This window comes from Petromyzon marinus, unplaced genomic scaffold (genome assembly GCF_048934315.1).
Source record: "Petromyzon marinus isolate PM22_M1 ecotype Great Lakes invasive population unplaced genomic scaffold, UKy_Petmar_22M1.pri1.0 PM_G_Scaffold_50, whole genome shotgun sequence".
Taxonomy (NCBI): domain Eukaryota; kingdom Metazoa; phylum Chordata; class Hyperoartia; order Petromyzontiformes; family Petromyzontidae; genus Petromyzon; species Petromyzon marinus.
The window spans coordinates 163439-235527 of record NW_027423003.1 but is presented as its reverse complement, the minus strand read 5'-3'; the positions used below and the strand labels follow the sequence as shown (position 1 = coordinate 235527).

Genomic DNA, 72089 nt, shown 5'->3' with positions numbered 1-72089 from the left:
GACCCCGCCCCCCCCCCTCTAGGTGCGTGACGTCATTCACGGACGGCCCCTAATTGTCGCTGGTATTGGCCGTGAGCGAGAATGGCGCAGCGCCGCTAACCGCTACGCCGCGATGGTGCCCTTACCTGCATGAACGGAGACGCGGTCAGACGATGGGTGAGCCGTTGGTGCGGGCAGGACGAGTGATCTTGGGCGTACCTCCTGACGTGGAAAGCGAGGGAGGTCGGAGTGCGCGTGTGAAGAGAGACGGCAAGGGGCGGGAGGAGAGGGGGGCGATCGGACGGAGCGGAAGCAGGAGGACGAGGGCAGGAGAGACAGCGGAGCCTTGGAGGAGTCTAGGCGCGCATGATGGTGAAAGTTGTCGTGGACGCACGCTGCAGAAGAGGAGAAAATCGTCACGCTCGGCGCCACACACAGCCAGACGTAGCTCACCTCATCCGTCTTGCTGACGATGTGTGGGACGACTAGACTCTGATTGTCTTGTAGCTCTGTGGAAAGAAGGAGAGGTGTCTTGGGTCAAACAAGGCCCTCTGCCACCGGTGTGGGCGGGGGGGGGGGTACCCTAGTGGAGGGCTGAGCGTGGGAGTGAGTCGAGGGGAGGATGAGTGGTGGTTGACATGAATTTGAATTCTTATACATGCTATGTATTGTAACATTTATTGTCTTATGGGTTTACATATGGTAGAACATATAGGCTATTAGACGAGGACCAATTCAGTGCTAACATCGTTAACACGGACCCAAATCGTCATCAGGGACCCACATCGTCAACAGTGACCCACAACATGAATATGTTCACGTTTTTATTTGTTGCGGTTGTACCCGAGTCAAGGGCCGCACGGCTCACAGGGCTCTACACCTAACACATGAAACTTAAATTAAACTGAAGACGACGTCTCGCCAGCATGCGTCTATCATCCACGCGTGGATTCTGTCACGCGACTTCCACGATTTCGCCTGAGAGTCTCCTGCTGCGTGCCCCCATAGGTCTTCTCCATCGGTCGCTGGGCTCGCGTAGACCATTCATCCGCGTGGTGCACGTGGTCAAAGAAGAAGTTGGTACCAGCCGAGGCAGCACAACGCCAGTAACACAGACTTATGTTAATGGTCGATAAGAGTGAAGTACAGTACGTCATAACCCACTCATGTCAAATGCTTGCCACAATTCGTCGCTATTGGTCACATAAAGAACTTGGAATTGCTAATGCTGTGCCACCTCAGGTTCTAAGGCAAAGTGAAATGTCTGCTCTGGGCCGGTCAAGGATTCCATTTCTGGGATGAAACTATCTCACATTCACAACACGTGATAAAGCATATAAGCAGTATGCACTGCTGTAACCTTAGCAGGTCCTACCACAGTATGCACTGCTGTAGTGAAAGCAGGTACCACCACGGTATGCACTGATGTAATTATAGTAGGTACCACTAGTTGGTATACCTACTGTAATCATAGCAGGTACCACCACAGCAGTATGCACTGCTGTAGTGAAAGTAGGTACCACTAGTCAGTATACCTGCTGTAATCTTAGCAAGTACCACCACAGTATGCCCTGATGTAATTATAGCAGGTACCACTAGTCAGTATGTACTGCTGTAATCATAGCAGGTACCACCACAGTCAGTATGTACTACTGTAATCATAGCAGGTACCACCACAGTATGCACTGCTGTTATCATAGCATAAAAATATATAACGATACTATTATAGAATGTTAACGAAACGAACATACATTTTTAACTAATTTAGGATAAACATTAAACTTAATGAGTATGGATAAATATACTGCATTAGCATACAGATTAAAATTAATTAGCATACCAAAATTAGCATAGGACAACCGTTGACCAATCGCTGCGCACCATCGCCGGAGACGCGCCCAGGTTTGCCCTTGTGCGTGTGAGTGTTTAGTTTTGTTTTAATTATTTTAATCATTAAAGTTCGCGAGTGTCAAGGTAAGCTACGTTGACTTTTTTTTAAAGCATTTTCTCAAGAGAACCGTTGTTGCTGCTGCTGCTGTTATTGTTGTGAAAGGCTCGGTACACCCTGAGGCCTTGCCTAGACTAGGACAGCCTTGATGTCACGTGGGTCCACACTCTTTGCGTCTTTCGGAAAAGTGACGGAGGTAGAAAATAAAATTTATTTATTATGTTATTAAATTTATATGTACGTTAAATTTAATTTGAAATTTTGATTAATTTAAAATGTATTTTATACCTACGTAATTTTTTTTATAAATGAATATTTTTTTTATAATTTAAATTCATTTTATTTTATACCTACGTTAAATTTAATTTAAATGTGTAATAAATTAAATTTTATTTCATACATATGTTAAATAAAATTGAATTTTTTTGTGAATCAAATTTATTTAAATTTATTTTATACCTACGTTTAATTTAATTTTTTTATAAATTACATTTATTTCAATTTATTTTATTTTATACCTACGTTAAATAATTTTTTTATAAATTACATTAATTTTATACCTACGTTAAATTATTATTTTTAGTAAATTTATTTAATTTAAATTTATCTAATACCTACGTTAAATTAAATGTTTTAATAATTTAAATTTATTTTATTTTATTTTAAATTTATTTTATTTCATACCTACACATGTACAGTCATTTTAACTGCTCTGACTGCTACAAGCTAAGTGTGGCCTGGAAGCGTATTATTAAGTAATACATTTTACAATTACAATTCCTTATAGAGGAACCCCATGCTAATGAACTGACTACGTATCTATATAATTAAAAGACCGCACACAGATGTCGCAAAAGTGGACCCCGTTGTCAATGATATAATTTGATGCACGTACAGCAGTTGCTGTATGTACATCATTAAAATTACACCGATTGCAATACGTCACCAAAGACGACACAATTTTAATTTGACCCCCGGGTCTGATCGCGTTAACTGTGCAGGTGGCGGGTCGAGAGGTGACTTGCACGTGTGTGCAGCTTGTTGAATATTGACGTGCGATGACTTGTGGAGAGGAAGAATGATGATGATGGCGATGCAAGTCTTGAAGTCTGACGCTGTTCTCCGAGTCGTGTAGCCTACCGCGTGCGACTTTGGGGATTGCGTAATGTCATTTTAGTTTCCTCTGTGGAACTGTGTGAACAGACACACACATTCACAACTTTGCCTTTGATATATATGATTAGTAATAAATTGTTAATTTAACTACTTTCATGTTGATGGATTGGAAATAGGAATAGCACTGGCTCACCACGGGGCTTATCGCGTGGTATCTGGGCACTATAATTTGACCCCACAGTTTGTGAGTACAGTTTGTGAGTACAATTCCTCGCAAGTTGCGTCCACAGAGACAGACAGACTGACAATGACGTTTCTAGGTAAGAGTAAGAAATTAATCTACGTGTCGAGGAGAGACGAGAGAGCCAAGAGGTCACCTTGGGAGACGGGGCGGCGCGTCAACCTTAGTCACGTGACGGAAGCAGTGTGGGCGTGCCGTGCGTGTGTGTGTACTATGTGTGTGTACTTTGTGTGTGTACTTTGTGTGTGTACTGTGCGTGTACTGTGTGTGTACTGTGCGTGTGTACTGTGAGTTTGTGTGTACTGTGTGTGTGTACCGTGCGTGTGTACTGTGTGTGTGTGTACTGTGCGTGTGTGTGTGTACTGTGAGTTTGTGTGTACCGTGTGTGTGTACTGTGCATGTGTGCACCGTGTGTGTGTACTGTGTGTCTGTGTGTACCGTGCGTGTGTACTGTGCGTGTGTGTGTGTACTGTGCGTGTGTGTACTGTGTGTACACTGTGTGTACTGTGTGTGTACCATGTGTGTGTACTGTGCGTGTGTGTGTAACGTGTGTGGCGGTAGTCTAGCGGTTAGTACGCTGCTTACGAACATAACGACTCGAGTTTGATTCCCGCTCACAGCCAACACCCAGTGACGATTATTTGAACCGGTTCTGGGCCTCCCCTAGGTCGACTCAGCCTCAAATGAGTACCCGGTGTGGTGTACAAACATCGCCACTTTGGGAGACAAAGGCGGTCGGGCACGGTGCTGGCCACCCACCCCGTCGTGTACCGTTCCGGCCTTCATAGGTGGCGCTGCTACTTGCTAACAGCACTTGCCCCAACAGTCTGTTAAGGCTACACGGGGGTTCTTTGTCTTTGTATCACCACCCAGGAGTCACGGAGCTTTTGAGGCTCCGAGCCACGTGGGGATCCACAACAGCGTGAGGCGGTGCCACTCACAGGTGAGACTCGGGGATATGTGATTTCTAATCGATAGCCATCCGTCAGTTAACCCATCGCAACTGCTGAGTCTGTCACGCGACTTCCTCCTTCCAGCGAGCCTTTGACACTTCACATGGCCTCAAAGTGTACCTGGCCTGGCACGGGCGCCACGGCGATGTCACTGCCACTTACTGGCGAACGGCGGTCGTTGATGTCGGTGTCGACGGCGGCCATTGTCATGGTACAGGTGCGCGTGGTGCATCGCTACCCCCGGCAAGACGCTGCGGGAGGGGCCAGGAGGAAGAGCGCAATCGGAGTACCACGATGGAGAGAGAGAGGAGAGGCGGGGATGGGGGAGGACAGAGAGGACCAGGGGGTGGGGGGGATCGACCAGGGGGAGATAGATGGGGTGAGATGAGAGAGCTCGTGAGGCAGAGGGCACAGAGGGAGATGGCCAGAATTGAGAGGGGCGGAGGAGAGGGCGGAGAGAGGCCACGGAGAGTGAGGGAGAATGTGGAGCGGGGGCGGGCGGGAAGAGAGCATGAGACGCGGGCGAGGGAGGGGGCAGGAGGAGGTGGACGGTTGGAAGAGGGGGTCATGGGGCTAGAGGAGGAGCAGTGGGCTCGTAGAGAGCTTGCTCGACGGAGGGGAGGGAGAGACGTGCGCGGAGAACGGGAGGATGCGGGCGGGGCTTTGGGAGCGAGGGAGAACGTGGACCGGGGGGGACAAGAGAGGGAGATGCGGGCGAGGGAGGGCGAGAGGGGTGGACGGGCGGGGGGAGAGGGACCCGGTCAGGCAGAGGGGAGTGGGAGATGTGGTTCAGGCGGCAGAGCGGCGTGTGTAGGACATGGAGGGGGCCAGATTGAGGGCAATGAGAGAGGTAGATAATAGAGTGGAGAGGATGTTAGTAAACAGGCCTCGATTGGAGAGAGAGGCGGCCAGATTGAGGGCAGAGGGAGAGGTGCGTAGGCCAATGGACAGGGGAAGAGCGGAGGTGGACATTGTCAGAGGGGCCGGTGGCCCGGGTGGAGAGCAGCAGATAAGAGAGAGAGCGGGAGAGATGCTAAGGTGGGAGAGAGAGGGAGCACGAAGGAGAGATAACAGAGGGGTAGATAGGGGAGCAGAGAGGGAAAGAGCGGAGGCAGACATTGTCAGATGGGCCGGTGGCCAGGGTAGAGAGCAGCAGATAAGAGAGAGAGCGGGAGAGATGCTAAGGTGGGAGAGAGAGGGGCTTGGAAGGAGGGGAGGGAGAGAGGTAGATAGAAGAAATGAGAGAGAGGTGGCACACAGGGGCATGGAGGGGGCTGGAAGGATCAGAGGTGGTAGAGAGGTAGAAGTGTCGATTGAGAGGGTTAGGCAATACTTGGACAGAGCGTGGAGAGTCGTGGAGGCCGAGAAGGGTCGAGACCGGGGGGCGGGGGGGGAGGTGGTCGTGAGAGACAGAGGAGTCGCGGAGAGAGATAGACGGCAAAGGGAGAGGGGGGAGGGGGGGACAAGAGAAGGGGGAGAGGGGGGAGGGAGGGGACAGTTAATGCACATGATGCGGCATATCGTGAGAGAGAACCGCTTGGTGGGAGTGGTAGATAGGGTGCTGGGTATTGGGAACAGGGGGCGAAGGTGGGTGGACAGAGAGGGAGGGAGAGAGAGAGACAAGACCCCGGCTTGTCGTTGTTGCATCAACGACCGCTGATAGATGATGTTTGCAGGGAGGGGGGACTTTGAGGGGGGTGAGGAGAAAGCAGCGGCGCAGAGATTCAGGCTACACTGCACTACCAACACAGCAGAGACCCCAGTTCGATTCCCGCTCCTGGCCAACAACAACAGTGACGATTATCTGAACCGGTCCTGGGCCACCCTCCTCTAAGCACCGACTCGGTTTCAAGTGACTGGCGGTGTGTTCATGAACACGATTTGGAATTTAAATGCAGCGGGTGTGTGGCGTGGGACTCACACGGAGAAGAACGGAAATATTAAGGATATGTTTTTCAAACGAACGGTTGTGTGGGTTGCGTTGTGTTCATTAAAGTTACTTGCAATTCAAAGACAGGTGTGTTGTTGGTGGTTGTGATGGCAGATGATAACATTGTGAGGAGCAATGCCTGAATCCTTACCATTGGGGTTCCTCTAGAAATGGCAAAAAGCCACTGAGAGTGGCCACGTGGAGGAGAGGCTGCTACTCTGTACAGAGCTGGACCGGTACTACCTGGATCTCTGTGGCATTCAGGAGATCCAGTGGACCGGCTCTGGCTCCAATCATCATGAGGGGTGCAGAGTCCTCCACTCGGGGCAGGAGACTGCCAAACAACAAGGAGTGGCTCTTATTCTGAAAAAAAGAATGAAGGCGGCATGGGAAGGTGGCAGCGAGGTGTGGGAAGCTGTAAGCCCCAGGCTACTTTGGGCTCGCCTCCCCATCAACAGGAGGCAGAGAATGGTGGTGGTGGTGGTGGCTGCTTACGCCCCCACCGAAGATGAACATCAGTGGAGGGATGCAGGCAAGCCCGTGGATTCAGATTCCTTCTGTGACCTCCTGTCACAGGTGTTAGCTAAAAGTGGCTCCTCGGGATAGAGTCATCCTGTTGGGTGACTTCAATGCCCGAGTTGGTGATGATGCTGGCACCTGGTCTGGAGCGATTGGAAGGCATGGGCCAGATCAACTCAATAACAATGGTAGGAGGCTGTTAGACTTCTGTGCAGCCTATGGGCTTGTCATTGCCAACACGCTGTTCTGGCATCTGTGCATCCAGACAACATCATGGATTCACGCCGGGTCCAAGCAAGAACATCCGCAGGACTATATAGCAGTGGACCTGCTAATGCAGGCCCATGTCCTTGACACCAGAACCTACAGTGCTGCTGACCTCACTGACCATTAGCTTTTCATATGTAAGATCTGTGGGCTGGGTAAATCTGCGAGCAGGAGCGAGGTACAATTAAGCTCCCAAGCATTCACTACGTTATAAACAACATATTTGCACTCATAAGTCGCTTGCCTAATTGCCTCAGCAACTCGGTGTTTCGTATCGAATCTCATCTCAAACAATCGAAGGGCGCCCCTAAGTGGCAGCTGCCCCTGCGTGGCACAAGGTGGCCCTCCACCGGCCTGCACCTGGCATGAGTCTGTCGGTACGGGGCGATCATTGACACGTCATCTACATTGTGGAGTTTCCGGATAATGTTTGGAATTACCACAATTTTGACCGTGACACCAACATGCAATGACCTGTGCGTTGTGAGTGACACAATACTCTGTTTGACATCCGCCGTGAAGCAGAACAGCACATAATGTGGTGACTGTTACTGGAGTAGCCAGGTGTGCCTGTCGGATTTGAACTTTGAACCTCTGCAACAAATAGAGAATGCGCTACCATATTCCTGGTTCTTTCGGTAAAGATTAACGTAGATAGAAAACAAAAAAATAAACAAAATAAAAGATAAAAAAATGAAAAAATGTAATACAAATAACAAATAAAAATAATACATTTAAAAAAATTAATTGATGATAAGATGCCATGGGTCGACTGACTCAGATGACTGGCCAATGCACCGCCTTTGCCCCCCACTACACACACACAGTGTGTACGTACACACACACACAGTGGCTGTACGTACACAGTATGTACGTACATACACAGTGTATACGTACACACTGTGTGTGTGTGCGTACACACACACACAGTGTGTATACACACAGTATGTACGTACACACAATAATGTCCACGTTGTAGTTGCTGAGTTCACGCACCCAAGGGAGGGGGCAATGGAAAATGAAGCTAAATCAACTTAAACTCCATCCATGCTCTGTGACGTCATCACTCAGCATGACCTCATCGGCATGAAGTGCCAGCGGGAGGTGTACCTCGCTAGGGACGTCATGTCACCAAGGTATTCACACTCCCCCAACCCCGTCCACAGCGCTCTTGAGCGTGACGTCACCTCCGCTTGGGTCACTGCCGATATCCAGTGGCAATCCTTGTTTGGGCAAAGCTACGCCCAAGTGACTGAGGTTCATTAACATAATGTGTTCGTATTCTTAGTTTTTTCGGTAAAGTCATGAATTACTGCAGTCACGAAAGCTTTAAATCAAAATATAATGTATTCGTTGAAGCCGTTGGGTTCAGCAGCCACGCCCCATCCCTCGACATAAGGGAGGGGCGTGTCTCTTACCCCGGAAGTGACGTCATGTTACCTGCTTACCCGTGTGATGTCGCGAGGTAACAGGAGGCTGCCGATCCACGCTTGCATTGAAATCCGAGGTGAGAAATTCTCATGGTGGTGGTTGTTGTTGTTTACCAAGGTAGAGCCTCTCTCTCTCTCGTAGGGATGTCAGTTGAGTAGCAGCGAGCATGGGGATCGATGTCCAGGTTGGAACTTTACAACGCGGGGCCTAGCCACGCGGGGCCTTGCCTCCTGCCCTCGCCTGATTGCATTCACTTTAATTATCTCGCTTAAGTTTAATTTGTCTTCACCCGGCTCGCCACTTTGTAACTTTGTTTTATTGTAAATATTCACGCAGTTTTTATTTTCGTTCTTTTGTTACCAGGCCAAGCCCGCTTGAGCTGCTATACCGCTCTTGTTATCAGAAGCGACCTGCCCACAACAACACAAGGTGAGGCTTTGTCAACGTGTGTGAATGTTTTGACTTAAAACTTTGGTGACTGCAGGAATTAATATTCTTGGTTCTTTCGGTAAAGTCACGTAGATAGAAAATTAACTTAAAATAACAGATAATAAATTTAATGAAAAATAAAAAAAATTGAAAATGAAGCAAAAAACCCACGACGTTTCGATCGCAACACAAGTGGTCTTTATCTTATTGAATTTAATCTGTTATTTTTATTTTCTATCTACGTTACTTTACTGAAAGAACCAACAATACGTGCGTCAATGTATCTATCGGTCAAAGACGCTAAGCGCGTGCCGCTGTTGACTCTGAATGTGTGGATGGGAACACCTTCACCACGGGGAGAGAGAGACAGAGACACGGATAGCCTCGGCTATGTTGATGATCCTCGATTCATTATTTGGTGGAGTGAGGAAGAATTAATGCTGAGCAGATGAAGGTGGCCAGGCATGGTGCTGGTCACACCACCACCTGTTTACTCATGGCAGTGTGTGACAGTGTCAAGTTTGTGTTTGCAGTAAAGTCTATTAACTAGGTTGAACACGGAGGTTATATCAAAGCAATAGTTTATTTTTGTTTTCCTCTGGAACTCTTTGTAAGAATGGAAACAGGATGTGAACACAGCACACACATTCAGCTGAAGTCAGAACTGTTCATCCCCAGCATTCAAGAACATCTGAGCCTGGACTCACACCTGAGTTGCGATTGAACATTAATTCATGCATTTCTGCAAAACACAAATAGTATTGTTTTCAAAACCCTTTGCTATGTCAGCTGAATTTAGTTTTCATAAATATTCATTTTGTAGTCAGACAGCGGAAATTGTGTGCTTAGAGTTTTGGGTTAACATTCATCTTGAAGATATGAAGGCTTCCAGGCATATTAATGACATTTTCCCTCTCATTGTGTGCCATAACAGCCTGTGGAGAGAAACCCTTCAAGTTGCAGTGTGTGCGTGAAGGCGTTTGCACGTTCATCAAATCTGATGAATTTGGGAAACTTTTTCACATCATGAATATATTAATAAGTATAGACGTGTAAGTCACGTGTGCATTCCTCTGTGCCTGACGTGTAGATGGTGTGGATATTCTTTTTTTCTGTCTGCAGCTGACGCTTCCTCTGCAGATTTGGTCTGATGGAGCAAAGGCACTCAGCGCAGCTCTGTACGACAAGTCAACAATGCGACCAGCGTGCATACAGCACGGACCGGACTGGAAATTTGACATGGCACCAGAGAAGTCACACAGGAGAGAAACCCTTCAAATGTACTGTGTGTAACAAGGCATTTGCATGGCCATCAGTTTTTCAGAACCACCAGAGAACACACACGGGAGAGAAACCCTTCAAGTGCAGTATGTGCGTGAAGGCGTTTACACAGTCATGTAATCTTGTAACACACCAGAGAACACACACGGGAGAGAAACCCTTCAAGTGCAGTGTGTGCGTGAAGGCGTTTGCACAGTCATCTGCTCTTAAAGAACACCAGAGAACACACACGGGAGAGAAACCCTTCAGGTGCACGATGTGCGGGATGGCGTTTACACAGTCATGTAATCTTGTAACACACCAGAGAACACACACGGGAGAGAAACCCTTCAAGTGCAGTGTGTGTGGGAAGGCATTTTCAGATTTATCTACTCTTAAAAAACACCAGAGAACACACACAGGCGAAAAACCCTTCAGGTGCACGATGTGCGGGATGGCGTTTACACAGTCATATAATCTCGTATTACACGAGAGAACACACACGGGAGAAACCCTTCAGGTGCACTCTGTGCGGGAAGTCGTTTGCACGTTCATCAACTCTTCAAGTACACCAGAGAACACAGAAGCATCAGAAGATCCACAAGGAGTGCAGTCTGAAATCAGCTTGTGAAAGTCAAAGTACCGCAATGAGCCCATCCCTCATGAAACACGAACCGGACGAAAATCCCAGCTTGGACACTTTTAAAGGTATCGAGGTGAAATATGAAGAGGTGATGGTGAAATGTGAAGAAGTGAAGAGCAAAGAAGTGAAGGTAAAATGTGAAGATGAAGATTCAACTCCAAAATGGGACCTTCACATCGTAAAGCAGGAGGAGAATTCTGACTGAGGCAGAGTGAGGCAACTCCCAGCAGTTTGTGGAATTGGAGGTGTGGGTGGACTTGCTCCTAGACAATACAAAGTCAAATGGAGACCCGGTAGATGTGTAAGCCAGAGACGATGTCGCTACAATGGATGCACCTTTGTCACAGGCCTTTAATGACAAGAATGTGAAGTTGGACACTTTGTGGGCCCATGGGTTGGGTAGATCTCTAACCAGGAGCAAGAGCCAATAAGCTCCCAAGCATTCACTATGTTATAATTGCTTTTACATGGTGCTTGCTTAATCGCCTCAGCAACTCGGAGTTTTGTGTCGTACCTCGTCTGAAACACTCGAAGAGCATCCCCAAGTAGCAGCTGCCCCTGTGCAGCACAAGGTGGTGGCCCTGCACCGGCCTGCATGTGGACAAGAGCCTGTCAGTAGGGAGCGATGATTGATGCGTCATCTCAGTTGTGTAGTTTGTAGGTAATGTTTAGAATTTGCTACATTTTCACTCAGACGCCAGCATGCAATGGCCTACTCGTTTTGAATGACACAATAGTATGTTTTACATACACTGTGAAGCAGACTGTGCAACTTTTTTGTAAAAGCTTCTTGTTAATGCGATGTAACGTGATGCAGTATGTTTCACTGAAGTAATCCAATTTTGTTAATGTGCCTGTCAATAATTTAGAATTAATACTTGCTTGATTTTGTGCATACTTGTAACATTTGATCTGTAAGGGTCAAACATTGAATAAGTGATGTTAGGACAGTGTGTGTGTGTGTTTTGGAAGTAACCTGTACAGAGAACTCAGGTGGGACCCGTTGTTCTTGTGATACAGGTCAAATGGTGTTTTTGTGTTCCACGAAGCGTCTGCCTCTGGAGCAACTCATCGTCTTTGAAATAGGTAGCACGCTCGGATCATTCATCAGTTACAAGGCATACCACTTAAAAGTTACATGTAGCGGAGGAGGTACATTCTCTACAACACGAATTGTAGTTTTGTCTTACGTGTTGACGTAGATTTTGTCTAACTAGGACTAGAAATGCACCTTGCTGATTAACGTCTGGATGTTCGTACCTGTCGGTTGAAGCAAACCCCACTGCTGTTGTTGAGACGCTGTGCACCAATAAGGGTCCAACACATTGACGGCCTTCAGGCCAGGAAAGTCACAACATTTGCACACGAAGGACGCATTCACGCAAACACCCGGTGCTCCGTTTTGAAGTTTTAAAATGAAACATCTTTGAATTGTCTTGTGTTTTGAATTAGATGATTTTTATTTCTTCATTAAAAGCTTGTATCAATTTACATCTGGAAGACTTCATTGAAAAGGACATTTCGTGTGAATTTTCTCTCGTCATTAAGTAGACGGCCTTGCCGGGGGTTCGGTTCAATGCGAACACAAACAGTGTACACACACACAGTGTACACACACACAGTGTACACACACAGTGTACACGCACACAGTGACACAGTGACACACACAGTGTACACTGTGTGTACACTGTGTGTGTACACTGTGTGTGCACACACAGTGTACACACACAGTGACACAGTGACGCACACACAGTGACAGTGTACACACACAGTGACACACACACAGTGACACAGTGACACAACAACAACCGCCATTTGCTACTAAGTGGCGGTGACGTCACCACGACGCTTGTGCCAAGCACAGTGACACACAGTGACACAGTGACACACACAGCGACACACAGTGACACACACTGTATACACACAGTGTACACACACACAGTGTATACACACAGTGTACACACACAGTGTATACAAACAGTGTACACACAGTGTACACACACACAGTGTATATACACAGTGTGCACACAGTGTATACACACAGTGTACACACACAGTGTACACACACAATGTACACACACACAGTGTACACATACACAGTGTATACACAGTGTAAACACACAGTGTACACACACACAGGGTATACACAGTGTACACACACAGTGTACACACGGTGTACATGCAGTGTATACACCCAGTGTACACACACAGGGTACAGACAGTGTATATATACACACACACAGTGTACACACAGTGACACACGGTATACACAGTGTATACACACACACAGTGTATACAGTGTACACACACACAGTGTACACACACAATGTACACACAGTGTACACACACTGTACACACACAGTGTACACATACGCAGTGTACACACACAGTGTACACACACAGTGTACACACTGTACACACACAGTGTACACATACGCAGTGTACACACACACAGTGTATACACATAGTGTACACACACACAGTGTACACACACAGTGTCTGTACACAGTGTACACACACAATGTACACACACACATAGTGTACACACACAATGTACACAATGTACACACAGTGTACACACACACACAGTGTACACACACACAGTGTACTCACACAATTTATACACACAGTGTACACATACGCAGTGTACACACACAGTGTATACACATAGTGTACACACACACAGCGTACACACGCAGTGTACACACACAGTGTATACACATAGTGTACACACACAGCGTACACACACAGTGTACACACACAGTGTACACACTGTACACACACAGTGTACACATACGCAGTGTACACACACACAGTGTATACACATAGTGTACACACACACAGTGTACACACACAGTGTCTGTACACAGTGTACACACACAATGTACACACACACATAGTGTACACACACAATGTACACAATGTACACACAGTGTACACACACACACAGTGTACACACACACAGTGTACTCACACAATTTATACACACAGTGTACACATACGCAGTGTACACACACAGTGTATACACATAGTGTACACACACACAGCGTACACACGCAGTGTACACACACAGTGTATACACATAGTGTACACACACAGCGTACACACACAGTGTACACACACAGTGTACACACACACAGTGTACACACGCAGTGTACACACACAGTGTATACACATAGTGTACACACACAGCGTACACACGCAGTGTACACACACAGTGTATACACATAGTGTACACACACAGTGTACACACACAGTGTATACACAATATACACAATGTACACACACAGTGTACACACACACAGTGTACACACACAGTGTACACACACACAGTGTACACACACAATTTATACACACAGTGTACACATATGCAGTGTACACACACAGTGTATACACATAGTGTACACACACACAGCGTACACACATAGGGTACACACACAGTGTATACACACACAGTGTACACACACAGTGTACACACACACAGTGTACACACACACAGTGACACACAGTGTACACACAGTGACACACACACACACAGTGTATACACACACAGTGTACACACACAGTGTATACACACAGTGTACACGCACTGTATACAGTGTACACACAGTGTACACACACAGTGTATACAAACAGTGTACACACATACAGTGTACACATAGACACCTGGGAGCCAGAAATCTTTCTGATGGGCCAAATACTCATTTCACTCATTAAATGCAAATAAATTTATAACATTTTTGACATGCGTTTCTCTGGATTTTTGTTGTTATTCTGTCTCACTGTTCAAATAAATCTACCATTAAAATTATAGACTGATCATTTCTTTGTCAGTGGGCAAACGTACAAAATCAGCAGGGGATCAAAATATATTTTTTATTTTATTGTTTCCATTCTACGTGGTGACTTTACCCAAATAACCAAGAAGATGAATCCCTGCAGTCACGAAAGCTTTAAATCTAAATTGCAAGTGCTTTGAGTGTGTGCACGTGCCGTGTGCGTGTGGAAAAAAATGTACGATACGCTTATGGTGGATATGATTAGGTAATATCGTAGTATCGCCATATCGCGATAACTGTCGGAGTTAAATGTTCTACAATTCTGCAAGAGCGTTCCGAACTTTGATCGCGTTGTGTGAACGTCATCATTTGGAACGAACCAACTTACCGCTTTAAATAGGGGGGGTCGCAGACACGGTAATATTTTTTAAAATATATAAATATATACATCTACAACAGCAATACAATGACGGAGCGACCGTGACTATTACAGATCATTCAGCATATATTGTTTGAGTTTATACAATTCAAATTATGTGATGGAAGTGAAAGTATAAGATTGATAGTTTGAGCATCAACCCTTCGCTGGGAGTGGTAGCTTCCAAGTGCCAATGGCTGACGCCTCAAGCGCGGCTCCCAGGACGCTTCGAAACTGTTCGGAACATAACGACTCCCCACCCCCACCCACCCCACCCTAAACTTGCACGAACAATTCCTCTCGCCCCTTAAAACTCTGAGCAGGATTGAACTCACGCGAACCGGTAAGTGGGTGTTTTGGTTTTAAAATTTTTACGAAAAAAAAAATCCGGTGTTGTGTGACCCCCGTTGCGGCGGTGACACCGCAGGCTGTGGTTGCTCCCCGCCGGGGAAGGCGTCTCCTTCTCGGTAGGCAATCCAGGCCATTCAGGCCCTCCCTGGCGTCTCGGGCCTAGTCTGTCACAAAGAAAATAAACATTTATACATGCTTTGTGGAACTGTTTTCACAGTAAGATACACAGGCAGCAGTCGTAAGAAGAAAGGCTGAAATACAATCGTCAGTAACAGAGGCGTTATGAAAAAGGGCCATTGCACGATTATGCACTACAGTATTTACTTTTAAGGGCAGTGTTATTGGTAAATTTGTAGGGGTTTTTCTCTCGTGATATACCCGTCTTTGTGTTTGTCCTCATGCTTTGGGTTTCGGGCTGTTCCACGCGAGTTTGAAGCCTTTGGTTAAACGAGGTAACACAACGACGGGTCAAGTTATCTCTTGATGCATCACAGCTGTCATAACCCGTACGGTTTACCCCGTATTCTTGTACAGAGACATTGAGTTTTCACGCCCATACGGGGTACAGCCGTTTCAATACGGGCAAAAAAAACATGATTTGGTAACATAATATTGTCTGTTTGTTTGTGTTTCTACATTGTGATGGGACTCCGTAGGACGAACGTTGATATTTATAAAGACACGTGGTGGCCGATACGGTCTGAATTGATCTGTAATAAGGTAGGGGCACTGATTGATAGGGGGTTGACAGCTACGTGGTGGTGAGTGTACTCGAAGTGAATGTCTATTTGTGTTTCTCCCTTGTGATGGCACTTTGTTGTTGTTTTAGGCGGCTGCGGGACTGTGCAACGTTGGTGAGCGGCATAGGAGCGGTGGGGGCAACATCCATTGTAGAGTACAATGTCACTACGCTCCCACGTCTACGCTACCCTCCTCCACCAAGCCGCCACACGGACGAGCGTGGTGAAGTATGGTCAAATCACGACCCGGGGCGGCGTGGGGAGACCCTCGTCTGGCAATGGATTAACAAATTGGCTCTTACTGTATACCTCCATATATATAAAAATATGCAAGGTTGTGATTGTGTGTGTTGTCTGTTCAAAATGTTTAGCGTACTTCCCGACATGCAACAAAACTGGAAATTTGCCATGTGGGTACTTTCCAGACTGTACACCGTGCAAACATTATACAAATACACTTTTGTGTTGTTTTTTGGGGGGGGAGCTCAATAATGTATAGATTTTTTGGACGGCAAGTGAGCTGTGACGTCAAATCTGTCACGTGACCCTCGCATGTGGAAGCGTCACGCATTGTAGTGTAGCGGTTAGCGCTGTCTGTGTGTGTGTCTGTGTGTGTGTCTGTGTGTGTCTGTTTGTGTCTGTGTGTGTCTGTGTTTGTGTGGAAGCGTAACGCATTGTAGTGTAGCGGTTAGCGCTACGCCGCGCTACGAACCCTGCGACCCGAGTTCGATTCGCGCTCACGGCCACCACCAGTGACGATTATTTGAACCGCTTCTGGGCCTCCCCTAGGTCGACTCAGCCTCAAACGAGTAACTGCTGTCGTGTGAACATCGCCACTGGGGAGACAAAGGCGGCCGGACGTGGTGGATCCAAGTCCCGGGCGAAGCTGGGTAGTACAGCTAGTCGTGAATACATGAATGAATATAGACGTCTAAGTCACGTGTGACTGTATATATTCATTCCTCCATGGCTCGATACTGACGTGTAGATGGTGTGGATATTCTTATTTTCTGTCTGCAGCTGACGCTGGTCTGATGGAGCAAAGGCCCTCAGCACAGCAAGCCGGGACGACAAGTCAACAATGCGACCGGCGTGCATACAGCACGGATCGGACTGGAAATTTGACACAGCACCAGAGAACACACACAGGAGAGAAACCCTTCAAGTGCACTGTGTGTGACAAGGCATTTTCAGGTTCATCTACTCTTAAAAAAGACCAGAGAACACACACAGGAGAGAAACCCTTCAAGTGCACTGTGTGTGGGAAGGCATTTTCAGATTCATCTGCTCTTAAAACACACCAGAGAACACACACGGGAGAGAAACCCTTCAAGTGCAATGTGTGTGGGAAGGCATTTTCAGATTCTACTACTCTTAAAAAACACCAGAGAACACACACGGGAGAGAAACCCTTCGAGTACAGTGTGTGGGGGAAGGCATTTTCAGATTCATTTGCTCTTAAAACACACCAGAGAACACACACGGGAGAGAAACCCTTCAAGTGCAGTGTGTGTGGGAGGACATTTTCAGATTCATCTACTCTTAAAACACACCAGAGAACACACACGGGAGAGAAACCCTTCAAGTGCAGTGTGTGTGGGAAGGCATTTTCAGATTCATCTCATCTTCAAAGACACCAGAGAACACACACGGGAGAGAAACCCTTCAAGTGCAGTGTGTGTGGGAAGACTTTTTCAGATTCATCTACTCTTAAAACACACCAGAGAACACACACGGGAGAGAAACCCTTCAAGTGCAGTGTGTGTGGGAGGACATTTTCAGATTCATCTACTCTTAAAACACACCAGAGAACACACACGGGAGAGAAACCCTTCAAGTGCAGTGTGTGTGGGAAGGCATTTTCACAGTCATCTAGTCTTAAATCACACCAGAAAACACACACGGGAGAGAAACCCTTCAAGTGCACTGTGTGTGGGAAGGCATTTTCACGGTCATCTACTCTTAAAACACACCAGAGAACACACACGGGAGAGAAACCCTTCAAGTGCAGTGTTTGTGGGAAGACATTTTCATGGTCATCTGCTCTTAAAAAACACCAGAGAACACACACGGGAGAGAAACCCTTCAAGTGCACTGTGTGTGTGAAGGCATTTTCACAGTCATCTGCTCTTAAAACACACCAGAAAACACACGGGAGAGAAACCCTTCAAGTGCAGTGTGTGTGGGAAGGCATTTTCACAGTCATCTGGTCTTAAATCACACCAGAAAACACACACGGGAGAGAAACCCTTCTAGTGCACTGTGTGTGGGAAGGCATTTTCACAGTCATCTGGTCTTAAATCACACCAGAGAACACACACGGGAGAGAAACCCTTCAAGTGCAGTGTGTGTGGGAAGGCATTTTCACAGTCATCTACTCTTAAAAAACACCAGAGTACACACGGGAGAGAAACCCTTCAAGTGCAGTGTGTGCGGAAAGGCATTTGCACATTCATCAAATCTTCTAGTACACCAGAGAACACAGACAGGAGAGAAACCGTAGAGGTACACTCTACGTGGGATGTTTGAACAGTCATCAAATCTTATAGTACACCGGAGAACACAGGTGCACTCTGCGGGAAGGCGTTTGCACATTCATAAAATCTTCAAGTACACCAGAAAACACGGAAGCATCAGAAGATCTGCAAGGAGTGGAATCTGAAATCAGCTTGTGAAAGTCAAAGTGCCACAATAAGCCCATCCCTCATGAAACAAGAACCGGACGAAAATCGCAGCTTGGACACTTTTAAAGGTATCGAGGTGAAATATGAAGAGGTGATGGTGAAGAGGGAAGAAGTGATGGTGAAGAGGGAAGAAGTGAAGGTGAAATGTGAAGATGAAGATTCAACTCCAAAATGGGACCTTCACATCGATGGAGGCAACGTAAAGCAGGAGGAGAATTCTGACTGTGAGGCAGAGCGAGGCAACTCCCAGCATTTTGTGGAAGTGGAGGTGTGGGTGGACTTCCTCCGAGACAATCCAAAGTCAAGTGGAGACCCGGTAGATGTGTAAGCCAGAGACGATGTCGCTACAATAGATGCACCTTTGTCACAAGCCTTTAATGACAATGTGAAGTTGAACACTTTGTGGGCCCGTGGGTTGGGTAGATCTCTAACCAGGAGCAAGAGCCAATAAGCTCCCAAGCATTCACTATGTTATAATAATTGCTTTTACACGGTGCTTGCTTAATCGCCTCAGCAACTCAGAGTTTTGTGTCGTACCTCGCCTGAAACACTCAAAGAGCATCCCCAAGTAGCAGCTGCCCCTGTGTGGCACAAGGTGGTGGCCCTGCACCGGCCTGCATGTGGACAAGAGCCTGTCAGTAGGGGGCGATGATTGATGTGTCATCTCAGTTGTGTGGTTTGTAGGTAATGTTTAGAATTTGCTACATTTTCACTCAGACGCCAGCATGCAATGGCCTCGTTTTGAATGACAATAGTATGTTTTACATACACGGTGAAGCAGACTGTGCAACTTTTTTAAAAAGCTTCTTGTTAATATGATGTAACGTGATGCAGTATATTTCACTGCAGTAATCCAATTTTGTTAATATGCCTGTCAATAATTTAGAATGTATACTTGTCTGGTTTTGTGCATACTTGTAACATTTGATCTATAAGGGTCAAACATTGATTAAGTGATGTTAGGACAAAGTGTGTGTGTGTTTGAAAGTAACCTGTACAGATTACTCAGGTGAGACCCGTTGTTCTTGTGATACAGGTCAAAGGGTACTTTTGTGTTCCACGAAGCATCTGGAGCAACTCATTGTCTTTGAAATAGGTAGCACGCTCGGATCATTAATCAGTTACAAGGCATACCACTTAAAAGTTACACGTATAGGAGGTACATTCTCTACAACACGAATTGTAGTTTTGTCTTACGTGTTGACGTAGATTTTGTCTGACTAGGACTAGAAATGCACCTTGCTGATTCACGTCTGGATGTTCGTACCTATCGTTTGAAGCAAACCCCACTGCTGTTGTTGAAACGCTGTGCACCAATAAGGGTCCAACACGTTGACGGCCTTCAGGCCAGGAAAGTCACAACATTTACGGCACACGAAGGACGCATTCACGCAAGTACCCCATGCTCCGTTTTGAAGTTTTAAAATGAAGCATCTTTGAATTGTGTTGTGTTTTGAATTAGATAATTGTATTTCTTCATTAAAAGCTTGTCTCAATTTACATCTGGAAGACTTCATTGAAAAGGACATTTCGTGTGAATTTTCTCTCGTCGTTAAGTAGACGGCCTTGCCGGGGGTTCGGTTCGATGCGGACTTTCACGAGATGAGGCGACACGGAGCTGCTGGCCGTCTGCAGATCGATTCCAACGTAATCGAACGTCTGTCCCTGCGCGTCCGTCGATCGCATGCAGGGGGCGCGTGTAGGTTTACAGCGCCCCCTGCAGGAAAACGACAAAGTGCAGCGTTCATCACGGATAAAGTTGTGCGCTTATATTTTAAATGTTATTCTTTTATAAGGTGATGTTGATATCGAAAACTGACACATAAACGGCATGCCATAAATAGGAAATTAACTCTGCTTATTCGAATCAATGTATTCATATATGTTGATGAACTGTTTTCAAGCAGATTTTGTGTCTCTAACGGCGACTACAGGGACCACGTGATTGTTTAAAAATGTCTTTGATTATAACTATGGTTGCCTACAATTCGTCATGTGTAGCTTATTTACACTATAATTTATTCACTACCCAAAATGTATTTACTTGAAAACATAGATCTGATATTTATTCTTGGTTCTTTCGGTAAAGTCACGTAGAAGGGAAACAAAATAACAAAAATATAAAACAATTACATTCTCACGACGTTTCGACTGCAACACAAGCAGTCATCATCAGGTGTCACACACAGGCACACACACAAGAGACAGTCACACACAGAGATACAGGCACACACAGTGTGTACACACACAGTGTACACACACACAGTGTAAACACATAGTGTACACACAGTGTGTACACACAGAAACAGTGTGTACACACAGTAATGTCCACGTTGTAGTTGCTGAGCTCACGCACGCAAGGGGTCTCTGTTCAAGAGATGGAGCGATGGAAAATGAATCTAAATCAACTTAAACTCCATTCCCGCTCTGTGATGTCGCCACTCAGCATGACCTCATCGCTGTGAAACGCCAGGGGCAGGTGTGCCTCGCTAGTGACGTCATGTCACCAAGGTATTCACCCCACCCCTTCCACCGCGCCCTTGAGCGTGACGTCACCTCTGCTTGGTCACTGGCGATATCTGTTCCGTACAATCCTTATTTGGGCAAAGCGACGCTCTGACTGGCGGCTCATTAACATAATGTGTTCGTGAAAGCCGTCGCGAGTTTATTGCGACAGGTTCAGCACCCACGCCCCCATCCCTCGACATATGGCCCAGACTCATTAACATAATTTATTCAGTTAGCCGATCGTGAGAGGAGTGTCTTGTACCCCGGATTGACGTCATGTCACCTGCTGCTGCCGCGTGACGTCACGAGGTAACAGGAAGCGATCGCTTCGCTCTTGCACTGAAATCCGAGGTGAGAAATTTTCATCGTGTTGGTGGTCGTGGTTGTTGTGGTGGTGGTTGTTGTTGTTGTTTACCAAGGTAGAGCCTCGCTCTCTCTCGTAGGGATGTCAGTTGAGTAGCAGCGAGCATGGGAATCGATGTCCAGGTTGGAACTTTACAACGCGGGGCCTAGCCACGCGGGGCCTTGCCTCCTGCCCTCGCCTGATTGCGTTCACTTTATTTATCTCGCTTAAGTTTAATTTGTCTTCACCCGGCTCGCCACTTTGTAACTTTGTTTTATTGTAAATATTCATCCAGTTTTTATTTTCTTTTGTTAGCAGGCCAAGCCCGCTTGAGCAGCTATACCGCTCTTGTTATCAGAAGCGACCTGCCCACAACAACACAAGGTGAGGCTTTGTCAACGTGTGTGAATGTTTTGACTTAAAACTTTGGTGAATGCAGGAATTAATATTCTTGGTTCTTTCGGTAAAGTCACGTAGATAGAAAATAAAATAAAAATTTAATTAAATTTAAAATTTTAAATAAAGCAAAAAACCCACGAGGTTTCGATTGCAACACAAGTGGTCTTTATCTTATTAAATTTAATCTGTTATTTTTATTTTCTATCTACGTGACTTTACTGAAAGAACCAACAATACGTGTGTCAATGTCTATCGGTCAAAGACGCTAAGCGCGTGACGCTGTTGACTCTGAATGTGTGGAGGGGAACACCTTCACCACGGGGAGAGAGAGACAGAGACACGGATAGCCTCGGCTATGTTGATGATCCTCGATTCATTACTTGGTGGAGTGAGGAAGAATTAATGCTGAGCAGATGAAGGTGGCCAGGCATGGTTCTGGTCACACCACCACTTGTTTACTCATGGCAGTGTGTGACAGTGTCAAGTTTGTGTTTGTAGTATAGTCTATTAACTCTATTGCACACGGAGGTTATATCAAAACAATAGTTTATTTTTGTTTTCCTCTGGAACTCTTTATAAGAATGGAAACAGGATGTGAACACACCACACACATGCAGCTGAAGTCAGAACTGTTAATCCCAGCATTCAAGGACATCTGAGCCTGGATTCACACCTCTAAGTTGCGATTGAACATTAATTTATGCATTTCTGCATCACACAAATAGTATTGTTTTCAACACCCTTTGCTATGTTAGCTGAATTTAGCTTTCATAAATATTCCTTTTGTAGTCAGACAGCCGAAATGGTGTGCTTAGAGTTTTGGGTTAACATTCATCTTGATGATATGAAGGCTTCCAGGCATATTAATGACATTTTCCCTCTCATTGCGTGCCATAGCAGCCCGTGGAGAGAAACCCTTCAGGTGCACTCTGTGCGGGAAGGCGTTTGCACGTTCATCAAATCTGATGAATTTGGGAAACTTTTTCACTACATCATGAATATATTAATAAGTATAGACGTGTAAGTCACGTGTGTATTCCTCTATGCTTGACGTGTAGATGGTGTGGATATTCTTTTTTTCTGTCTGCAGCTGACGCTTCCTCTGCAGATTTGGTCTGATGGAGCAAAGGCACTCAGCGCAGCTCGGTACGACAAGTCAACAATGCGACCAGCGTGCATACAGCACGGACCGGACTGGAAATTTGACACGGCACCAGAGAAGTCACACAGGAGAGAAACCCTTCAAATGTACTGTGTGTGGGAAGGCTTTTTCATGGTCATCTGCTCTTAAAAAACACCAGAAAACACACACGGGAGAGAAACCCTTCAAGTGCACTGTGTGCGGGAAGGCATTTGCACATTCATCTGATCTTGTAAAACACCAGAGAACACACAAGGGAGAGAAACCCTTCAGGTGCACGATGTGCCGGATGGCGTTTACACAGTCATATAATCTTGTAACACACCAGAGAACACACACGGGAGAGAAACCCTTCAAGTGCAGTGTGTGCGTGAAGGCGTTTGCAGATTCATCTAATCTTGTAAAACACCAGAGAACACACACAGGAGAGAAACCTTTCAGGTGCACTCTGTGCGGGAAGGCATTTACAGTTTCACCAAATCTTAAAGTACACCAAAGAACACACACGGGAGAGAAACCCTTCAAGTGCAGTGTGTGTGTGAAGGCATTTGCACAGTCATCTGCTCTTGTAAAACACCAGAGAACACACACGGGAGAGAAACCTTTCAAGTGCAGTGTGTGCTTGAAGGCATTTGCACAGTCATCTGATCTTGTAACACACCAGAGAAGACACACAGGAGAGAAACCCTTCAAGTGTACTCTGTGCGGGAAGCCATTTGCAGATTCATCAAATCTTCGAAGACATCAGAGAACACAAAAGCATCAGAAGATCCACAAGGAGCGGAGTCGGAGTCTGAAATCAGCTTGTGAAAGTCAAAGTGCCGCAATGAGCCCATCCCTCATGAAACAAGAACCGGACGAAAATCCCAGCTTGGACACTTTTAAAGGTATAAAGGTGAAATATGAAGAGGTGATGGTGAAATGTGAAGAAGTGATGAGTGAAGAAGTGAAGGTAAAATGTGAAGATGAAGATTCAACTCCAAAATGGGACCTTCACATCGTAAAGCAGGAGGAGAATTCTGACTGTGAGTCAGAGTGAGGCAACTCCCAGCAGTTTGTGGAAGTGGAGGTGTGGGTGGACTTGCTCCTAGACAATACGAAGTCAAGCGGAGACCCGGTAGATGTGTAAGCCAGAGACGATGTCGCTACAATAGATGCACCTTTGTCACAGGCCTTTAATGACAAGAATGTGAAGTTGAACACTTTGTGGGCCCATGGGTTGGGTAGCTCTTTAACCAGGAGCAAGAGCCAATAAGCTCCCAAGCATTCACTATGTAATCATAATAATTGCTTTTACATGGTGCTTGCTTAATCGCCTCAGCAACTCGGAGTTCTGTGTCGTACCTCGCCTGAAACACTCAAAGAGCATCCCCAAGTAGCAGCTGCTCCTGTGTGGCACAAGGTGGTGGCCCTGCACCGGCCTGCATGTGGACAAGAGCCTGTCCGTAGTGGGCGATGATTGATGTGTCATCTCAGTTGTGTAGTTTGTAGGTAATGTTTAGAATTTGCTACATTTTCACTCAGACGCCAGTATGCAATGGCCTCGTTTTGAATGACACAATAGTATGTTTTACATACACTGTCAAGCAGAATGTGCAACTTTTTTTTAAAGCTTCTTGTTAATACGATGTAACGTGATGCAGGATATTTCACTGCAGTAATTCAATTTTGTTAATATGCCTGTCAATAATTTAGAATGTATACTTGTCTGGTTTTTTGCATACTTGTAACATTTGATCTGTAAGGGTCAAACATTGATTAAGTGATGTTAGGACAAAGTGTGTGTGTGTGTGTTTGAAAGTAACCTGTACAGATAACTCAGGTGAGACCCGTTGTTCTTGTGATACAGGTCAAAGGGTACTTTTGTGTTCCATGAAGCATCTGGAGAAACTCATTGTCTTTGAAATAGGTAGTACGCTCGGATCATTCATCAGTTACAAGGCATACCATTTAAAGGTTACACGTATAGGAGGAGGTACATTCTCTACAACACGAATTGTAGTTTTGTCTTACGTGTTGACGTAGATTTTGTCTAACTAGGACTAGAAATGCTCCTTGCTGATTGACGTCTGCATGTTCGTTACCTATCAGTTGAAGCAAACCCCACTGCTGTTGTTGAGACGCTGTGCACCAATAAGGGTCCAACACATTGACGGCCTTCAGGCCAGGAAAGTCACAACATTTGCACATGAAGGACGCATTCACGCAAGTAACCCATGCTCCGTTTTGAAGTTTTAAAATGAAACATTTGAATTGTGTTGTGTTTTGAATTAGATGATTTTATTCCCTCATTAAAAGCTTCTATCAATTTACATCTGGAAGACTTCATTGAAAAGGACATTTCGTGTGAATTTTCTCTTGTCGTTAAGTAGATGGCCTTGCTGGGGGTTCGGTTCGATGCGGACTTTCACCTGTTTGGGATTGCGGGATCGAGATAAGGCGACACACAGCTGGCCGTGCGAGAAGACCGCCGTCTGCAGATCGATTCCAACGTAATCGAACGTCTGTCCCTGCGCCTCCGTTGTCCATGCAGGGGGTGCGTAGGTTTACAGCGCCCCCTGCATGAAAACAACGGAAAATGCAGCGCTCATCACAGATAGATAAAGTTGTGCGCTTATATTTAAAATGTTATTCTTTTATAAGGTGATGTTGAAATCGGAAAGTGTTTGATGATTTCAATCAGATTGATTCATTATTATGCAACACATATCTGAGCTTTTGTGGTCCTGTTGAGATCAAGTTGGAAAGAGTCCGTGACTATAACTTCGCTCAATATTGTAAACGTGTTTCTATTATTTAGTTATTGTTGTTTAATACCAACTACTTCAGATAATGGCTTTCAAGATGTACTTGAATGGCACGTTCGTTGTTCCGGTAATTAATGGCTTGGACGTCGTGGCAAACGGCTTCCATCGATGTGGAAGTCAATGGTGGATGATGATTTGACATTTCGGTGTTGATTTGGAGTAGATTGTTTAACTGTTGCATACCGGGTGGTGAAATGCTTTGCCGAGTACCTGAACTGTTTGACCAAGTGAATTCATGAAGAGTTCGATACGAGTTTGAGCGTTAATATTCTTGCGGAACGACAAAGGTCGGATATTTTAAAGATTCCTGATCGTACGTTTATTGCGACAATGTTCACGGAAAACACGTGTGGAGGCGAGTTCCGGGTGAAGTCTCCCCTTACCTGGCAACCATGATGGCTGTCCGCTGATCACTCTCACTCCGTCACAGCTACGATCTGTAGGGATGGGACGCTCCACCCTGGCGCTGTTTTAATTCACGGCACCAAGAGTGGAGAGCCTCATCCCTGCAGTTCCCTCCTGTTGTGCCGCAGCATTTACCGCGTAACGAGGCAATACAACACACACAGAGACACACAGAGACACACACAGAGACACACACAGACACACAAAGACACACAGAGACACATACAGACACACACACAAAGACACATCACACACACAGAGACACACACACGAGACACACACACATCAAACAGAGATACACACAGAGACACACACCACACACAGAGACACACACCACACACAGAGACACACACCACACACACGGAGACACAGAGACACACACCACACACACGGAGACACACACAGAGACACACACAAACAACAACAACCGCCATTCGCCACTAAGTGGCGGTGACGTCACCACGACGCTTGTGCCAGGCTATGTGCACCCACACAGACACAAAGATCAAAGAGACACATCACACACGGATACACACACAGAGACGTACACACAGATACATACACACAGATACACATACATACACACACGTACATACAGATACACACACACACAGATACACACGGAGACACACATACACACAGATACACACACAGAGACACACACAGATACACACATATACACACAGCTACATACACACAGATACACACACTATTACACTATTCAACTATAGACGAGAGACCTGCAGTGATCTATCAGTGCAGGAGCGGAGCTGCTGTGAGGCGAGGCGCTTGGAGCTCTCTGATTGGTCCAAGCGGCGACTTGTAGCCAATCAGATTTGGTTCCTCCCTAGCCACGTGACGCGGGATTTTTTTTCCCGCCAAATTTTTGAGACTCCTCCTCGGCCAGGCGCCATTTTGAGAGTCGTGAGGTGCGGATTTGAATTTTTTTTTTATTTCGGAGCAGAAATTAACGACGATGACGACCCCCCAGGGGTGCGAGATCGCCTCTCGTGAGGGAAAACGTGAGGTAAAAAGTGGCCTCAAATGTCCAGCCCGTGATTCGCAGATAGTTTAAATATGCACTGTTGAATTTATGGACAGTGTTGGGTCTATGGGGCAGTGTTCAGTCTATAGGGCAGTGCTGAGTCTATGGCCATTGACAAAATACAAACGATTTAATTTGTGAATAATAATGTAGACTGTAGCCTGGTTATTAAGTATGGTGAGTGTACTGACAGTCTATAATGTAGACTGTAGTAATGGTTATTAAGCTGAGTGAGTGTACTGACAGTCTATAATGTAGACTGTAGTAATGGTTATTAAGTATGGTGAGTCTACTGACAGTCTATAATGTAGACTGTTGTAATGGTTATTAAGTTTGGTGAGTGTACTGACAGTCTATAATGTAGACTGTAGCCTGGTTATTAAGTATGGTGAGTGTACTGACAGTCTATAATGTAGACTGTAGCCTGGTTATTAAGTATGGTGAGTGTACTGACAGTCTATAATGTAGACTGTAGTAATGGTTATTAAGTATGGTGAGTGTACTGACAGTCTATAATGTAGACTGTAGTAATGGTTATTAAGTATGGTGAGTGTACTGACAGTCTATAATGTAGACTGTAGTAATGGTTATTAAGTATGGTGAGTGTACTGACAGTCTATAATGTAGACTGTAGCCTGGTTATTAAGTATGGTGAGTGTACTGACAGTCTATAATGTAGACTGTAGTAATGGTTATTAAGTATGGTGAGTGTACTGACAGTCTATAATGTAGACTGTAGTAATGGTTATTAAGTATGGTGAGTGTACTGACAGTCTATAATGTAGACTGTAGTAATGGTTATTAAGTATGGTGAGTGTACTGACAGTCTATAATGTAGACTGTAGTAATGGTTATTAAGTATGGTGAGTGTACTGACAGTCTATAATGTAGACTGTAGTAATGGTTATTAAGTATGGTGAGTGTACTGACAGTCTATAATGTAGACTGTAGTAATGGTTATTAAGTATGGTGAGTGTACTGACAGTCTATAATGTAGACTGTAGTAATGGTTATTAAGTATGGTGAGTGTACTGACAGTCTATAATGTAGACTAGTAATGGTTATTAAGTATGGTGAGTGTACTGACAGTCTATAATGTAGACTGTAGTAATGGTTATTAAGTATGGTGAGTGTACTGGCAGTCTATAATGTAGACTGTAGCCTGGTTATTAAGCTGGGTGAGTGTACTGACAGTCTATAATGTAGACTGTAGTAATGGTTATTAAGTATGGTGAGTGTACTGACAGTCTATAATGTAGACTGTAGTAATGGTTATTAAGCTGAGTGAGTGTACTGACAGTCTATAATGTAGACTGTAGTAATGGTTATTAAGCTGAGTGAGTGTACTGACAGTCTATAATGTAGACTGTAGTAATTGTTATTAAGTATGGTGAGTGTACTGGCAGTCTATAATGTAGACTGTAGTAATGGTTATTAAGCTGAGTGAGTGTACTGACAGTCTATAATGTAGACTGTAGTAATGGTTATTAAGCTGAGTGAGTGTACTGACAGTCTATAATGTAGACTGTAGTAATGGTTATTAAGTATGGTGAGTGTACTGACAGTCTATAATGTAGACTGTAGCCTGGTTATTAAGCTGAGTGAGTGTACTGGCAGTCTATAATGTAGACTGTAGTAATGGTTATTAGGTGTTGTGAGTGTACTGACAGTCTATAATGTAGACTGTAGTAATGGTTATTAAGTATGGTGAGTGTACTGACAGTCTATAATGTAGACTGTAGCCTGGTTATTAAGTATGGTGAGTGTACTGACAGTCTATAATGTAGACTGTAGTAATGGTTATTAAGTATGGTGAGTGTACTGAGAGTCTATAATGTAGACTGTAGCCTGGTTATTAAGTATGGTGAGTGTACTGACAGTCTATAATGTAAACTGTAGCCTGGTTATTAAGTATGGTGAGTGTACTGAGAGTCTATAATGTAGACTGTAGTAATGGTTATTAATTCTGGATGAGTGTACTGACAGTCTATAATGTAGACTGTAGTAATGGTTATTAAGTATGGTGAGTGTACTGAGAGTCTATAATGTAGACTGTAGCCTGGTTATTAAGTATGGTGAGTGTACTGACAGTCTATAATGTAAACTGTAGCCTGGTTATTAAGTATGGTGAGTGTACTGAGAGTCTATAATGTAGACTGTAGTAATGGTTATTAATTCTGGATGAGTGTACTGACAGTCTATAATGTAGACTGTAGTAATGGTTATTAAGCTGAGTGAGTTTACTGACAGTCTTTAATGTAGACTGTAGTAATGGTTATTAAGTATGGTGAGTGTACTGGCAGTCTATAATGTAGACTGTAGTAATGGTTATTAAGCTGAGTGAGTGTACTAGCAGTCTATAATGTAGACTGTAGCCTGGTTATTAAGCTGGGTGAGTGTACTGACAGTCTATAATGTAGACTGTAGTAATGGTTATTAAGTATGGTGAGTGTACTGACAGTCTATAATGTAGACTGTAGTAATGGTTATTAAGCTGAGTGAGTGTACTGACAGTCTATAATGTAGAATGTAGCCTGGTTATTAAGCTGAGTGAGTGTACTGAGAGTCTATAATGTAGACTGTAGCGGTACCCAAAGCAGCCACTGCAGCTACATGAGCTACAGTCCTAAACCTCGCCCATTTCCCCTCGACATCAAGAGGAGTGGGGGATGATGCCAATCCCAGCCACAAGCTATGATGAAATTCTCGTTTATAACTTTCATCAGCTAGCTGAGACCATGCCACTAAGGGTTTGAATGGGGTCCTGGGTGTACATCCACCACCGGAGTGGAAGAATTGCAGGTGTATCTTACAGATGACAAGTCGATGGTCAGTGGGCAGATCAGCTCCACGGTAGGTCCTGGTGTCAAGGACATGGGCCCGCATTCGCTGTTCCGTCACTATGTAGTCCAGCAGATGTTCTTGCTTGGACCCGCATGCATCCATGATGTGGTGTGGATGCGCCGATGCCGGAACAGCGTGTTGGTAATTACAAGCCCATGGGCTGCACAATAATTTAGCAGCCTCCTGCCGTTGTTATTGAGCTGATCTGCCCGATGCCTTCCAATTATTCCAGACCAGGTGCCAGCATCATGACCAACTCGGGCATTAAAGTCACCCAACAAGATGACTATCCCGAGGGGCTACTTTAGCCAGCACCTGTGACAGGAGGTCATAGAAGGCATTTGACTCATTGGCCTTGCTTGCATTCCTCCACGGATGTTCGTCTTTGGTTGGGGCATAAGTTACCATGACCACCACTCCTCGCCTGTGGTTGATGGGAAGGCGAGCCCAAAGTAGCGTGGGGCTTACAGCATCCCACACCTCATCACCACGCTCCCACGCCCCCTTCATTCTTTTATTCAGAAGAAGAGCCACACCCTGTTGTTTGGCAGTCTCCTGCCCCGTAGAGGACTGTCCACCCCTCATGGTGGCAGGAGCCAGAGCCGGTCCACAGGACCTCCTTATTACCACAGAGATCCAGGCGGTACCGGACCAGCTCTTGACAGAGGAGTGGCAGCCTCTCCTCCGCAGTGAGCGTTCGAACATTCCACGTGGCCACACGTAGTGGTTTTTTGTTGTTTTTGGAGGAGCCCCGAGGGGAAGGATTCAGTCTCCTGGCTCCGCCAAATGGGGTTTGGCCAGGAGACGTCATAGACGCCTGTCCCCCCGGGGCCTCCGGCACAAGCTTATTTATAAAATGTTGTGGTCGTGGTTTAGTGGTAATTAATTGGAGGTGGAGGGGTTACCAGCCCCTCACACCTGCCCAGAGCCCCCACTTAGCCACTGCCCACGGCAGCGTTGCCCGTCCGGCACCACAAGGAGGTAGGGGGTTGTTTTGCCGGACACCACCACCATTACCACCACTACTACCACCAACACTACCACCACCATTACACCACCACTACTACCACCACCACTAGCACCATCACCACCACCACTTCCACCACTTCCACCATTACCACCACTACTACCATACACTACCATCACTACCACCACCATTACCACCACTACTACCAGCAACGCTACCACCACCATTACACCACCACTACTACCACCACCACTAGCACCATCACCACCACCACTTCTACCACCACTTCCACTATTACCACCACCACCACTACTACCATACACTACCATCACCACCACCATTACCAACATCACTACAATCACTGACCACCACCGCTACCACTAATAACACCACCGCTACCGGGATGTTTGCGTGCTGAATGCTGGAATCTGATCCCGCGTCTCCTCCCTCTCCTCCGGCCCTCCCCCCTCACCAGCGGCCTCCCAGACGGCCTCCCCCAGCCCGGGCCCCGGCCCCGACCCCGGCCATGGCCACGGCCGCCCCCTCCGCGAGGGCTCGCTCCTCCCGGCCCATCCGGGTGCCCAAGCACTCCACGGACGACGCCGGAGGAGGAGGAGCCGAGTCCCACGCGGCGCCCTCCAAGGTCGCTTGCCCGCTCGGCGACGACGCCGGGGGGCCGGGGCCCGCGCCGGGGCCTCCCCGCCGCGGCCGTCGTCTTCGTCGCCCCGTGACGTTCCGGGCTCTCGAGGGGGGGCGCCGCCGCCGGGAGACTCCGGCGGCGGCGGCGCCCCCCCAGGAGAGCTCCCGCGGCGGCGTCAGCAGCGGCGCCCGGCCGACGCCGGGAATCAGCCCGAGGGTCGCCCCGGAGCGCGGAGACGGCGGCGGAGAGTCGGGGCCGGCGCTCGGTGCCGACGAGGCGGCGGGCAAGGAGGAGGCGGAGGAGGAGGAGGCGGAGAGACGCAGGGAGGCCGCGGTTGGACCACGTGCGGCGCGGAAGAGACACTTCGACTTTTGGTGGCAGGGCATGGGCAGGAGGGGGAGCAGCAGGAGGGGCGGAGGAGGCGGAGCGAGAGGAGGAGGAAGAGGGGAAGAGGAGGCCGAGGCGGCGATGAAGGCGGAGGAGGAAGAGGAGGAGGAGGAGGTTTTGGCCGGGCGGTCGCCGCTAAGCAAGCGGCGGGAGGCGGCGGCGGATTGCCCGGTGGGACCGAATCCCGATCCCTGCCCGGGCTCCTCTACCTGCCGCGCTCCTCCGCCTCCTCCTCCGCCGCCGCTGCCGGCGGCGGCGGCGGTCGCGGGCAAGCGGCGCTCGGCCCCGCGTGGGGCGACGTTCCACTTCTGCTCGCTGATGCCGCGGCCGCTGGCTGAGCCGCCGCCGCCCACCGAGAGGCGCCGGGGTCGCGCCCTGGAGAAGCAGCGGCAGCGACGGAGACAAATTCAGCAACAATACCGGCAGCAGAGAGCGTTGTCTTCGTCGTCCAGCTGTTGGTCGTTCTCGGACGCATCGTCGTCATCGTCTTCATCGCCGGAGGAGGTGGTGGAGGGTGACGAGGCGAAGGAGCGGAGGGGCGAGGAGGAGGAGGGGGAGGTGGTGGTGGAGGGTGACGAGGTGAAGGAGCGGAGGGACGAGGAGGAGGAGGAGGTGGTGGAGGGTGATGAGGTGAAGGAGCGGAGAGACGATGAGGAGGAGGAGGGGGAGGTGGTGGTGGAGGGTGACGAGGTGAAGGAGCGGAGGGGCAAGGAGGAGAAGGAGGGGGAGGTGGTGGTGGAGGGTGACGAGGTGAAGGAGCGGAGGGACGACAAGGAGAAGGAGGTGGTGGAGTCTACGGGGGGCGTCCGCAGGCTGCTGCTGAAGTTTCGCGCCAGCCGCCTGCAGCCGAGCGTCGACAGAGCACGAGACGATGAGGAGGTGGCGGACAACGAGGAGGAGGAGAACGAGGAGGAGGAGGAGAGGAAGACGAGGAGGAGGAGGAAGAAGAAGAGGACGAGGAGGAGGGGACTACGGAGATCATGCAGTGCAGCCGATGATGGCGACTGTAAGTCGGGCGACGAGGAGGAGGTGGAGGAGAGGGTGGCGAGTCTCAAGAGGGTGGAGGAGTGCTGGATTCTCAAGCAGATAGACGACATCATGGCTGAGATACACCAGCTGGAGGGGAGATGCAGGGTGAGGAGGAGGAGATGAGGTGTAGGGTGGTGAGGAGGGGCTGGGTGGTGAGGTGTAGGGTGGTGAGGAGGGGCTGGGTGGTGAGGTGTAGGGTGGTGAGGAGGAGGGTGAGGAGACTCCAGGGCAGCGGGTGAGGGCGTTGGGAGTGGTTCACTCGCTCGCTCGGACACTCAATCACTCAGTTACTCAATCAGACACTCACTCAGTCACTCGCTCAGTCACTCACTCAGACACTCAGTCACTCACTCAGTCACTCACTCAGACACTCACTCAGACACTCAGTCACTCAGACACTCAGTCACTCAGACACGTACTCAGACACTCAGTCACTCACTCAGACAGTCACTCAGTCACTCACTCATACACTCAGTCACTCAGACACACACTGACACACACACACTGACACACACACTGACAACAACAACCGCCATTCGCCACTAAGTGGCGATGACGTCACCACGACGCTTGTGCCAGGCTATGCGCACCCTGAGGCCACGTGAAGTGTCGAACGCCCGCTGGCAGGAGGTCATGGGGCAGACCCAGGTGCCACGGGTCGACTGACTGAGATGACTGGCTGATGCACCACCTGTGCCCCCTACTGTGCCAACCTGCTGTGCTTTAGCCACCCGGCGGTCCGCTCGTTTTTCTGAGCGTCGCTCCTCCGCCCTCCGTTGTTGGAGGGCGACTGCCTCCAACTGCCCAGTAGCATCCTTCACGAGCCTCCTCCACAGAGGCCGATCTTGACACCGCTGGTACCAGTCATCGGCAAGTCCACTCAGCTCCACGTCCTCCTGTACCACATCACTCCATCTCTTCTCTAGCCCGTGCCGCGCCCGCCTAGCCCCCTCAATTCGGCCGAATAAAAGCTGTTTCGGCATGCGGTGGCTGGGCATGCGGGCTACATGACCCAGCCATCGCAGCCTTGCCCGCCGGAGAAGCTCACTGATGGGACCTTGCCCAGATCTTTCAAGGATTTGTGAACTCACACAATCCAGTCTGGTTAAACCCAGGATGGATCGTAGGCAGGCCAGACTAAATGTTTCTAACTGGCGAAGATGTTCCATTAGGGGGGGTCCACGTTTCGCAAGCGTAGAGAAGGGAGGGAATGACCGTGGCCAAGAAGACCTGAAGCTTAGTGCGGAGCGACAGACCAGGTAGCTTCCACACAGCGTTACGCAACCAATGAAAAGATATTGCCGCTCGACTGATTCGGAGTGAGACCTCTGCTGTTAAACTGGAGCCAGTCATACCCAGGCAGGTGCTTAGTTTTGGTGGGGCTGATGGTAAGGCCCCACCTCTTAGTGGCACGCTCCAGTCTCAGCAGCAGCATCTCCAACTCCTCCTCTGACTGAGCAGCCATTACCAAATCATCAGCATACATAACGTGGTTGAGCAATAGGGAGCCATCCCTTGACCGCACCCGGGCATCGATCAGCCTCCCATTATATCTGTACCATATGGAGATTCCCCCAGTACAGCTATTGAAGGCTTCAAGAACTACGTGGTCAAAATAGATGTTAAATAATGTGGGAGCCAGAGTACATCTCTGTCGCACCCCAAGGTGTACAGGGAATGGCTCTGACTCCCAGCCACGTAGTTTTACCCGGGCCCGCTCACCATCATGAAGGTCCTTAATGCTCGTGAGCAGAGGGTCAGGTACTCCAAAAGCACGAAGAACAACCCAGAGCCCAGGCCTACTGATGGTATCATAGGCCTTGACCAGGTCAATAAAGCAGAGAGTTAAACACACACTGACACACACACACTCAGACACACTGACACACACACACACTGACACACACACTGACACACACACCATGATACACACACTGACTGGAGGAGGTGGAGTGTGGTCAACACATCTACGCCTGAAACATTTTAGAAAGAAGTGGAGAATACGGAACAACCCACCTGTTGTCCATTTCGATTTCTGCGTTGCCTCTAATCTTCAGTCTTGCTGTGTATCCACCGTCTGCTGGAGCTCACCTTCTATAGCGAGGATATCCATCATCTCCAGTTTGTGTGTCTTTACTAAATTGTCTCGGATATTTCTTGCTGCTCTCTATGTCCCCTTCATACATGCTGCTGCATTGACATTAAGGTTTCCACATGGTCCATGAATCATATTTGCGGTCACTACTGCAAACAGATTTTGGGTCTTCCTCTGGATTTGGAAACTCGGCAGATATAACATCGATTTGGATTGGATGATTTTTTTCTTTCAGCCGGATTAAAATATGAGCGTGGGCAAGTCATCTACATCATTAGACCTCCTTTGCCAGTACCAAAATATAATAGGGGTTTTTCTCCTTTTTTCTGGCAACAAAACTGAAACCTTTTTACAAGGATTCATGTCTACTGCATTAACCACAATACCTGCAGTCAAAATGCAAACAAAACACACACTATGATAATATATGTGGCATTGTCCTTGAAACCGATTGGTCCACACCAAGGGACGGCTTTCTTGAGAGCCTCGACCCAATTGGTGCTCGACCAGAGGACACCAAAAGGTTTCAGTTTTGTTGCCAGAAAAAAAGGGGAAACCCCTATGATGTGGAAGTCCTCGTTTCTGCCACTCAATTGAGTACATCCAGCATCTTGTTTCTCCAAAAAACACGACTCTCGGTGAATGCTCTCGATGAATTTGACTTGCTTTTGTCTGAACACCCTGGCTGTGAAGTCGTATCGACGGCTGGGTGTCTGGCCGAATGAAAGTTATTACTTTTTTTGTTTTATCTGAGGCCAAGTTGGATTACATGTAAAGATAATAAATAAGTCGGGGACATCCATACGCTCGAACGTATGACATGGCACCTTGAGCATATTCGTGCATGCGTCTAGGGCTTCCTGTGAACGTAGCAGACGCCTGGATGCTACAAGGGGGGGGGGGGGATGATGTAGCGCCATGTTGGGCTGCGTATTACCACGGGAGCTGACCTGTAATAGCGGACATGCGTCAACAGGGGGTGGTGTACAGACCAGGTGGGACGAACAGGGCCCCCAGACCCCAAGAGGGGGGGGGGGGGGCTGGGGGATGTTCCAGGGCCCCCTAGAGAGTTCCAGAAGGCTTGGCCAGGGGCGGAGAGACCCTGGAACGGGGATAAAAGCCGGACCCCTGAACGGGTTTGGCGGTCCTCGTCCACCTGAAGCTCTGAAGAAGACTCTTGAGCGCTACCCTGAAGACCCTGAATACCCTGAAGCGAAGAGCCCAGTGACCCTGGCTAGGGTCGGGTTCAGACATAACCAGTGTAGGGTATGCGCTAGAACCAGAGTAAGGGCACCATAGTGTGGAGGGACTGCCTCCTGAGGTTATCGGCTGTGAGGGGTCGTCACCCCTCTGTGTTGTGGTTCCCTTGTTGAATAAACGTGTTGCCTCCAGCGAACCGTCTCGCCTCATCTTGGGCCCACTGCATGTGTAACCTGTGATAATGAAACCTCTTGTCGCAAAAAATTAGCGGCGTGCGAAAGTGAAAGATGTTAACAAAGTAAAAATACATTTTGATTTAAAGCTTTCGTGACTGCGAGGAATTCATATTCTTGGTTCTTTCGGTAAAGTCACCACCACGTAGAAGGGAAACAATAAAATAATAAAAATATAAAACAATAAAATTCTCACGACGTTTCGACTGCAACACGAGCAATCATCAGGTGTGAAAACCACAGCAAGAAATTTTGAAAAAAAGTGGCGGGTTTTTTTAACGTTAGCACCACAGAGAGCGATTTGACAGTTTATTTAGAAGGACTAGTCCATCTATGTTCGGAATAGAGGAGGGGGGAGACGAAAATAATGGAATGCGGTCTGAAAGCCACTGTAAGCGTGAACAACAATTAAGACCCGAAATGGTTTATCAAATCTTTCCAATGATTGCTAAGCCAGAATGCATCTTCCCGGTTGCAATTGTCTCTGTGTATATGTGGATAGCCTCATGAACGAATCTCTCATGGTAGCCAGATGGCTTACAAAGAACCTCTGTCTTGGAGAAGTCAATGTCATGTGAGCCTACTGAATTATAACAGTGATCTGCCACGGCTGAGGTGTTGGTCCTACCGTGTTTTAGGTCTGCATTCTGTTCACGAATGAGGTCCGAGACATGTCGTTTGGTTTCTCCAATGTAACTACTACCACAGAGGCAACTTAGTTTGTAGACGCCAGGGTACTGTATGTCCGGAATCACATCTTTTACAGACGGAACCAGATCACGGATTTTATGTAATGTGTTGAATCGGACCTGGATCTTGTGTTTACTCAAGATTTTGGAGATCTTTTTTGTGATCCCCGCAATGTAGGGCAAAGTGATGGTTTTGAAAGGCTCCTCAAGAGGGTCCTTCTTCATGGTTGGAGTGATAGCTTTGCGGATTGTAGTCGGAGTAACCATTAGCCTTAAGAGCGTGATGTACGTGCTTGAGTTCACTGGCTATGTGTTCCTGGTCGGATATGTATTGGGCTCTATGGTGCAGAGTCTTGATGAGGGAATTCTGGGATGGATGGTGGTTGGAATCCGGTTTCAGGTAAACATCCGTATGGGTAGCTTTCCCGTAGACGGAGTGGCTCATTGAACCATCAATTTTTTTTACCAATTCCACTTTACAGTAAAATTGTAGACACGGCACAATATATATTTCTGAATCTTTATTTTTACCAACATTTAAAAAAATATTCTCCGTTAAGGCAAAATTCTGAAATATTGGATTTTTAACAAAGCCTTGTGAATTCACCTTGTATCTGAACACGTTCAATTTATGCAAATATTTTTTTTCAAACGTATAAATAAAAAAGACATTGCTTACAAATATCAGCTCTATGTTTTCAAGTAAATTCATTTTGGGTAGTGAATAAATTATAGTCTAAATAAGCTACACATGACGAATTGTAGGCAATCATAGTTATAATCAAAGACATTTTTAAACAATCAGGTGGTCCCTGTAGTCGCCGTTAGAGACAATCTGCTTGAAAAGTTTATCAACATATACGAATACATTGATTCAAATAAGCAGAGTTAATTTCCTATTTATGGCATGCCAGTTATGTGTCAGTTTTCGATATTAACATCACCTTATAAAATAATAACATTTAAAATACGCACAGACAAGTATTCATTCGTAATTATTGACAGGCATATGAACAAAATTTAATTACTGCAGTGAAATATACTGCATCAGGTTACATCGTATTAAGAAGCTATTTTAAAAATACGCACCGCCTGCTTAACAGTGTATGTACAACGTACTATTGTAGTGTCACTCAAAACGAGTAGGCCATTGCATGCTGGCGTCTGGGTCAAAATGTAGCAAATTATAAACATTAGCTACAAATAATAGATCACAGAGTTTAGATCGCAACACAAGCAATCGTCATCAGGTGAGACAACCACAGCAGCAAGAAGACAAAACTGCTGAAGTAGGCGTCTACTTCAGCGTCTTCTTTTTGCTGTGGTTGTCCCACCTGATGGCGATTGCTTGTGTTGTGATCTAAACGCCGTGATCTGTTATGTTTCTGCCCACGTGGTGACTTTACCGAAATAACTAGAGAGTGTGGATTCCTGCGGTCACAAAAGCTTCGAATCAAGATTGCCGACAAACTACACAACTGAGATGATGCATCAATCATCGCCCCCTACTGACAGGCTCTTGTCCACATGCAGGCCGGTGCAGGGCCACCACCTTGTGCCACACAGGGGCAGCTGCTACTTGGGGATGCTCTTCGAGCGTCTCAGACGAGATACGAAACTCCAAGTTGCCGAGGCGATTAAGCAAGCACCATGTAAAAGCAATTATCATTAGAACATCGTGAATGCTTGGGAGCTTATTGGCTCTCGCTCCTGGTCAGAGATTGACCCAACCCACAGGTCCACAAAGACTGGCCGCTCGCTCTTACTCTGCAGGTTGAACCTAGGAATTGAGTGTTCAACTTCACATTCTTTTCATTAAAGGCCTGTGACAAAGGTGCATCTATTGTAGCGACATCGTCTCTGGCTTACACATCTACCGGGTCTCCACTTGACTTTGTATTGTCTAGGAAGTCCACCCACACCTCCACTTGCACAAACTGCTGGGAGTTGCCTCGCTCTGCCTCACAGTCAGAATTCTCCTCCTGCTTCACGTTGCCTCCATCGATGTGAAGGTCCCATTTTGGAGTTGAATCTTCATCTTCACATTTTACCTTCACTTCTTCGCTCTTCACCATCACTTCTTCACATTTCACCTTCACTTCTTCACTCTTCACCATCACTTCTTCACATTTCACCATCACTTCTTCGCTCTTCACCATCACTTCTTCACTCTTCACCATCACTTCTTCACTCTTCACCATCACTTCTTCACATTTCACCATCACCTCTTCACATTTCACCTCGATACCTTTAAAAATGTCCAAGCTGGGATTTTCTTCCGGTTCGTGTTTCATGAGGGATGGGCTCATTGCGGCACTTTGACTTTCACAAGCTGATTTCAGACGCCACTCCTTGTGGATCTTCTGATGCTTCTGTGTTCTCTGGTGTACTTGAAGATTTGATGAATGTGCAAATGCCTTCCCGCACACACTGCACTTGAAGGGTTTCTCTCCCGTGTGTACTCTGGTGTTTTTTAAGAGCAGATGACTGTGAAAATGCCTTCCCACACACACTGCACTTGAAGGGTTTCTCTCCCGTGTGTGTTCTCCGGTGTGATTTAAGACCAGATGACTGTGAAAATGCCTTCCCACACACACTGCATTTGAAGGGTTTCTCTCCCGTGTGTGTTTTCTGGTGTTTTTTAAGAGCAGATGACCGTGAAAATGCCTTCCCACACACACTGCACTTGAAGGGTTTCTCTCCCGTGTGTGTTCTGTGGTGTTTTTTAAGAGTAGATGAATCTGAAAATGTCTTCCCACACACAGTGCACCTGAAGGGTTTCTCTCCCGTGTGTGTTCTCTGGTGTGTTTTAAGAGCAGATGAATCAGAAAATGTCTTCCCACACACACTGCACAAGAAGAATTTCTCTCCTGTGTGTGTTGTCTGGTGTGTTTTAAGAGTAGATGACCGTGAAAATGCCTTCACACACACACTGCACTTGAAGGGTTTCTCTCCCGTGTGTGTTCTCTGGTGTGATTTAAGACCAGATGACTGTGAAAATGCCTTCCCACACACACTGCACTTGAAGGGTTTCTCTCCCGTGTGTGTTCTGTGGTGTTTTTTAAGAGTAGATGAATCTGAAAATGTCTTCCCACACACACTGCACCTGAAGGGTTTCTCTCCCGTGTGTGTTCTCTGGTGTGTTTTAAAAGCAGATGAATCAGAAAATGTCTTCCCACACACACTGCACAAGAAGGATTTCTCTCCTGTGTGTGTTGTCTGGTGTGTTTTAAGAGTAGATGACTGTGAAAATGCCTTCACACACACACTGCACTTGAAGGGTTTCTCTCCCGTGTGTGTTCTCTGGTGTGATTTAAGACCAGATGACTGTGAAAATGCCTTCCCACACACACTGCACTTGAAGGGTTTCTCTCCCGTGTGTGTTTTCTGGTGTTTTTTAAGAACAGATGACCGTGAAAATGCCTTCCCACACACACTGCACTTGAAGGGTTTCTCTCCCGTGTGTGTTCTGTGGTGTTTTTTAAGAGTAGATGAATCTGAAAATGTCTTCCCACACACAGTGCACTTGAAGGGTTTCTCTCCCGTGTGTGTTCTCTGGTGTGTTTTAAAAGCAGATGAATCAGAAAATGTCTTCCCACAAACACTGCACAAGAAGGATTTCTCTCCCGTGTGTGTTCTCTGGTGTGTTTTAAGAGCAGATGACCGTGAAAATGCCTTCCCACACACACTGCACTTGAAGGGTTTCTCTCCCGTGTGTGTTCTCTGGTGTTTTTTAAGAGTCGATAAATCTGAAAATGTCTTCCCACACACAGTGCACTTGAAGGGTTTCTCTCCTGTGCGAGTTCTCTGGTGCCGTGTCAATTTTCCAGTCCGATCCGTGCTGTATGCACGCTGGTCGCATTGTTGACTTGCCGTACCGAGCTGCTGTGCTGACTGCCTTTGCTCCATCAGACCAGCGTCAGCTGCAGACAGCAAATAAGAATATCCACACCATCTACACGTCAGTATCGAGCCATGGAGGAATGAATATAAACAGTCACACGTGACTTACACGTCTATATTCATTCATGTATTCATGACTAGCTGTACTACCCGGCTTCGCCCGGGACTTGGATCCACCACGTCCGGCCGCCTTTGTCTCCCCAGTGGCGATGTTCACACAACAACAGTTACTCGTTTGAGGCTGAGTCGACCTAGGGGAGGCCCAGAAGCGGTTCAAATAATCGTCGCCGGTGGTGGCCGTGAGCGGGAATCGAACTCGGGTCGCCGGGTTCGTAGCGCGGCGTAGCGCTAACCGCTACACTACAATGCGTTACTCTTCCACACACACACAGACACACACACACAGACACACACACACAGACACACACACACACAGACACACACACAGACACACACAGACACACACACAGACAGACAACGCTAACCACTACAATACAATGCGTTACGCTTCCACATGCGAGGGTCACGTGACAGATTTGACGTCACAGCTCACTTGCCGTCCAAAAAATCTATACATTATTGAGCTCTCCCCCCCCCCCCCCAACAAAAACACAAAAGTGTATTTGTATAATGTTTGCATGGTGTACAGTCTGGAAAGTACCCACATGGCAAATTTCCAGTTTGTTGCATGTCGGGAAGTACGCTAAACATTTTGAACAGACAACACACACAATCACAACTTTGCCTTTTATATATATTTGGAGATGCAGTGAAAAACTTTCCCAAATTCATCACGCGGTTTCAGTTTTTTTGATTTTCAGTTTGATTTATTTTGGTTATAGTCCCGTGAGCCATTCGGCTCTCGAATCGGGTGCAACCACAACAAGCAACAAAACAACAACACGACCAAGAAAAACATCTTACAGTGACTATGTGTGACTGTGCAAACAGCACTGTCATGGCACGCAATGAGAGGGCAAATGTCATAAATATTCCTGTAAGCCCTCGCATCTTCAACATTAATGTTGCCATAGAAACGTTGTGGGGTTTTTTGCTTCATTGTAAAAAAGAAAAATTATTATCAGTTATTTTTATTTTATTTTCTATCTACGTGACTTTACCAAAAGAACCAAGAATATTAATTCCTGCAGTCACCAAAGTTTAAAGTCAAAACATTCACACACGTTGACAAAGCCTCACCTTGTGTTGTTGTGGGCAGGTCGCTTCTGATAACAAGAGCGGTATAGCAGCTCAAGCGGGCTTGGCCTGGTGACAAAAGAAAATAAAAACTGCGTGAATATTGACAATAAAACAAAGTTACAAAGTGGCGAGCTGGGTGAAGACAAATTAAACTTAAGCGAGATAATTAAAGTGAATGCAATCAGGCGAGGGCAGGAGGCAAGGCCCCGCGTGGCTAGGCCCCACGTTGTAAAGTTCCAACCTGGACATCGATTCCCATGCTCACTGCTACTCAACTGACATCCCTGAGAGAGAGAGCGAGGCTCTACCTTGGTAAACAACAACAACAACCACCACCACAACCACCACCACAACAACCACAACGACCACCACCACGATGAGAATTTCTCACCTCGAGATTTCAGTGCAAGCGCGCACACGGCAACTTCCTGTTACCTCGCGACAGCAGGAAGTAGTATGACGTCACTTCCCTCCCAAGAGCGGCTCTCCAACTGAATAAATTATGTTAATAGGCCAGCACATGTGTCGAGGGATGGGGGCATGGGCGCTGAACCCGTCGCAATAAACTCGCGACGACTTTAACGGATACATTATGTTAATGAGCCGCCAGTCACTGGGCGTGATGAGTACTAGGTGCCTCGGTGAATGTATATGCTCTGACTTTAACATAGCTATTTCTGTGACCAGTTACAAGCTAATCACTCAGCTATTTCAATGCTAAATTCTATGCTAATTCCTTTGTCAAGGGGTATCTCTGCGGTTGTGTATACTTTAACTTAGCTATTTCAATGAGCCATTTCAATGCTAAATTATATGCTAATTCCTTTGTCAAGGCGCTTGGTCTTTTTCTTTTCACACAGCTTAAAGGTCGTGATCTAAGCGTGGCTTCTTCCACTCCAGCGCTGTCCTCCAGACAGTCTCGTCCCTTCACCTGATGAAGGCCGCTTGTGTTGTGGCCGAAACGTCGTGATTTTTTGTTAATTTTTTATTTATTTTATTTTCACCTACGTGACTTTACCCAAGCTTTAAATCTAGAATTTACCCAATAGAACCAAAGAGTACTGGGCGTAGCTTTGCCCAAATAAGGATTGCCACTGGAACGATATCGGCAGTGACCCAAGCGGATGTGACGTCACGCTCAAGAGCTCGGTGGACGGGGTTGGGGTGAACACCTTGGTGACATGACATCACTAGCGAGGTACACCTCCCCTGGCGTTTCACGCCGATGAGGTAATGCGGAGTGGTGACGTCACAGAGTTGGAGTTCTAGTTGATTTAGATTCATTTTCCATTGCTCCCTCCCTTGGGTGTGTGGGCTCAGCAACGTGGACATTATTGTGTATACACTGTGTGTACACTATGTGTGTACACTGTCAGTTTAACACGTAGGCTTTCGCGACCAATATTATTCATAATAAAGGTTTTTGGGTTAGATCGCGTTTATTTATAAATGTGTCGTAACCCTCCACCACCCGACACGGCCAATCAGCAAAAGTAGTGAATTATTTGTCTTTTGTCAACGTGACACTTTTTTTTTGCTGATTGGCCGTGTCGGGTGGTGGAGGGTTACGACACATTTATAAATAAACGCGATCTAACCCAAAAACCTTTATTATGTGTACACTGTGTGTGTGTACACTGTGTGTGTGTGTACACTGTGTGTGTACACTATGTGTGTGTACACTGTGTCACTGTGTGTGTCACTGTGTGTTACTCTGTGTGTACACTGTGTGTGTACAGTGTGTGTATGTACACTGTGTGTACGTATATACATTGTGTGTGTACACTGTGTGTGTACACTGTGTGTGTGTACACTGTGTGTCACTGTGTATACACTGCGTGTGTATACACTGTGTGTACACTGTGTGTGTGTACACTGTGTATACACTGTGTCACTGTGTGTCACTGTGTGTCGCTGTGTGTGTCACTGTGCCTGGCACAAGCGTCGTGGTGACGTCACCGCCACTTAGTGGTGAATGGCGGTTATGTCACTGTGTCACTGTGTGTATGTCACTGTGTCACTGTGTGTACACTGTGTGTGTACACTGTGTGTCACTGTGTCACTGTGTGTGCACACTATGTGTGTCACTGTGTCACTGTCACTGTGTGTGTACACTGTGTGTGTGTACACTGTGTGTGTGTGTGTGTACACTGTGTATACACTGTGTGTGTACACTGTGTGTGTACACTGTGTATACACTGTGTCACTGTGTGTCGCTGTGTGTGTCACTGTGTGTGTCACTGTGCCTGGCACAAGCGTCGTGGTGACGTCACCGCCACTTAGTGGCGAATGGCGGTTGTTGTTGTGTCACTGTGTCACTGTGTGTCACTGAGTGTGTACACTGTGTGTGTGTACACACACACAGTTTACACTGTGTGTGTGTACACTGTGACAGTGTGTACACTGCGTGTGCACACTGTGTCACTGTGTGTGTGTACACTGTGTGTGTCACTGTGTGTGTATACACTGTGTATGTACCCTGTTTGTGTCCACATTGAACCAAACCCCCGGCAAGGCCATCTACTTAATGACGAGAGATAATTCACACGAAATGTCCTTTTCAATGGAGTCATCCAGATGTAAATTGATACAAGCTTTTAATGAAGAAATAAAATCATCTAATTCAAAACACAACACAATTCAAAGATGTTTCATTTTAAAACTTCAAAACGGAGCATGGGGTACTTGCGTGAATGCGTCCTTCGTGTGCAAATGTTGTGACTTTCCTGGCCTGAAGGCCGTCAATGTGTTGGACCCTTATTGGTGCACAGCGTCTCAACAACAGCAGTGGGGTTTGCTTCAACCGATGGTTACGAACATCCAGACGTGAATCAGCAAGGAGCATTTCTAGTCCTAGTTAGACAAAATCTACGTCAACACGTAAGACAAAACTACAATTCGTGTTGTAGAGAATGTACCTCCTCCTATACGTGTAACTTTTAAGTGGTATGCCTTGTAACTGATGAATGATCCGAGCGTGCTCCCTATTTCAAAGACAATGAGTTGCTCCAGACGCTTCGTGAAACACAAAAACACCGTTTGATCTGTATCACAAGAACAACGGGTCTCACCTGAGTTCTCTTTACAGGTTACTTCCAAAACACACACACTTTGTCCTAACGTCACTTATTCAATGTGTGACCCTCAGACAAAATGTTACATGCACAATCAGACAAGTATTCATTCTAAATCATTGACAGGCATATTAGCAACATTGAATTACTGCAGCGAAATTGACTGCATCACGTTACATCGTATTAACAAGAAGTTATTTTACAAATACGCACCGTCTGCTTAACAGTGTATGTACACCGTACTATTGTTGCATCATTCAAAACGAGTAGGCCGTTGCATGCTGGCGTCTGGGTCAAAATGTAGCAAATTCTAAACATTACGCTACAAATAATAGATCACTGCGTTTCGATGGCAACACAAGCAATCGTCATCAGGTGGGACAAGCACAGCAGCAAGAAGAAGCTGCTGGAGTAGGCGCCTACTACTTCAGGAGTTTCTCTTGCTGTGGTTGTCCCACCTGATGACGATTGCTTGTGTTGTGATCTAAACGCCGTGACCTGTTATGTTTCTACCCACGTGGTGACTTTACCGAAAGAACTCAAGAGTGTGGATTCCTGCAGTCACAAAAGCTTCGAATCAAGATTGCCTACAAACTACACAACTGAGATGACGCATCAATCATCGCCCCCTACTGACAGGCTCTTGTCCACATGCAGGCCGGTGCAGGGCCACCACCCTGTGCCACACAGGGGCAGCTGCAACTTGGGGATGCTCTTCGAGTATTTCAAACGAGGTACGACACAAAACTCCAAGATGCTGAGGCGGTTCAAAACACAACACGATTCAAAGATGTTTAATTTTAAATCTTCAAAACGGAGCACGGGGCGCTGGCGTGAATGCGTCCTTCGTGTGCCGTAAATGTTGTGACTTTCCTGGCCGAAGGCCCTAAAATGCTCGGACCCTCATTGGTGCACAGCGTCTCAACAGCAGCAGCAGTGCGGTTTGCTTCAAGCGATAGGTACGAACATCCAGACGTGAACCAGCAAGGTGCATTTCTAGTCCTAGTTAGACAAAATCTACGTCAACACGTAAGACAAAACTACAATTCGTGTTGTAGAGAATGTACCTCCTCCTATACGTGTAACTTTCAAGTGGTATGCCTTGTAACGATGAATGATCCGAGCGTGCTCCCTATTTCAAAGACGATGAGTTGCTGCAGAGGCCGACGCTTCGTGAAACACAAAAGCACCCTTTGACCTGTATCACAAGAACAACGGGTCTCACTTGAGATATCTGTACAGGTTACTTCCAAACACACACACACACTTTGTCCTAACATCACTTATTCAATGTGTGACCCTCAGACAAAATGTTACATGTATGCGCACAATCAGACAAGTATTAATTCTAAATGATTGACGGGCATATCAACAACATTGAATTACTGCAGCGAAATTGACTGCATCACGTTACATCGTATTAACAAGAAGTAATTTTACAAATACGCACCGTCTGCTTAACAGTGTATGTACACCGTACTATTGTTGCGTCATTCAAAACGAGTAGGCCGTTGCATGCTGGCGTCTGGGTCAAAATGTAGCAAATTCTAAACATTAGCTACAAATAATAGATCACGGCGTTTCGATGGCAACACAAGCAATCGTCATCAGGTGGGACAAGCACAGCAGCAATAAGCAGAAACTGCTGGAGTAGGCGCCTACTACTTCAGCGTCTTCTTCTTGCTGTGGTTGTCCCACCTGATGACGATTGCTTGTGTTGTGATCTAAACGCCGTGGTCTGTTATGTTTCTACCCACGTGGTGACTTTACCGAAATAACTCAAGAGTGTGGATTCCTGCAGTCACGAAAGCTATGAATCAAGATTACCGACAAACTACACAACTGAAATTACGCATCAATCATCGCCCCCTACTGACAGGCTCTTGTCCACATACAGGCTGGTGCAGGGCCACCACCTTGTGCCACACAGGGGCAGCTGCTACTTGGGGATGCTCGAGTGCTTCAGACGAGATACAAAACTCCGAGTTGCTGAGGCGGTTAAGCAAGCACCGTGAAAATGCAAATATTATAACATCGTGAATGCTTGGGGGCTTATTGTCTCTCGCTCCTGGTTAGAGATCTACCCAACCCACGGGCCCACAAAGACTGGCCGCTCTTACTCTGCAGGTTGAACCTAGAAACTGAGTGTCCAACTTCACGTTCTTGTCATTAAAGGCCTTTGACAAAGGTGCATCTATTGGAGCGACATCATCTCAAGCTTACACATCTACCGGGTCTCCACTTGACTTTGTATTGTCTAGGAAGTCCACCCACACCTCCACTTCCACAAACTGCTGGGAGTTGCCTCGCTCTGCCTCGCAGAATTCTCCTCCTGCTTCACGTTGCCTTCATCGATGTGAAGGTCCCATTTTCGAGTTGAATCTTCATCCTCACATTTTACCTTCACTTCTTCGCTCTTCACCATCACTTCTTCACATTTCACAATCACCTCTTCATATTTCACCTTCACCTCTTCATATTTCACCTCAATACCTTTAAAAGTGTCCAAGCTGGGATTTTCTTCCGGTTCTTGTTTCATGAGGGATGGGCTCATTGCGGCACTTTGACATTCACCAGCTGATTTCAGACTGCACTCCTTGTGGATCTTCTGATGCTTTTGTGTTCTCTGGTGTACTTGAAGATTTGATGAATGTGCAAATGCCTTTCCGCACACACTACACTTGAAGGGTTTCTCTCCCGTGTGTGTACTCTGGTGTGTTTTAAGAGCAAATGACTGTGAAAATGCCTTTCCACACACACTGCACTTGAAGGGTTTCTCTCCCGTGTGTGTTCTCTGGTGTCTTTGAAGATGAGATGAATCTGAAAATGCCTTCCCACACACACTGCACTTGAAGGGTTTCTCTCCCGTGTGTGTTCTCTGGTGTGTTTTAAGAGCAAATGAACCCGAAAATGTCTTCCGACACACACTGCACCTGAAGGGTTTCTCTCCCATGTGTGTTCTCTGGTGTTTTTTAAGAGTAGATGAATCTGAAAAAGTCTTCCCACACACAGTGCATTTGAAGGGTTTCTCTCCCGTGTGTGTTCTCTGGTGTGTTTTAAGAGTAGATGAATATGAATAAGTCTTCCCACACACAGTGCATTTGAAGGGTTTCTCTCCCGTGTGTGTTCTCTGGTGTCTTTGAAGATGAGATGAATCTGAAAATGCCTTCCCACACACACTGCACTTGAAGGGTTTCTCTCCCGTGTGTGTTCTCTGGTGTGCTTTAAGAGCAGATGACCATGAAAATGTCTTCCCACACACACTGCACCTGAAGGGTTTCTCTCCCGTGTGTGTTCTCTGGTGTGTTTTAAGAGTAGATGAATCTGAAAATGTCTTCCCACACACACTGCACTTGAAGGGTTTCTCTCCCGTGTGTGTTCTCAGGTGTGTTTTTTGAGCGGATGACCATGAAAATGTCTTCCCACACACACTGCACTTGAAGGGTTTCTCTCCCGTGTGTGTTCTCTGGTGTTTTTTAAGAGTAGATAAATCTGAAAATGTCTTCCCACACACACTGCACTTGAAAGGTTTATCTCCCGTGTGTGTTCTCTGGTGTGTTTTAAGAGCAAATGAATCTGAAAATGTCTTCTCACACACACTGCACTTGAAGGGTTTCTCTCCCGTGTGTGTTCTCTGGTGTCTTTGAAGATGAGATGAATCTGAAAATGCCTTCCCACACACACTGCACTTGAAGGGTTTCTCTCCCGTGTGTGTTCTCTGGTGTTTTGTAAGAGTCGATGAATCTGAAAATGTCTTCCCACACACACTGCACTTGAAAGGTTTCTCTCCCGTGTGTGTTCTCTGGTGTATTTTAAGAACTGATGGCCATGCAAATGCCTTCCCACACACAGTGCACTTGAAGGGTTTCTCTCCTGTGCGAGTTCTCTGGTGCCGTGTCAAATTTCCAGTCCGATCCGTGCTGTATGCACGCTGGTCGCATTGTTGACTTGTCGTACCGCGCTGGTGTGCTGAGGGCCTTTGCTCCATCAGACCAGCGTCAGCTGCAGACAGAAAATAAGAATATCCACACCATCTACACTTCAGTATCGAGCCATGGAGGAATGAATATAAACAGTCACACGTGACTTACACGTCTATATTCATTCATGTATTCATGACTAGCTGTACTACCCGGCTTCGCCCGGGACTTGGATCCACCACGTCCGGCCGCCTTTGTCTCCCCAGTGGCGATGTTCACACCACAGCAGTTACTCGTTTGAGGCTGAGTCGACCTAGGGGAGGCCCAGAAGCGGTTCAAATAATCGTCGCCGGTGGTGGCCGTGAGCAGGAATTGAACTCGGGTCGCCGGGTTCGTAGCGCGGCGTAGCGCTAACCGCTACACTGCAATGCGTTACGCTTACACACACAGACACACACACAGACACACACAGACACACACACACAGACACACACAGACACACACACAGACAACGCTAACCGCTACACTACAATGCGTTACTCTTCCACACACACACAGACAAAAGATCCCCCATATAGCCTGTAACAGACTGTAGGGGCAAGTGCTGTTAGCGAGCACCTATGAAGGCCAGAACGGTACACGAGGGGGTGGGTGGCCAGCACCACGCCCGACCGCCTTTGTCTCCCTAATGGCGATGTTTACACACCGCACCAGGTACTCATTTGAGGCTGAGTCGACCTAGGGGAGGCCCGGGACCGGTTCACATAATCGTCACTGGTGTTGGCCGTGAGCGGGAATCGAACCCGGGTCGCCAGGTTCATAGCGCAGCGCGCTAACCGCTACACTATCGCTCCCAACACACACACACAGACACACACACAGACAACGCTAACCGCTACACTACAATGAGTGACGCTTCCACATGCGAGGGTCACGTGACAGATTTGACGTCACAGCTCACTTGCCGTGCAAAAAATCTATACATTATTGAGCTCCCCCCCCGCCCCCTAGAAACAAAAGTGTATTTGTATAATGTTTGCACGGTGTACAGTCTGGAAAGTACCCACATGGCAAATTTCCAGTTTGTTGCATGTCGGTAAGTACGCTAAACAATTTGAACAGACAACACACACAATCACAACTTTGCCTTTTATATATATTTGGAGATGCAGTGAAAAACTTTCCCAAAATTCATCACGTGGTTTCAGTTTTTTGATTTTCAGTTTTATTTATTTTGGTTATAGTCCCGTGAGCCATTCGGCTCTTGAATCGGGTGCAACCACAACAAGCAACCAAACAAAAACACGACCAAGAAAAACATCTTACAGTGACTATGTGTGACTGTGCAAACAGCACTGTCATGGCACGCAATGAGAGGGCAAATGTCATAAACATTCCTGTAAGCCATCGCATCTTCAACATTAATGTTGCCATAGAAACGTTGTGGGGTTTTTTGCTTCATTTTAAAAAAGATAAATTATTATATGTTATTTTAATTTTATTTTCTATCTACGTGACTTTACCGAAAGAACCAAGAATATTAATTCCTGCAGTCACCAAAGTTTTAAGTCAAAACATTCACACACGTTGACAAAGCCTCACCTTGTGTTGTTGTGGGCAGGTCGCTTCTGATAACAAGAGCGGTATAGCAGCTCAAGCGGGCTTGGCCTGCTAACAAAAGAAAATAAAAACTGCGTGAATATTTACAATAAAACAAAGTTACAAAGTGGCGAGCCGGGTGAAGACAAATTAAACTTAAGCGAGATAATTAAAGTGAATGCAATCAGGCGAGGGCAGGAGGCAAGGCCCCGCGTGGCTAGGCCCCGCGTTGTAAAGTTCCAACCTGGACATCGATTCCCATGCTCGCTGCTACTCAACTGACATCCCTACGAGAGAGAGAGAGGCTCTACCTTGGTAAACAACAACCACCACCACCACAACGACCACCACCACAACGATGAGAATTTCTCACCTCGGATTTCAGTGCAAGCGCGGATCGGCAGCCTCCTGTTACCTCGCGACGTCACGCGGGTAAGCAGGTAACATGACGTCACTTCCGCGGTAAGAGACACGCCCCTCCCATAATGAGTGGCTCTGTAACTGAATAAATTATATTCTTAGTTTTTTCGGTAAAGTCACGTTGAAGAGAAACAACAAAATATATATAAAACAATAAAAAATTCTCACGACGTTTCGACCATAACTCAAACGGTCATCATCAGGTGTGTCACACACACCTGATGATGACACACTTCAGGTGTGTCACACACACCTGATGATGACCGTTTGAGTTATGGTCGAAACGTCGTGAGAATTTTTTATTGTTTTATATATATTTTGTTATTTTGTTGTTTCTCTTCAACGTGACTTTACCGAAAAAACTAAGAATATGAATTACTGCAGTCACGAAAGCTTTAAATCAAAATTGAATAAATTATGTTAATGTTCACTGGCCATACGTCGAGGGATGGGGCGTGGCTGCTGAACCCGATGGCTTTAACGGATACATTATATTTTTATAAAAATACATTTATGCAAACCAACACACCTGAAGATGACCGTTTGAGTTATGGTCGAAACGTCGTGAGAATTGTTTATTGTTTTATATATATTTTATTATTTTGTTGTTTCTCTTCAACGTGACTTTACCGAAAAAACTAAGAATACGGATACAATATGTTAATGATTCGCCAGTCACTGGGCGAAGCTTTGCCCAAACAAGGATTGCCACTGGAACGATATCGGCAGTGATCTGAGCGGAGGTGACGTCACGCTCAAGAGCGCCGTGGACGGGGGTTGGGGGAGTGTGGATACCTTGGTGACAAGACGTCACTAGCCAGGTATACCTCCCGCTGGCACTTCATGCCGATGAGGTCTGCTGAGTGGTGACGTCACAGAGCAGGGATGGAGTTTAAGTTGATTTAGATTCATTTTCTATTGCCCCCTCCCTTGGGTGCGTGAACTCAGCAACAACAACGTTGACATTATTGTGTGTACGTACACACACACACTGTGTGCACACACACACACACAGTGTGTGTGTACACACTGTGTGTGTACGTACACACTGTGTGTGTGTACACACTGTGTGTGTGTACACACTGTGTGTGTGTACACACTGTGTGTGTGTAGTGGGGGGCAAAGGCGGTGCATTGGCCAGTCATCTCGGTCAGTCGACCCTCATAGGCCAAATCGTTTCTGTAAAATAAGTGAATAGCAACTAGTGGGCTTTGCCTGGTAGGACGGGGATGGTTTAGTTGCGTGTGTGTGTGTGGGCGATTTATTTACCATTTTTGTACATTGCACTACCATCACGTGTTCTACTTTCTGTTGTTTTGACGTTCTTACCCCGTGCGCCTACTGGACATCTGTGAAAAAGAGCTTCATAGCTCATCGGATTTCTCCAGTGTAAATAAACATTCTCCTTCTGAGGTGCTCGCTAACGGGCACTTGCCCCAACAGTCTGTTAAAGGTTACCACGGCGGGGATCTGCATCTTTTGTTGGCCGGGCTAACGCTACGTTAATTCCCGATGCTTCAGAGACATTGCACACGAGGTTTCTTTGCTAGTGGGAGTCATCAAGTGAGTACCTCCCAGTCAAGCGTCTCAGCCGTTCCGCTGCAAACTGCAAGGGAGGTCCCCCCCCCTCCCACAAGTCTTGCAGGTCAATTCATCGCGGTGTGTCACGATATTTGTTGCGATATTTCATATTTGTTCATGCGTGTTTGATTTTCGCGAATGTATATTGCGTGCACATATTTGGAATACGGTTCGTTTTTCGAGAGAGAGTGAGAGGAAAATATTAAATGACGTATTTAATTTGTTGTTGATAGCTGAGGATATATTTGACGCGGTTTGTTGGCGGAAATTAAAAACTCTAACTGATGTAGCACAGCAACACTGAGTGTACGGCGTCTCGCTGCACGTGGTCTGTGCCCGCCAGACCAGAGACACGTGACTAGTGTAGCTAGCCAGGTGGTGACCACCAGGCTAGCTACACTAGGTACCACGTGACTAGTGTAGCTAGCCAGGTGGTGACCACGTGACTGGTGTATCTAGCCAGGTGGTGACCACCAGGCTAGCTACACTAGTTATCACGTGACTAGTGTAGCTAGCCAGGTGGTGACCACCAGGCTAGCTACACTAGTTATCACGTGACTAGTATAGCTAGCCAGGTGGTGACCACCACCTGGCTAGCTACAATAGTTACCACGTGACTAGTGTAGTTAGCCAGGTGGTGACCACCAGGCCAGCTACACTAGTTATCACGTGACTAGTGTAGTTAGCTAGGTGGTGACCACCAGGCTAGCTACACTAGTTATCACGTGACTAGTGTAGCTAGCCAGGTGGTGACCACGTGACTGGTGTATCTAGCCAGGTGGTGACCACCAGGCTAGCTACATTAGTTATCACGTGACTAGTGTAGCTAGCCAGGTGGTGACCACCAGGCTAGCTACACTAGTTATCACGTGACTAGTGTAGCTAGCCAGGTGGTGACCACGTGACTGGTGGAGCTAGCCAGGTGGTGACCACCAGGCTAGCTGCACTAGTTACCACGTGACTGGTGTAGCTAGCCAGGTGGTGACCACCAGGCTAGCTGCACTAGTTACCACGTGACTAGTGTAGCTAGCCAGATGGTCACCACCAGGCTAGCTACACTAGTTACCACGTGGCTGGTGTAGCTAGCCAGATGGTGAACACCAGGCTAGCTACACTAGTTACCACGTGGCTGGTGTAGCTAGCCAGATGGTGACCACCAGGCTAGCTACACTAGTTATCACGTGACTAGTGTATCTAGCCAGGTGGTGACCACCAGGCTAGCTACACTAGTTATCACGTGACTAGTGTATCTAGCCAGGTGGTGACCACCAGGGTAGCTACACTAGTTATCACGTGACTAGTGTAGCTAGCCAGGTGGTGACCACCAGGCTAGCTACACTAGTTATCACGTGATTGGTGTATCTAGCCAGGTGGTGACCACTGAGTTTACGGCGTTTCCCTGCACGTGGTCTGTGCCCGCCAGACCAGAGACATCAATCGCACACCCGACCCGACCCACGATTAGACTGGCAAATTAGCTGCGTGCGTTATAAATTGTGGATTCAAATGTCACAAGCAGTAAACAATTGAAACGGCGCATATGTTTGATAGTTCAACATGTTATAACATTTCATATGTTAATGTTATTTGAGGATATTTCCACGAATTTAACCTACCATATATAAAATCAAACGTAGCAACGCAACGTTTTGATTGGCCATCGAACAAAGACGGCCACCGCTCGCACGCTTTCAGATGCACTGCCGCGGCCGTCTGGAACGCTCTTCCTTCCGATATTAGGAAGCCACTGGAGCTATGCGCTTTTAAATCATCTGGATTTAAAATGTATTTCTTTAGAACTAAACTTGGTTCGAAGCTTTTGTGACTGCAGGAATTAATCTTTGTTTTTTTTCGGTAAAGTCACATATAAATAAGAAATAATAAAATAAAATAATAGCGTACGACGTTTCGGTTGCGACACAAGCAGCCATCATCAGGTACAGAAGAGCTAAATTTACGAGAGAGGGGAAACACATAACCCTAGATGTATACACAGAGACCCAAGTAGGGGGAACTAACACCGACACAATACGGGACACAAAGAGAGAAGCATACCAAACAGAGTTTATGTGTGTCTATGTGTGTGTGTGTGCCATCTGTATCTTAAATTTCATACTTAACTTGCAATTTAGCATTCTTTGAAATAACGTAATCAACCTGGCTATGCGTTAATTGTGTTTTGACCGACCGTCTGTGTTGCTTTATTTGGTTTCCAAATTCTGCTAAGCTCTGTCTGTTTGGTATGCTTCTCTCTCTGTGTCCCCTATTGTGTCGGTGTTAGTTCCCCCTACTTGGGTGTCTGTGTATACATCTGGGGTTATGTGTTTCCCCTCTCTCTTAAATTTAGCTCTTCTGTACCTGATGATGGCTGCTTGTGTTGCAACCGAAATGTCATACGCTATTATGTTATTTTATTATTTCTTATTTATACGTGACTTTACCGATAAAAAACAAAGATTATTTAGAACTGTTTTTTTTTCCCTGTGATTATTGACGTGTGATTAATGTGATGTTTCGTATGTAACGAACGTGATGATTCAATGGCATCGCCTTCTAAGTTTGACGATGAGATGACGTCACACGACGTCATGCTTTCTGACGTCATCACCTTGGCCAGAAAACGTTTTGGGAAACCCTTTGGTCAATTTGTCTCGTTTTCTTTTTGGGCAAGTCTCTAGTAACGCAAGTTAAAACTAAAGTTGTACGGGTATTGGATCATATTGACGAGAGCAATTGTGAGCCCAAGTTACAGACAGACAGAGCTAAAGTATTAACACCCCCAACCTTAGTCGCAACAAATATTTGTTTAATTCTCTACTTGACCTCCGCCCTTCCTCTCTTACCTAAGTTTGGTTCTTCTAATCCTATTTGCAGGTGTATGGAACCAGAACGCTTTTGGAACTCACAGGGATACCTCTGACGTATGAACAAATCAGCTCCAGAGCAGATTTGTGCTCCCAAAAGGAAATAATGAAAATGAGATGTGTGTGTGTGCTTGTCCAATCAAATTCCCAGGAGTTTAAAAGCGAGAACTTTAAGTCATTGATCGATAGTCATTACAAGTGCAGTAGTAAATACAAGTTTAGAACGCGGTGGCAGCCAATCATCCCACTGCTAATGTACCAAGGATAGATTATATCACACACATATATATAAGCATGCCAACCTTGGATGGTACATTACAACTAAACTATTACAACTATTCATTATTTTACCAGGTAAGGCCCAGTGAGCTATATAGCTCTATTTCAGAAGCGACCTTGCTATCTCAAATTAAAGCTCAACGAAATAAGATTGTACGTGCAAATTTGTAGCAGCCAAAAACTAAACATTAATCTTGCCTTTTTAAAGCTTTCGCGACTGCAGGAATTCATCTTCTTGCTTCTTTCGGTAAAGTCACCACGTAGAATGGAAATAATAAAATAATAAAATAATAAACATAAAACATAATAAAATAAAATTCTCACGACGTTTCGGCCACAACACAAGTAGCCTTCCTCAGGTGAAGAAACAGAACTGTCGGGAAGACAGCGCTTAAGTTAATGTTTTATTTTTATTATTTTATTATTTTATTCCCATTCTAGGTGACTTTACCGACAGAACCAAGAAGATTAATCTCGCCATCCCGATTGCTTGGGTTGCCAATTGAAAGCGTCCCAAACATTACGAATAACGCCTGGCCTACGTAACATCGGCACCAACGTCACGTGGCAATATGCCCGCAGGAGCTCATCGTTCAAACAGGCGTCTGGCTTTAACGAAAGACTCCTTGAAAACAAAGCTCCATGAGCGTCCCGGTCTCATGACGGTTCCCATTGCGCACACGGACAGCTGCTCTTCCACTCCACTGCTGGACGAAGGCCTCCCCATGCCGCACGATGCGCGAGGTTTCAGCGAGTAGCCTGCACCGCGCGGGACGCCGGTTTGTGTCGCCGTGTTGAAGGCCAGGAGCGTAGACATGGGTTAAGTTCAGGTCATTACGAGACCTCCTTAGCCAGTAGCAAGATACGCCTTTTGGTGTCGTCTGGTCCAACACCAGTGGAGACTGGGCTCTAAGAAATGCCGTCTCGGGCGTGGACCAATCAACTTCAAGGACAGTGCCAATATCATTATCAGAGTTGTCTCTTTTTCGTTTGCATTTTGACTGCTTGTGTTGTGGTTATTGCAAACATGATCCCCTTGTATAAAGGTGTCAGTTTTGGTGCCAGATAAAAGGGTAAAAACCTATTACTAAGTTCAGTTCAGTTTATTTAGTGTAGCCCTGTGAGCCATCAACAAACACAAAAACAAAAATAAGAACCCATAAAACCATCTTATTACAATGGGGGAATTGTAATAAAAATAATTGACATTTATAATGCGCAATTCGTCCAGGGATCACGCTACAACAATGGATTCTACGACATGTAATTGCTCGTTATTTGGCCACACTGCATTGGCAGTGTGGCAGTGACACAATCGTGTGACATGTTGCTTTCTTGTTAATGGCTCGACACGGGGCTGCGACGTGACTGTGCGGGACGTGTCACGTGACGGCAACACAATCGCGTATCCGTGACGGCCCGTGTGTTCCAATGACACACGGGCCTTGTTAGACTGATGGCCTTAATCTTGGTTTTCTTGATGTTGTTGTTTGACTTGCATCCCACTGGCATTTTTGCACACAGCGTTGGTGGTGTACGGTGCTATCTCAGGAATATTTTGATGTTTTTTTTCCTGGATTTTCTGTTTTCACAGTCGCACATAGTCACTTTAAAATGTTTTCTTGTTCACGTTTTTGTTTTTTTGTTTGTTGCGGTTGCACCCGATTCAAGAGCCGAATGGCTCACAGGGCTATACCAAATAAATGAACTATGAACACTCACTCACTCCACTCACTCCACTCACTCACTCACTCCACTCACTCACTCACTCCACTAACTCACTCCACTCACTCCACTCACTCCACCCACTCACTCCACTCACTCACTCCACTCACTACACTCACTACACTCCCCCCCCCCCTCCCCCCAGTGCTAGTCCGTCATGGTCCCCACCCGCTCCTGGTCCATCATGGCCCATGCACCTCCTACGTACATCGTGCTCATTGTTATGCTAATTCCTTTGTCAAAGCGTTTTGCTTCCTCCCACACAGCTTAAAGGACGCGACCTGGGCTTGGCTGATTTCACTCCAGCGCTGTCCTCATGACAGCACGGTCCCTTCACCTAACACTGTGTGTGGAAGGGGATGCACGGACGATGCTGAAGTAAATCGGAGTGTCCGAGTTGGTGGAGCACGGAGAGAATTACTGTGTGTACGGAACGATGGAATAAAAGTGATGGCGGAAAAAGAGACGGTTGTCGTCCGAGTGAATTCACGGCACTACATTTAGTAAAACTTTTATAACATCACAAAATATACAACCTCAATCCAGATTGTATGTTACATTTCCATATTTATTAAAACTTTTATAACATCACAAAATATACAACCTCAATCCAGATTGTATGTTACATTTCCATATTTAGTAAAACTTTTATAACGTCACAAAATATACGTCAATCCAGATTGTATGTTACATTTTCATATTTAGTAAAACTTTTATAACATCACAAAATATACAACGCCAATCCAGATTGTATGTTACATTTCCACATTTAGTAAAACTTTTATAAGATCACAAAATATACAACGTCAATCCAGATTGTATGTTACATTTCCATATTTAGTAAAACTTTTATAACATCACGAAATATTCAACCTCAATCCAGATTGTATGTTGCATTTCCATATTTATTAAAACTTTTATAAAATCACAAAATATACAACACCAATCCAGATTGTATGTTACATTTCCATATTTATTAAAACTTTTATAACATCACAAAATACACAACGCCAATCCAGATTGTATGTTTCATTTCCATATTTAGTAAAATTTTTATAACATCACAAAATAAACAACGCCAATCCAGATTGTATGTTACATTTCCATATTTATTAAAACTTTTATAACATCACAAAATACACAACCTCAATCCAGATTGTATGTTACATTGCCATATTTATTAAAACTTTTATAAAATCACAAAATATACAACACCAATCCAGATTGTATGTTACATTTCCATATTTATTAAAACTTTTATAACATCACAAAATACACAACGCCAATCCAGATTGTATGTTTCATTTCCATATTTAGTAAAACTTTTATAACATCACAAAATATACAACCTCAATCCAGTTTGTATGTTACATTTCCATATTTAGTAAAACTTTTATAACATCACAAAATATACAACCTCAATCCAGATTGTATGTTTCATTTCCATATTTAGTTAAACTTTTATAACATCACAAAATAAACAACGCCAATCCAGATTGTATGTTACATTTCCATATTTATTAAAACTTTTATAACATCACAAAATACACAACCTCAATCCAGATTGTATGTTACATTGCCATATGTATTAAAAATTTTATAAAATCACAAAATATACAACACCAATCCAGATTGTATGTTACATTTCCATATTTATTAAAACTTTTATAACATCACAAAATACACAACGCCAATCCAGATTGTATGTTTCATTTCCATATTTCGTAAAACTTTTATAACATCACAAAATATACAACCTCAATATAGTTTGTATGTTACATTTCCATATTTAGTAAAACTTTTATAACATCACAAAATATACAACCTCAATCCAGATTGTATGTTTCATTTCCATATTTAGTTAAACTTTTATAACATCACAAAATAAACAACGCCAATCCAGATTGTATGTTACATTTCCATATTTAGTAAAACATTTATAACATCACAAAATATTCAACCTCAATCCAGATTGTATGTTACATTTCCATATTTATTAAAACTTTTATAAAATCACAAAATATACAACACCAATCCAGATTGTATGTTACATTTCCATATTTATTAAAACTTTTATAACATCACAAAATACACAACGCCAATCCAGATTGTATGTTACATTTCCATATTTAGTAAAACTTTTATAACATCACAAAATATACAACCTCAATCCAGATTGTATGTTACATTTCCATATTTAGTAAAACTTTTATAACATCACAAAATATATGTCAATCCAGATTGTATGTTACATTTTCATATTTAGTAAAACTTTTATAACATCACAAAATACACAACGCCAATCCAGATTGTATGTTACATTTCCACATTTAGTAAAACTTTTATAAGATCACAAAATATACAACGTCAATCCAGATTGTATGTTACATTTCCATATTTAGTAAAACTTTTATAACATCACAAAATATTCAACCTCAATCCAGATTGTATGCTACATTTCCATATTTATTAAAACTTTTATAAAATCACAAAATATACAACACCAATCGAGATTGTATGTTACATTTCCATATTTATTAAAACTTTTATAACATCACAAAATACACAACGCCAATCCAGATTGTATGTTTCATTTCCATATTTAGTAAAATTTTTATAACATCACAAAATAAACAACGCCAATCCAGATTGTATGTTACATTTCCATATTTATTAAAACTTTATTAACATCACAAAATACACAACCTCAATCCAGATTGTATGTTACATTGCCATATTTATTAAAACTTTTATAAAATCACAAAATATACAACACCAATCCAGATTGTATGTTACATTTCCATATTTATTAAAACTTTTATAACATCACAAAATACACAACGCCAATCCAGATTGTATGTTTCATTTCCATATTTAGTAAAACTTTTATAACATCACAAAATATACAACCTCAATCCAGATTGTATGTTTCATTTCCATATTTAGTTAAACTTTTATAACATCACAAAATAAACAACGCCAATCCAGATTGTATGTTACATTTCCATATTTAGTACAACTTTTATAACATCACAAAATAAACAATGCCAATCCAGATTGTATGTTACATTTCCATATTTATTAAAACTTTTATAACATCACAAAATATATGTCAATCCAGATTGTATGTTACATTTTCATATTTAGTAAAACTTTTATAACATCACAAAATACACAACGCCAATCCAGATTGTATGTTACATTTCCACATTTAGTAAAACTTTTATAAGATCACAAAATATACAACGTCAATCCAGATTGTATGTTACATTTCCATATTTAGTAAAACTTTTATAACATCACAAAATATTCAACCTCAATCCAGATTGTATGTTACATTTCCATATTTATTAAAACTTTAATAAAATCACAAAATATACAACACCAATCGAGATTGTATGTTACATTTCCATATTTATTAAAACTTTTATAACATCACAAAATACACAACGCCAATCCAGATTGTATGTTTCATTTCCATATTTAGTAAAATTTTTATAACATCACAAAATAAACAACGCCAATCCAGATTGTATGTTACATTTCCATATTTATTAAAACTTTATTAACATCACAAAATACACAACCTCAATCCAGATTGTATGTTACATTGCCATATTTATTAAAACTTTTATAAAATCACAAAATATACAACACCAATCCAGATTGTATGTTACATTTCCATATTTATTAAAACTTTTATAACATCACAAAATACACAACGCCAATCCAGATTGTATGTTTCATTTCCATATTTAGTAAAACTTTTATAACATCACAAAATATACAACCTCAATCCAGTTTGTATGTTACATTTCCATATTTAGTAAAACTTTTATAACATCACAAAATATACAACCTCAATCCAGATTGTATGTTTCATTTCCATATTTAGTTAAACTTTTATAACATCACAAAATAAACAACGCCAATCCAGATTGTATGTTACATTTCCATATTTATTAAAACTTTTATAACATCACAAAATACACAACCTCAATCCAGATTGTATGTTACATTGCCATATGTATTAAAATTTTTATAAAATCACAAAATATACAACACCAATCCAGATTGTATGTTACATTTCCATATTTATTAAAACTTTTATAACATCACAAAATACACAACGCCAATCCAGATTGTATGTTTCATTTCCATATTTCGTAAAACTTTTATAACATCACAAAATATACAACCTCAATATAGTTTGTATGTTACATTTCCATATTTAGTAAAACTTTTATAACATCACAAAATATACAACCTCAATCCAGATTGTATGTTTCATTTCCATATTTAGTTAAACTTTTATAACATCACAAAATAAACAACGCCAATCCAGATTGTATGTTACATTTCCATATTTAGTAAAACATTTATAACATCACAAAATATTCAACCTCAATCCAGATTGTATGTTACATTTCCATATTTATTAAAACTTTTATAAAATCACAAAATATACAACACCAATCCAGATTGTATGTTACATTTCCATATTTATTAAAACTTTTATAACATCACAAAATACACAACGCCAATCCAGATTGTATGTTACATTTCCATATTTAGTAAAACTTTTATAACATCACAAAATATACAACCTCAATCCAGATTGTATGTTACATTTCCATATTTAGTAAAACTTTTATAACATCACAAAATATATGTCAATCCAGATTGTATGTTACATTTTCATATTTAGTAAAACTTTTATAACATCACAAAATACACAACGCCAATCCAGATTGTATGTTACATTTCCACATTTAGTAAAACTTTTATAAGATCACAAAATATACAACGTCAATCCAGATTGTATGTTACATTTCCATATTTAGTAAAACTTTTATAACATCACAAAATATTCAACCTCAATCCAGATTGTATGCTACATTTCCATATTTATTAAAACTTTTATAAAATCACAAAATATACAACACCAATCGAGATTGTATGTTACATTTCCATATTTATTAAAACTTTTATAACATCACAAAATACACAACGCCAATCCAGATTGTATGTTTCATTTCCATATTTAGTAAAATTTTTATAACATCACAAAATAAACAACGCCAATCCAGATTGTATGTTACATTTCCATATTTATTAAAACTTTATTAACATCACAAAATACACAACCTCAATCCAGATTGTATGTTACATTGCCATATTTATTAAAACTTTTATAAAATCACAAAATATACAACACCAATCCAGATTGTATGTTACATTTCCATATTTATTAAAACTTTTATAACATCACAAAATACACAACGCCAATCCAGATTGTATGTTTCATTTCCATATTTAGTAAAACTTTTATAACATCACAAAATATACAACCTCAATCCAGATTGTATGTTACATTTCCATATTTATTAAAACTTTTATAACATCACAAAATAAACAACGCCAATCCAGATTGTATGTTACATTTCCATATTTAGTACAACTTTTATAACATCACAAAATAAACAATGCCAATCCAGATTGTATGTTACATTTCCATATTTATTAAAACTTTTATAAAATCACAAAATATACAACACCAATCCAGATTGTATGTTACATTTCCATATTTATTAAAACTTTTATAACATCACAAAATACACAACGCCAATCCAGATTGTATGTTACATTTCCATATTTAGTAAAACTTTTATAACATCACAAAATATACAACCTCAATCCAGATTGTATGTTACATTTCCATATTTAGTAAAACTTTTATAACATCACAAAATATATGTCAATCCAGATTGTATGTTACATTTTCATATTTAGTAAAACTTTTATAACATCACAAAATACACAACGCCAATCCAGATTGTATGTTACATTTCCACATTTAGTAAAACTTTTATAAGATCACAAAATATACAACGTCAATCCAGATTGTATGTTACATTTCCATATTTAGTAAAACTTTTATAACATCACAAAATATTCAACCTCAATCCAGATTGTATGTTACATTTCCATATTTATTAAAACTTTAATAAAATCACAAAATATACAACACCAATCGAGATTGTATGTTACATTTCCATATTTATTAAAACTTTTATAACATCACAAAATACACAACGCCAATCCAGATTGTATGTTTCATTTCCATATTTAGTAAAATTTTTATAACATCACAAAATAAACAACGCCAATCCAGATTGTATGTTACATTTCCATATTTATTAAAACTTTATTAACATCACAAAATACACAACCTCAATCCAGATTGTATGTTACATTGCCATATTTATTAAAACTTTTATAAAATCACAAAATATACAACACCAATCCAGATTGTATGTTACATTTCCATATTTATTAAAACTTTTATAACATCACAAAATACACAACGCCAATCCAGATTGTATGTTTCATTTCCATATTTAGTAAAACTTTTATAACATCACAAAATATACAACCTCAATCCAGTTTGTATGTTACATTTCCATATTTAGTAAAACTTTTATAACATCACAAAATATACAACCTCAATCCAGATTGTATGTTTCATTTCCATATTTAGTTAAACTTTTATAACATCACAAAATAAACAACGCCAATCCAGATTGTATGTTACATTTCCATATTTAGTAAAACTTTTATAACATCACAAAATATTCAACCTCAATCCAGATTGTATGTTACATTTCCATATTTATTAAAACTTTTATAAAATCACAAAATATACAACACCAATCCAGATTGTATGTTACATTTCCATATTTATTAAAACTTTTATAACATCACAAAATACACAACGCCAATCCAGATTGTATGTTACATTTCCATATTTAGTAAAACTTTTATAACATCACAAAATATACAACCTCAATCCAGATTGTATGTTACATTTCCATATTTAGTAAAACTTTTATAACATCACAAAATATACGTCAATCCAGATTGTATGTTACATTTTCATATTTAGTAAAACTTTTATAACATCACAAAATACACAACGCCAATCCAGATTGTATGTTACATTTCCACATTTAGTAAAACTTTTATAAGATCACAAAATATACAACGTCAATCCAGATTGTATGTTACATTTCCATATTTAGTAAAACTTTTATAAAATCACAAAATATACAACACCAATCCAGATTGTATGTTACATTTCCATATTTATTAAAACTTTTATAACATCACAAAATACACAACGCCAATCCAGATTGTATGTTTCATTTCCATATTTAGTAAAACTTTTATAACATCACAAAATGAACAACGCCAATCCAGATTGTATGTTACATTTCCATATTTAGTAAAACTGTTATAACATCACAAAATACACAACCTCAATCCAGATTGTATGTTACATTTCCATATTTATTAAAACTTTTATAAAATCACAAAATATACAACACCAATCCAGATTGTATGTTACATTTCCATATTTATTAAAACTTTTATAACATCACAAAATACACAACGCCAATCCAGATTGTATGTTTCATTTCCATATTTAGTAAAACTTTTATAACATCACAAAATATACAACCTCAATCCAGTTTGTATGTTACATTTCCATATTTAGTAAAACTTTTATAACATCACAAAATATACAACCTCAATCCAGATTGTATGTTTCATTTCCATATTTAGTTAAACTTTTATAACATCACAAAATAAACAATGCCAATCCAGATTGTATGTTACATTTCCATATTTAGTAAAACTTTTATAACATCACAAAATATACAACCTCAATCCAGATTGTATGTTACATTTCCATTTTTAGTAAAACTTTTATAACATCACAAAATACACAACCCCAATCCAGATTGTACGTTACATTTCCATATTTAGTAAAACTTTTATAACATCACAAAATATTCAACGCCAATCCAGATTGTATGTTACATTTCCATATTTAGTAAAACTTTTATAATATCACAAAATATACAACGTCAATCCAGATTGTATGTTACATTTCCAAATTTAGTAAAACTTTTATAACATCACAAAATATACAACCTCAATCCAGATTGTATGTTTCATTTCCATATTTAGTTAAACTTTTATAACATCACAAAATATACAACCTCAATCCAGATTGTATGTTACATTTCCATATTTAGTACAACTTTTATAACATCACAAAATAAACAATGCCAATCCAGATTGTATGTTACATTTCCATATTTAGTAAAACTTTTATAACATCACAAAATATACAACCTCAATCCAGATTGTATGTTACATTTCCATTTTTAGTAAAACTTTTATAACATCACAAAATACACAACCCCAATCCAGATTGTACGTTACATTTCCATATTTAGTAAAACTTTTATAACATCACAAATTATTCAACGCCAATCCAGATTGTATGTTACATTTCCATATTTAGTAAAACTTTTATAATATCACAAAATATACAACGTCAATCCAGATTGTATGTTACATTTCCAAATTTAGTAAAACTTTTATAACATCACAAAATATACAACCTCAATCCAGATTGTATGTTTCATTTCCATATTTAGTTAAACTTTTATAACATCACAAAATATACAACCTCAATCCAGATTGTATGTTACATTTCCATATTTAGTACAACTTTTATAACATCACAAAATATTCAACCTCAATCCAGATTGTATGTTACATTTCCATATTTAGTAAAACTTTAATAACATCACAACACGTACCACACTCCAGGCTTGTTGACACCCCAGGCTGTACACGTTACATCTTCACATTGTGTGGTGAGCGCCGTGTCCTGGCCATGGCAGGAACCACCTGACAATCCCACACCACCCAATGGGGGTGAGTCAGCTGTGGGTAAATCACCTGGGGGGGTGAGTCACCTGGGAGGGGGGTGAGTCAGCTGTGGGGGGTGAGTCAGCTGGGGGGGGTGAGTCAGCTGTGGGGGGTGAGTCAGCTGTGGGGGGTGAGTCAGCTGGGGGGGGGGGGTGAATCAGCTGTGGGGGTGAGTCAGCTGAGGGGGGTGAGTCAGCTGTGGGGGGTGAGTCAGCTGGGGGGGGTGAGTCAGCTGTGGGGGGTGAGTCAGCTGGGGGGGGTGAGTCAGCTGTGGGGGGTGAGTCAGCTGGGGGGGGTGAGTCAGCTGTGGGGGTGAGTCAGCTGGGGGGGTGAGTCACCTGGGGGTTGAGTCAGCTGGGGGGGGTGAGTCAGCTGTGGGGGTGAGTCAGCTGTGGGGGGTGAGTCAGCTGTGGGGGGTGAGTCAGCTGGGGGGGTGAGTCAGCTGTGGGGGGTGAGTCAGCTGGGGGGGTGAGTCAGCTGAGGGGGGTGAGTCAGCTGGGGGGGTGAGTCAGCTGAGGGGGGTGAGTCAGCTGGGGGGAGGTGAGTCACCTGTAGGTAAATCACCTGGCGTGGTTGAGTCAGCTGTGGGGGTGAGTCAGCTGGGGGGGGTGAGTCACCTGGGGGTTGAGTCAGCTGGGGGGGTGAGTCAGCTGGGGGGGTGAGTCAGCTGGGGGGGTGAGTCAGCTGTAGGTAAATCACCTGGCGTGGTTGAGTCAGCTGGGGGGCGTGAGTCAGCTGTGGGGGGTGAGTCAGCTGTGGGGGGTGAGTCAGCTGGGGGGGGTGAGTCAGCTGTGGGGGGTGGATCACCCAGTGGTACTGGATCTGGGGGTTCATCATCCAGGGGTGACTCAGCTGCTGAGCCAGCTGTGGGCGGCTCACAAGCTGGGGGTGACTGACAGGAGCCTGGCGATACACCGCCTGGGAGCGACTCCCCCAGGGGGGGAGATTGACCCCAGGTTGAGTCAGGCCGCGTTGACTCCTCACCGGGCGGTGAGTCAGCTGGGAGGGGAGTGGGGACAGAGGGGACAGAGAGAGAAGATGAACATCAGGTAGGTCACCACCACACTCACCACCACACTCACCACCACACTCACCACCACCACACTCACCACCACCACACTCACCACCACCACACTCACCACCACACTCACCACCACCACACTCACCACCTGCTTCTGCTGTTGGCGCTCTCCTTCTTGTCCTCCCACGGTGGTGGTGGCCCCCAACCCCCCCACCTCCTCTACCTCCTCCACCTCCTCCTTCACCTCCTCCTTCATCTCCTCCTTCACCTCCTCCTTCATCTCCTCCAGCTCCTTCACCTCCTCCTCTTCCAGCTTCTTCACCTCCTCCTTCACCTCCTCCTTCATCTTCTCCAGCTCCTTCACCTCCTCCTCCTCCAGCTGCTTTACCTCCTCCAGCTCCTCCACCTCTTGCACCCCCTCCTCCTCCACCTCCTCCTTCACCTCCTCCTTCATCTCCTCCTTCACCTCCTCCTTCATCTCCTCCAGCTCCTTCACCTCCTCCTCCTCCAGCTGCTTCACCTCCTCCAGCTCCTCCACCTCCTCCACCCCCTCCTCCTCCACCTCCTCCTTCACCTCCTCCTTCATCTCCTCCACCTCCTCCACCCCCTCCTCCTCCACCTCCTCCTTCACCTCCTCCTTCATCTCCTCCTTCACCTCCTCCTTCGTCTCCTCCAGCTCCTTCACCTCCATCTCTTCCAGCTCCTTCTTCTTCACCTCCTCCTTCATCTTCTCCAGCTCCTTCACCTTCTCCTTCACCTCCTCCTCCTCCAGCTGCTTCACCTCCTCCAGATCCTTCACCTCCTCCCACGTCTCCCCCCTGCACCTGCTGGTGTCTCTGTAGCACGTCACCGATCGTGGCACCACCATAGACACCAAATAGCCACCACCAGAGACACCTCCGCTATAGCTACCACCATAGACACCACCATAGACACCTCCGCTATAGCTACCACCATAGCCACCACCAGAGACACCTCCGCTATAGCTACCACCATAGACACCACCAGAGACACCTCCGCTATAGCTACCACCATAGCCACCACCATAGCCACCTCCGCTATAGCCACCACCAGAGATACCTCCGCTATAGCTACCACCATAGCCACCACCATAGACACCTCCGCTATAGCAACCACCACCACTGCCATCATAGCGCCACCAGGCCCCCTCTCTGGCAAGTGCACACCACCCTCCCCAACCAGCCCACATCCACGCCCAAGCTTCTTCACCTCCTCCAGATCCTTCACCTCCTCCTTCACCTCCTCCAGATCCTTCACCTCCTTCCACGTATCCCCTCTGCACCTGCTGGGGTCTCTGTAGCACGTCACAGATCGTGGCACCACCACCTCCACCACCACCATAGACACCTCCACTATAGCCACCTCCACCACCACCTCCACCACCATAGCCACCACCATAGCCACCACCACCACTGCCATCATAGTGCCACCAGGCCCCCTCTCTGGTAAGTCCATGCCACCCTCCCCAACCAGCCCACATCCTCGCCCAAGCTTCTTCACCACCTCCACCACCTCCACCACCTCCTCCACCACCTCCACCACCTCCACCACCTCCTCCTCCTCCCCTTCCTCTCTGATGGTCGCCACCTCCGGCCCTCCTCATCTCCTCCTCCATCCTCGTGGTCCGAGGGGCACCTGGGAGCGAGACAGAGAGATACAGACTTCAAACATTCAGTAGCAGCAGCAGAAGGTGTTGCCAGGGTCGGGATCGAACCCACGGACCTCTGTAGACCAGGCGAGGGAGTTAACATCTCCTAGCCAACCGCGTGGCGAGGATCTCTCACATTGCTACATTTTAAGTTGTCGTGACGTAAAAGGTAAAAAAAACAACGAGCCTACTTTTTTCCTACCTTTTACCTTACCACAATACAATCACTCTATCTACCTTTTACCCTTCAGCAGGTAAGGAAAAAGGTTAAAAACAACGAGCCTACCTTTTCCCTACCTTTTACCTTACCACAATACAATCACTCTACCTACCTTTTACCCTTCAGCAGGTAAGGTTAAAGGTTAAAAACAACGAGCCTACCTTTACCCGACCTTTTACGCTTACCCTATACAAATGACCCCATTACAGGGTAGTAATTACTGGGGTACTACTACACATGCAGGTACACGCTAGGTAGAGTGCTTTATTCATATAGAATACTCTCAATGATACTTGAATTTGGAGCTTTCGTGACTGCAGGAATTATATTTAGTGTGCTCCCACGTTTCTCTCTCTCTCTGTATCCCCTGTTGTATCTGTATCTGTACATATATCTGCGGTTACGTGTCTCCTCGCTCTCGTAAATTTAGCTCTTCTGTACCTGATGATGATTGCTTGTGTTGCAATCGAAACGTCATACACTATTATCTTATTTTATTATTTCTACGTGACTTTACCGGAAAAACCAAAGAATACTCTCACTGATTCCAATTGTACACGCTTTCTTTTAACTCTCTCTGTCTGTCGTTGTATCTTCAAATCTTGTAACTCAATTTTAACCCACTTCCCAATGTGGTATCGACTGCAAACTCGGTATACTTATGTCATACTGATGACAATACCATATTCTATCATTAAAATAAACATATATCTTAAACATTATTTTGTACATGTTATGTTTCGGCTTGCGTCTAATTGCCCATGGCCCCTTACGTCGTGGCGAGCTCGGGCCCACTGCCCGGAGTCGTGGTGGAGTTCTCATAGTTAGTTCATAATTTCATTTATTTTGGTATAGCCCTGTGAGCCATTCGGCTCTTGAATCGGGTGCAACCGCAACAAACACAAAAAAACATGAACAAGAAAACATCTTAAAGTGACTTTGTGTGACTGTGCAAACAGAAAATCCAGGGAAAAAAAAACATCAAAAATATTCCTGAAATTGCACCGAACACCAACGCTGTGTGCAAAAAATCCCAGTGGGATGCAAGTCAAACAACAACAACCACAAGACAATTAATTGTTAAATTTTTTTGTTATTTTATTTTCACCTACGTGACTTTACCCAATAGAACCAAAGAGTATGGATCCTAGCAGTCACGAAAGCTTTAAATCTAGAAAAGACAACTTAGATTGAGGCCATCAGTCTAACTCCGTACTACAATAAACAAAAACATGGTCAAACCAAAAAACTTTTCGAAATCACCAAAATAAAGCCATAAATGCAACGTAACAGTGATCATAGGGACTGTGACCGAATTTTTAACAATAAACTACATAAACAACATGTAACACCAAATCCTAGAGCCATAGCTGGCTACATGAGTTACTCCACAAACAACAGGAGCATCGGTCGGAGTATCACATTTCTCAATGCACCTTTAAGATCGGCACGCTAAATCAAAACGCAGATAATACTCATCCGGAGCGAAACATTTTATTTTTCGATTTAAAGCTTTCGTGACTGCAAGGATTCATCTTCTTTGGTTCTTTCGGTAAAGTCACCACCACGTAGAATGAGAATAAAATAATAAATTGATAAAATAAAATAACACAATAAAATTCTCACGACGTTTCGGCCACAACACAAGCGGCCTTCATCAGGTGAAGGGACAAGACTGTCTGGAGGACAGCGCTGGAGTGAACAAAGCCACGCTCAGATGCCGCGACTCTAAGGCGCTTGTTTCTTCTCACACAGCTTAAAGGTCGCAATCTGAGCGTGGCTTTTTCACTCCAGCGCTGTCCTCCAGACAGTCTCGTCTAGAGCAGTATCCACGGGTCCATCACAACAGTGAATGAATCAAGAGATCGCGTGTGGTGGAGTAAACCGCGTGGTACTGCCACCGCCTCCAAGACATCTGACCAACGTGGAAGAGGCAGCTTGGGAATCCCCTTTAGAGGGGGTCTACAGAGCTCCACCCTCCATACTCTTTGGTTCTATTCGGTAAAGTCACGTAAAAAACAACAAAAAATAAAATAACAAAAAATCACGACGTTTCGGCCACAACACAAGTGGCCTTCATCAGGTGAAGGGGACCGTGCTGTCACGAGGACAGCGTTGGAGTGAAAACAGCCAAGCCCAGGACGCGTCCTTTAAGCTGTGTGGGAGGAAGCAAAACGCTTTGACAAAGGAATTAGCGTAGAATTGAGCACGATGTACGTAGGAGGTGCATGGGCCATGATGGACCAGGGGCGGGTGGGGAGCACGACGGACCAGCAGTAGCACGAGGGGCTGCACCCTCCTCCTCGAGTGAACCCACTGACACTGCGCTAAGGCGGGTGTGCCATCAACGTCAAGTGCCGAGAAAGCAGCGAGCTAGGCGTCGTCACTAAACTGTATTATACCTTAT

The 72089-nt window shown here is 44.6% G+C and overlaps 1 protein-coding gene and 1 long non-coding RNA gene across 2 annotated transcripts; both read left to right on the top strand.

Moving 5' to 3' along the window:
- The first annotated feature begins 14882 nt into the window (after positions 1-14882).
- On the top strand, positions 14883-17517 carry LOC142917430 (uncharacterized). The gene is made up of 3 exons (XR_012936986.1): positions 14883-15256; positions 16094-16232; positions 17025-17517. It is a non-coding gene; the product is annotated as an uncharacterized LOC142917430 (long non-coding RNA).
- A 9187-nt stretch (positions 17518-26704) lies between these two features.
- On the top strand, positions 26705-56037 carry LOC142917444 (uncharacterized). The gene is made up of 3 exons (XM_076062125.1): positions 26705-27318; positions 31623-32161; positions 55992-56037. Exons 1-3 carry the CDS (start codon positions 27268-27270, stop codon positions 56035-56037), a joined length of 636 nt encoding a protein of 211 aa, XP_075918240.1. The 5' UTR covers positions 26705-27267.
- Positions 56038-72089: the final 16052 nt, after the last annotated feature.

Excerpts from the sequence above, each read along its gene's own strand:
- LOC142917444 (XM_076062125.1), top strand. The coding sequence starts at position 27,268 with ATGACGACCCCCCAGGGGTGCGAGATCGCCTCTCGTGAGGGAAAACGT. Across the intron at positions 27,319-31,622 it reads CTCGTGAGGGAAAACGTGAG|CGGCCTCCCAGACGGCCTCC; the intron begins GTAAAAAGTGGC and ends CCCCCTCACCAG. Across the intron at positions 32,162-55,991 it reads AAGAGACACTTCGACTTTTG|GTGTATGGAACCAGAACGCT; the intron begins GTGGCAGGGCAT and ends TCCTATTTGCAG.